General features: G+C 41.8%; 1 long non-coding RNA gene across 4 annotated transcripts; it reads right to left on the reverse strand.

The window, feature by feature from the left end:
- Positions 1-26,099: 26,099 nt before the first annotated feature.
- LOC144376353 (uncharacterized) lies at positions 26,100-60,176 on the reverse strand. Of its 4 annotated transcripts, XR_013436746.1 has the most exons (5): positions 57,639-60,176; positions 56,769-56,839; positions 51,137-51,626; positions 49,996-50,095; positions 26,100-26,534 (listed from the first exon to the last, which is right to left on the reverse strand). It is a non-coding gene; the product is annotated as an uncharacterized LOC144376353 (long non-coding RNA). The 4 variants fall into 4 exon arrangements; XR_013436741.1 differs by lacking the exons at positions 56,769-56,839; positions 57,639-60,176 and having other exon boundaries at positions 51,137-55,372; XR_013436745.1 differs by lacking the exons at positions 26,100-26,534; positions 56,769-56,839; positions 57,639-60,176 and adding an exon at positions 34,362-34,486 and having other exon boundaries at positions 51,137-55,372.
- Positions 60,177-60,948: the final 772 nt, after the last annotated feature.

Below are 60,948 nucleotides of genomic sequence, written 5' to 3' on the forward strand. Positions count from 1 at the left end.
AGAAACCATTCATTCCTGGAATATAGCCATTGCATATTATCTTTTTAAATACATTGATGATTTCATTTTTACCGAAATTTTGTTTAGAATTCTATCACCTATGTTAGTAAGAATGGTCTGTGATTTCCCTTTCTTGAAATGTCATGCTCAGGTGTTCACCTAGTGAAAGGAAGGCAAGTTTTAAATGGCAAGTGGGAATTACTCATTATTTTTCTTCAGTTTCTTGGAAAAGTCTGCATAAGATTTGTAATTTTTTCCATAAATATTAGGAAGAATTCACAAGCTAAGTCACTTAAGCCTGAAATTTTTCATAGGAATGTTCTATATTAGAAATGTAAATTACTTAAGAGTTTTGGAGGTTCTACTTATCTTTCTCTTAAGTTGAGGAAGTTGAGCTTTTCAAGGATTTGCTTATTTCCTAAATCGTCAAATTTATTGGCATAAAGATGTGTACCTTAAACCAGATCTGTTAGTACTCAACTATCGCTACAAATGGACTAAGCACTGAAATTAAAGAGGAAGATTTTTTTGGTACTTATTTTATAAAACCCAACCAAATGCTATTTTACAAAAAGAAAATCCTTTTACATTTAAGGACACAGAATGATGGACAGCAAAGCAATGAGAAAAGATGCACCGTGCAAACAAAATCGGTTTTGTCTATATTCATTTCCAACAAATGATTTTAGTTAAGAAGTATTACTATATGTAAATCTCTGAAAAGATAAATAATATTAACTCTCAAACTAGAATAATGCAATTAAAAAAGGAAATCTTATTATGGTAAAAAAAAAGTAAATTTAACAAATATTTATCAATTCTAAATTGTAGGATATCAATACTAGCCTCCAAGGATGTAAAGCAAAAGCTGGAGATTCAGAACGAGAAATAGAAAAATGAATGATCATAACTGAAGACTTTATTAGCACTTCTCAGAACCTAATAGAAAAGCAGGAAAAAAAATCATTCAGGAAATAGAAGCTTAAGCAGTAAGATTAGACAACTTACCCTAATTGAACTCTGCATCAAACAACTTCAGAACATATTTTATCTAATACAGTTGTAACTTTTACCAAATACCATGTATCAGTCTATAAAAGAAAGAGACATCATTAAAGAGCCTATAGGCATCAAAAGAAAATCAGAGTCTATTTTAAACAAATTTATGCTAAGAAATTTAATAATTTAGAAGACTGATTTTTTATTAAAGAGAGAGAGAAGAGAGAATTTTTTTTAATATTTATTTTTCAGTTTTCGGTGGACACAAAATCTTTATTTTATTTTTATGTGGTGCTGAGGATCAAACCCAGCGCCTGGCGCATGCCAGGCGAGTGCATTACCGCTTGAGCCACATCACCAGCCCCAGAAGACTGAATTTTTAATTTTTGTGGTGCTGGGGATCAAACCCAGAGCCTTGAACTTGCTAAGCAAATGCTCTTCCACTGGGCTACACCACCAGCCCCTAGAAGACTGACATTCAGATATGGAGTGACATGATCTGATTGTCATTTTGGAATAAATACTGCAGCTTGAAGAATAGATCAGAGGCAGGCAAGACCAATCAATGAGTGTGTTTGGAGCCCATTATAATAATTTAGGCAAAGATAATGAGGAAGCAGTGATAGAGGGAATAAAGAAGGGATCAAATGAAAGAGTAAGAAAGAAAGTGAAGCTGAGGCTCAATGATTAAATGATATTGATTCAAAAATATCATTTGAGTACCTATTATATTCCAGGCACTGGCTACGATGGTCAGCAAGACAAATATTGTCTTGCTTTAGTGATCGTGTTTACCTGTAATTGATGTCAGAACCAGGAAGTGGTATTTAAGGGGCTTAACTCTATAGTTCCAGGCCTGGGTGCTTTTTACCTGATTCTGTAGCTTTGACCTCCCCTCTGTTATATGATTTGCTTTAATCGTTACATCTCATACCAGCATAAATATCCTCATATTTTTTTTTCTGAGACGTTGTTTTTCCAGGCAGATCTTATTGACTTAAAAGTTTTTATAAGATTAAGCTCTACCCTCATAAATTTCCTTGGTTTGGCTCAAAGTTATATACACTAGAAGATGGCTATTCCAAAAATCAATATGGTTTCCTTTTCAAACGGAGCTGGGCTCTTTGTCATAGTGACATTTGCAATTTGTTAGGTGTTTACAGCTTCCTCAAGCCACTTGAGTCACCTCTGATCAAAAAAAAAAAAAAAAAAATGTGGGAAGCCTGGCACTCTGAACTCATCTTGTTTGCTTTTACTTCCTCCTCTAAACAATGGAATGTTGGAGCTGGAATATTTTAGAGAGGAAGAAATCAAGATTCAGAGAAGAGAGTAGATTGCAAAGTCATCCAGCTCCTTTTGTACAGTCCTAGGACTGGAGACCAGGACTTTCCAGTGTTCTTACCTCTGACACCAGCACATCCATATCATAGAATTGACTCCCAGGGATCTCATTCTCCACTGCTTTCTATTTTGGAAAAATACAATTTCAGTTTTTGCTTCAAGAGACCATTTCTGCTTCAAATCGTCCTCTCTGTTCACATCCTGTGTTGTCTCTTCACCACCTGTCTCTGGCTGAAGGGAACCAAAATCTGAGCTACATAAAGTAGAAGAAGCAGGTCCTTTGGGCGTGATTTCAAGGACCAGGGAAGGGCCTTTTTCTTTACATCTATTTTTAGAAGCCAAAATCACGTAAGACAATTGTTTTCATTCTACAAGGAGAGCTAGGGTCCACTGTGTAAATGCCCAGGAAGGGAAACGTGATGGCTTTGTTTGAGTAGCAAATGATTGACCTTGAAGCTCTTCCTGGGAGCTCTTGTGAGAGTGCAAAGAGAATACAGTACACAAGGACACTTGGAGCTTTAGGAGGAACTGGAGAAGTCCATTGAACTAAAAGAAAGGAAAAGGGGGGTGTGTGTGTGGCAGGGAGGGGGGATTGTGAGGTGGAAGCAGGAGCTTTCAAAGATAAATTTTGTCTATAACATCAACTGTGCATCACAACTTGGCCCTTCCTTGACCCTGTCTGCTAGTCGGAGGTGCCCACATCCTAATCCCAGACCTGCATATACTGCAACGCTTCCATTCTGGGTTTCAGTAACAATGAATGCCGGGAAAGGAAAGTCTTCAAGCCAGTGGGTACCTGACCAGCTGTACACCAGAGAGGAATCCTGGCTAATGGCAACTGAGCCTTGTGGTTGGTTCTATATCATAGAGGTTTTCATGAAAATTCTCTGTGTGAGGATTTTAAGGAACTGAAACTACTTTTCATGGTACTTTGAGTGTGGGTACCCATCATTATATATTTGTCGAAAAACCACAGACTGCACAACACCAAGGGTGAACCTTAAAATTAACTGTGGACTGTGAATGATGATGTGTGCCACTGTAAGTTCCTCAAAGGGAGCCAATGCACCACTGGAGTGGGGCATGTGGATGAGAGGGAGGCTGTGCGTGTGGGGAGCAGGGGATATAGGAAGTCTCTGTACCTGACATTCAATTTTCCTAAGAACCTAACAGCTTCTCTTAAAAAGTCTATTTTAAAAAAATCAAATTCTGTGTGTATGGCACCTGGGAGACAGTCTGGTTCCCACAAGAACTTGAAACAGAGGACCCCCTGGGAACTGGAAACCTGGGCTCTGATCTGGGCTCTGAGGCTGACTGTGGGCCTTGACCTTTTTTCCTCATCTGCAGATGGGGAGGTTGACTTGCAGATCCACAGCTGAGGTTGACAGCTTAGTTCAAATCTAAGATTTTATGATATCCAAGGAACATGCTTTTTCAAGTTCATCTTCTTGAGAGAAACACTAACCTCAGAACAAGCTGGGCACATAGGAAGGGCCCTGTCTTCTCCACTGAGGCTCCCAGGGTTCCCCCCAGTTTCTTTGGCTGGGTCCAGAGGTATGGCCATTTTCCAGCTAAGATTTGTCCAGATCAGAGGAGGCCTCCTTGTTCAGGCCTCACTCAAAGTTGGCAATGGGCTGACCACTGGGCAGTAGAATCCCTCCTATGCCTCCCACAATCCAGCCTCTCACCCAGAAGAGCCACTTTCCTCCTGGGAGGAGTGTGGGCCATCACCTCTGCCTGGGAACCTGGGCAGGGCCTGGGGCGTTGATACTCAGGCCCAAAGTTCATTTCACCTCAGGCCCATTTTTTGTCCCTCCCGGTTTCCCTCCTTCCCAGGCCCATCCAGGATGCCAGTTCCACTCAGCCTGAGTTTGAAGAAGTGTTTGCTTTTTTTTTTTTTTTTTGGTGGTGGGGGTACTGGGGTTTGAACTCAGGAGCACTCAACCACTGAGCCACATCCCCAGCCCTATTTTATATTTTATTTAGAGACAGGGTCTCACTGAGTTGCTTAGCACCTCACCATTGCTGAGGCTGGCTTTGAACTTGCAATCCTCCTACCTCAGCCTCCAGAGCTGCTGGGATTACAGGCATGCACCACCAAGCCAGGCTTTGTTTTGTTTTGCAGCTCCTGGCAGACAATGATTCCACCCCAAGCAGAGCATTATTTTAACCTTGGTCTGGGGTTCCCAGAGTCTAGCTTTCTCCCTGGTGACTCACACTTACACCCCCTCCATTGGTCAGACTCCAAGGCCTGAGCTTCCTCAAGAGAATGGCAGGCCCCAGCCTGGGGGGTCTGCTGGGTGAGACTTCAAGACCTCATCTGTCAAGCTCCCTTTGAATTCAGATCATTGTTTGCTTGGTCTTCAGTACCAGGCCTGCTTGGTAGAGAAAAGAAGTAAAGAACTTTGGCAGCTTCTAAGCCTTTAATCAGCGAAAGTATAAGAGCTTGGTGCTGATAACACCAAGGTCGCGGGTTTGTTCCCCATACAGGCCACCAATTGCCACAGTCTGGCTGGACACAATTCAGGAGCCACTTGTCAAAAGAAACTAACTTTATTTTTAGAACTACAAACGCCAAACAAAACAGCTCCTCAGGAAAAAACCCTCAGAGCCCAACTGCCACCACTGGCTTCCCACAAGACTCTCACCCACACCAGCCTCTCCACCTCCCACAATCCTCCTGCTCTTGAGGCCGATTGGCTGGGTTGCGTGGGCGGAGCCAAAGAGCAGCTCCGCAGAGGAGCCAATCAGCTAGATGTTGCTGGAGCCACTGTGAGCCAATCATCAGCCGGCAGCTGGAAGTTTGCTGGCAGCTGGAAGTTTGCTGGGGCCCCTTTGGCTGCGGCTCTCAACATCATAGAATCAAGCAAGTTTTCGAGGTTTCCCCGCATGCTTATCTAGCAAACCACCACACTTCAGCCCCTCCATTCTGGATGGCAGTAGACTTAGATACAGATTGTTCAAGAAGCTGCTTGCTGCCTTGCTGCAGGGGACTTCTATTTAGTGCCTCTTGTCATTGGAGGAGTAAGTCACTTCCCCTGATCCTTTCCATTACACCCACCACTCACATCTTCGTTTTCCTTCTCAGTGTCTCCACACCATTGTCCCCTTTGCCGAGTTTAGTGATATTTGCGCCCCCCCCCCTTTTTGCTCTGCAGAAACACTTACATTACGGGCTGTCCCTGAGAGAATGAAATGAGCGATACAGATTCAAGGAGTTTAATCAGACCAGAGTATTACGAGAAGGACCTCCGCCCCATGCTTCTCCTCCTGGCAATGGCCTTGGCAGGTTGGACACTAGACAAGCCTTTGGGTCTCCTGAAGAAAGGCTTCCCAGGTTCCTTACTCTCCCTTTGGGGAGAGTTTCCTGCAGAAGCCAGAGTCCAGGCTGAGGACAGGCTGCACGTTTTCCACCATCTTTGCAGGGGGGTCTGCAGGTTGGTAGACGGATGTTGAAAAGGATCTATGACATGGAAAATTGCAGTTGTCCATCCAAATTAGGGGAGTGGGTTGCTGTGTACATGAAAATGAGAAGAGCAATTCAACCGTAAGGAGAAACTTGCCTCCAGGTGACTGCTAGGCCTCATCCTCTCTTTCACGCCTGGTCTGTGCTGGGCAGCAGCTGGTGCCTGGACCCTGTGGAGAATGGCAGGACCTTGGTGCAGCCCCAAGACACCAGGTGAATCAGTGCAGAGGCAGCCAGGCCTCCTGCTTGGGCACTCTCTTCTCTGGTCTATTCAGTGTCATGGGAAAGATAAGGCCTGTCGCAGCAAGTCCAGGAGATGAAAGCTCACTCCAAAAGGAGCCCATTAGCTAGAGATAAGTCAGGAGTGTGTGTGTGTGTGTGTGTGTGTGTGTGTGTGTGTGTGTGTGTTGAAGGATTATGGAAAATAACATCCCCCAAGACAACCTCTGGGGAAACAGGGCAGTGTGGCCTGGGAGAGACGGAGGGAAGAAGCAAACATTCATCCCTTCCTAGTGACATTGGGCCCTAAGTGGGGAGGCAGCTGGGCCCTGGACTTTCACCCTTTCCCATTGTTGGTGAGTGAGTCAGGAAGGAGAGAGTGAACAGTGAAGCTCTGGGTAACAATGATCCTAGAGGGAGAAAATAAGCAATGGGAGCCGAACTCTGAACTTCCATCTCTCCCAGTAACAATGAGTTTCGAATCTTTACAACTCTGCCCACACGGACATGTTTTGCCCGAGCCTCTGATGACTAACCACTCATAATGTAACCTATAAAACACAGAGCTCTTCTGTAACGGGAGGTCATTTTCCACCCCCAAAATGAGCCCCTCCGATGCCTGACTGATTGACTCTGCTGCTGAATAAAGAAAAGCTTGCTGATCCTTTGAGGTCTGCTTCTGTTTTTGATTATTTGTGCTTACAGAGGTGTGTGTTTATTGTGTTTGTGTACCTGTGGGAGGATGTTTTAATACTGGTGACTTATTTTAAGGCAGTGCAATGTATTAAAAGATTCTCTTTGCTTGTTCTTTTCACATTGATGGACCCACAGATGCTCACTCTCATACACATTCCTGTAAAGAAAACGACTTCTTTTTGCTGTGTGTCAAACAAATAGAACTTTCCAGTGTCTCTAATTCAATACCTTATTTCCCTTATGATCCAGGCTCAGACACACCCTCTGGTGCATCAGAGGATACAGTGGAGCTGGCAACATCTTCCTCCCTTCTACCTTGTTTCCCTCAATGGCTCTCCAAGGAGCTGTGAAGGAGGGGAGGATGATTCAGCATGTGAGCTGAGAGCTAAATGAGAGTTCATCCTGGAGTCAGGAGTTTTGCCTGAGCAATCTAGGCCCCTGATGGCTGGGGGAGGGTGCCTGGGTGGGGGGGACACCTATGCCTGGCCGACTTCCCAGGAGAAAGTCCTGCAGGCAAGACAATATGGTGGCATCTTCAGAAATGGACTTCTGTTCACTGTTCTCCACTCTCAGCCTTGACATGATATTCTGAACCTCCTCTCCTCCCTGCCAGACTCTAGAAAAATGGCTTTTAGGAAATCAATCATTTCCAACCTAGTACAAGTTGAAACCAAAGTACCATCTCTCTCGGGGTCATTTGTACTAGAAGCCTTAGCCTTGGTTGCTAATTAAAGGTCATTTCACCTCACAAAGGAATAACATGCATTAGCCTACAGCTAGAGGGAAATTTCAGGGACAGGAATATCTTTTGGACTTTGGAACTTTAATTCCAAGGGCCATCCAGCTCTGGAGAGGAACAGGGGGCTGCTTCAAGATCTTCGGATTTATGTTGGAAAACTCTCTCCACTTCTCAGTACCTGAAAATTGACAACACCTGAAAATTTCACCATTTTTCTATGAAGGTGGAAGTATTTCTCTTCAAAGCCACTGTTTCTGGAATAGCTGACTGGGAGAGGGGCCATGCAGTGACTGGACAAAAGAGACAGACATATTCACTTTCACATCCTGGGCATCTCAGTCGTGGGAAACAGAACAAGTTAATTTTAACAAACAGAAGAGGAAAGAAGCATGATGTGGTGGGAAGAGGCTTGAGTTTGAAGTCAGCAGACTCAAACTCCTGACTCCAGGATGAGTCTATTGATGGCTAGATGGTGTGGAGGAAACAGCTTACCCTACACACTCTCACCTGTGAAAGTCAACACCTGTCAGGAGCCGCTCTGGACAATCTATGTTCACAACTTTAAGTCCTGAGTCAAGAGGTACTGAATTGGTATTGCACCCACTGCAATACAATTGGACCTTACCTTCGCCCAATAAGAAAGAGCACTTCCAGGAGTTGGTGTCACCTGATGGGGTTGAATTATACCCACTTGTTTGTTCTAACCCTAACCCTTTTTTGGACAGAATGTTCCATGGATTAGCTCTCCCCCCATTAATAACACCCGGGGTCGAGGCGTGTTTCTCCTCTTTCTTGCCTGCCTTGCCCCCCTTGTGGAAGCTGTGGCTGAGGAGTGGTCACTGAACCCAAAGTAAAAAGTATTCCTCTGTGTGTGATAATTTCATGTCAGCTCAAATTCACTTGGAGTGACCCTGATTGATTTAGTCGCGTGAAGCCGCAAATACCCATAGTTGAGTCCAAAGAGAGAGAGTTCATGTGAAAGAACTTTTAAAATGGTAATCCCTGTGCAAATATAAGTTATGATACTGTTTCCAGTTGTTAGATATCACTATTGCTCATGGGGTCCCTCTGAAGCACTGGGCCTGCAATTCAGGTACCTGCCACTAGAGGGACAGGGTACTCTAGAGGCTACAAAAAAACAAGTATTTACATTTTGGGGCCCTTCTAGCTGATGTCTAACAGTTGACTAGGGGTTTCCATGCATACTGAGACCCCAGGTTTGGCTAACAGCCTCTTAGCTACCAACTTTCAGGTGCTCCACATCAGACACCTGAAATTATTTGTTCATTTTGATTTTTGTTGTTTTTTGTTTTTTAAAGAGTCCCTAACAGTGGTCAAGGAGCCCAGGAATAAATGTTTTTAATAAATTAAGTCATGATTCCTGATGTCACTTGGATAAATTGAGTTTCCTCGTGTTTTGAAAATCAATCCAGTGGTACCATCCTGTTGTCTTAACAAAACCAAACTTTCCCACCTATGTGTGCTTGTGATATGGTAGGCTGTCTAAGCTTTTTGTGAATCATCCAAAATAGCTCCATCTGTTGTGATTAGTCCCCACACACAGCACCACAGGTCACTGTGTTCTCTATCTCCTTGGCAACGTTTGTGTCTTGTTGTAAAAGAGAAAAGTTGTTATTGCAACACAGGCAAAAAGCTCTCAAACCCATCCCTCCTGCGGTTTGCTTTAACAGCATCAAACGAAGGGCAATTTCCAAGCCAGTGAATTGGGTGCAAGATTCAGACAACCTTGAGAGTTTCAGAAACCCTGGAGTCACGACATTAGATCCCGACTCAAGAGAGCCAGGCAGGAGGCCGTCCAGCTTCCCCTCTCTCTGGCTTTGACATGAGCTACAGATGCTAAGAAAATCCAGTCATTTTACTTTGCTCTTCATTTTGCTTCTTTGCTTCATCTCTACATTCCACTGTCTCCACAGAGTGGGGGCTGGGGTGCCATTTCTCCCAGAGGACCACTCCCGCCCACTGTGGTTTGAAAGTGTGTGCCAAAGTTCACGTGTTGGAGACTTAAGCCCCAATGCAACAGTGTTGGGGAGTCCAGCCTAGGCTAGACTCCTGTTAAAAAGGCAACTAGATGTTTGATCTTCTGAAAGATGGCCTGTTGGTCAGGAACTAAGTGGAAAGCTGGAGTCTGGGGGGGTGAGCTGAGTGCTCTGTCCTTTAGAAGGCTCTGTCTGTGGTCCTGGATGTCTTCCAGGTCTGAGAGCAGAGGTGGAGGCCCTTTTGCTGAGAAGACAACTGGGTAGTAATTTGCCTCCTACTCCTTTCAGGATAGAGAAGGCCCCCAACCTGGGAGCACTTGGCCTCAGGCTGGATGTTGCCATTTTATGAACGACCAAAGTCCCTCTCTACAGCTTTTAAGGAGGCTTCCTTGAAAAAATCAGATCTAGGGTGGATCCGAGACCCTGGGGATAAAGGAAGCCAAATTATTTCTTTTAGAGCAGCCACAAAATAAAGCCAAGCCACTCTAGGATCTGTCTTTCTGCACAGGTTATCAGTCCCAGCAACAGACGTTGAGAAAAAGGAACCAAGGCTCCATCATCTTTTTGTAGCTTTAATAAAGTGCAGGAAACTCGATGCTTAAAAGAATAACACCCAGAACTGGAGGAAAAGAGAAGCCAGAAGCAGAGGCTGAAGTGCAGGAGCTCTGGGGGCAGGAGGGGCCAAAACCTGCAGAAATCACCCATTTATTTACTTACTAATTAATTTGTGTATTGTTCTAAATTGTTTGATTCACTTATTCACTCAAGTATTTATTGAGCACCTACTGCGTTCCAGACATGGTGAGCATGAACATTGCCTTAGCAGATCTCCCAGCCTAGTGGCACAAACCAAGATTAATCACCAAATCCAACAAATAACTTCGTGATCATACACTGTGGTAAGCCCAATGCAGGAAATGCAGAGATCCACAAAAGGGCTCTGTGTGTGGGAGTCAGTGCGCACGGACCAGGAGAGATCAGTTGTCACGTTTCCAGGGTAGTTGTAAGTTGGTGGTTAAATGAAGTCCCTATTAAAATTAATTAAATTTATTAAATAGGTCATATTAAAAACAAAATAGTAAATATTTAAACTTATCACTTCCTAATTATTTTACAGTTTATGCTATCTCTTGTATTTGTTGGGAAGAAATACTATGGAATAATGTGTTGCTGGGTGTCTCTCCCCTACTCTTTTGGACGTGATGTGGGTGGGTTGAAATTGGGTATTGTGAGCATATTTATACCACAGATATTAGCAAATGCTACAGATTAGTTATTCTTGGATTGTTAAAATTTTCCAGCACACCAGTCACTGCAGGAGGCCAATTAGCAATGTAACCCAGAAAGGGGAGACGTGCAGAGATGAGCAAGGAAAGTGTACCAGATGCCACCAGTTGTCTCTTCCTACCTATTTGTAGCTTGCCCTGCAGAGTGGGCTACTCTTTTGGGTTTTCCCTTCTTTCTTTGTTTTGTTTTTGTATTGGCAATTGGCTCAGCTATTAAACCGCATGTCCCAGGCTTGAGATTGGAGCCACATGACCCGACTCTGGTGAATGACATGAAGTGAAGACTTATAGACACTGAACCCAAGGCCAAGAGGAACTCAAATATCCCTATTTGCTGATGACAGGACCCAAAAAAATCCACCAGAAAACTTCTAGAACTCATAAATGAATTCAGAAAAGTAGCAGGATATAAAATTAACACCATCAATCAATTGTGTTCCTAGACACCAAAGATGAATCAGCTGAAAGAAAAATTAGTAAAACTACCCCCTTCACAATAGCTGCCCTCCCCCCCGCAAAAAAAAAAAAATACTCGGGAATCAATCTAACAAAAAGAGGTGAAAGACCTCTACAATGAAAACTATAGGACACTAAAGAAAGAAATTGAAGAAGACCTTAGAAGATGGAAAGATCTCCCATGTTCCTGGATAGGCAGAATCAACATTGTCAATATTGGCCATACTTCCAAAAATGCTATACAGATTTAATGCAATTTATATTAAAATTTAAATGAAATTCTCCATAGAAATAGAAAAAGCACTAATGAAATTCATTTGGAAAAATAAGAGGCCCATAATAGCCAAAGCAATCCTTAGCAAGAAGAGTGAAGAAGGAGGCCTCACAATACCAGGTCTCAAATTATGCTACAGAGTTGTAGTAATGAAAAACAGCATGGTATTGGCACCAAAACAGACATGAAAACCAATGGAACCGAATCGAAAACACACATAAAAAACCCATATAAATACAGTTATCCCCTACTAGACAAAGGTGCCATAAACATGCATTGGAGAAAAGATAGCCTCTTAACAAATGATTCTGGGAAAACTGGAAATCTACCTGTAGAAAGTTGAAATTTAACCCCTATCTTTTACCCTGCAAAAAACCTCAACTCAATGTGAATCAAGGACCTAAGCACTAGACCAGAGACCCTGCACACACTAGAAGAAAAAGTACTCCCAACTTTCCATCATGTTGGCTTAGGAACCAACTTCCTCTACAAAACTTCTGAAGCACAAGAGGTAAAATAAAAAATCAATGCATGGGATGGCATCAAACTAAAAGTTTCTTCACAGCAAAGGAAACAATAAAAAATGTAAAAAGAGAGACTATAGAGTATGAGAAAATCTTTACCATTGACATCTCAGATAGAGCATTAATCTCCAGGATATATTAAAAAAAACTCAAAAAACTTAACACCAAAACCCCAAGTAGTTCAATCAATAAATGAACAAAGGAACTGAACAGGCACTTCACAGAAGAAGAAATATGAAGGTTGACAAATAAATGAACAAATGTTCAATATCTCTAGCCATTAGAGAAATGCAAATCAAAGCTACTCTAAGATTTCACCTCACTCCAGTCAGAATGACGAGGATATAGGGGGAAAGGCACACTCATACATTACTAGTGGGACCACAAATTGGTGAAACCACTATGGAAATTAGTATAGAGATTCCTCAGAAAACTTGGAATGGGACTACCATTTGACCCAGCTATCTCACTCCTTGGTATATACCCAAGGACTTAAAATCAGCATACTACAGTGATGCAGCCATGTTTATAGCAGTTCAACTCACAATAGCTAAGCCATGGAACCAACCTAGATGTCCTTCAACAGATGAAAGAAATACCAGAAAATGTGGTATATATACACAATGGAAAATTACTCAGCCATAAAAAAGAATGACTTTATGACTTTTGCCAGTAAATAAATGAATCTGGAGACTATCATGCTAAATAAGTAAGTGAAGTAAGACAATCCCAGAAAACTAAAGGCTGGATCTTCTCTCTGATATGTGTATGCTAACACACAAGAAGCAGGGAAGAATAGAAGTTTAGTGGCCTAGACAAAGGGGAATGAAGGGAAGGGAAGGGATAAGGGAATAGGAAAGACAGCAGAATGAACTGGGCATAGCTTTTCTGTGTTCATGTATGAATACACCACCAGAGTAACACACACATCATGTACAACACACAGAAGTGGGAAGTCATAGTCCATGTATGTATGACATGACCAAATACACTCTACTGTCATATATATATATAAAGAACAAATATAATTTTTTTAAAAGAAAGAAAATCTACTGGGAGAGGTTTTGATGTGGGCACTCGATCTTCCTCTTCATTTCTTCCTTCTTCTTCCTCCTACCTGGAAGGATGGCTGGAGGGGGAAGAGCCATCTTGTCGCCATGAAGGGGGACCAATTAGAATGTAGCTTGCTAAGAACCGCTAGGCAGAAATGCAGGGAGCTAGGATGTGGTCCATTATGAAGCTGGCAGACCCCTGGACTGCCCACTTCTGGACTTCTTATGTGAAAAACAAATTCCCTTGGTTAAACTTCCCAGTTGGGTCTCTTTACAGGCAGCCAAATGCAGTCTAGTAGTAGGACAGAAGACTCAGGAGGCAGGAGGTGACCCTCAGCTAAATGCCAAGTTAGCAGGTTCACTGTGTTGCATAGTCTCAGGTTGCACCCCCCTGAGTTCTTGGCCTCTCTCTGCTACACTGCCAGGGATTTGCCAGGTGAGAGGGAAGACCACGATGAGGTTGCTGAGAGGCAGCAGCAGTTTTGTGTCCCTCGTGGTATCATCCCGTGAATCACTTAGCAGCCAAGGTGGTGGGCTCCAATGCAGCCTCCTGGCAGACAGATTCATTTGGAAAATTCATTTGGAAAAATAAGAGCCCCAAAAAAGAAGCAGGAAACCTGGTGCAGTAAGCCACCCCTACCCCTGTTCACAAACAGCTTTCACATCTTATTTCCAAATACTCAGCTGCTTTTCCATGGAAGGGGTCTTTCGAATTCAAGGAAAAATCTTCATATTAAAAAAAAATATATATATATATATATATATCAACTGGTTGCTAGGGGTTTGTGTATCCGGCTGACCCCGCTTTCCTGTAAGAGAGAGTCATCTCTATAGAAACTGCCACGTCACCGGGGTTATAGAGCAGCAGCTGAGCCTCAGGCTGCCTCTTCCAGAGCAGATTCACTGTCCCCCACTAAAGTGCGTGTCCAGGAACCTGGGAGGGAGAGGACCTGGGGGCCAACAGTGGCTTTAGATCTCTCCCCCACAGGTCTCCTTTCCTCTTCTACCCACCCCTCCCACCTCTCTTTCTCTCTTCCTCTCTCCTTCTCTTCCCTCTGCCCTGTAAACAGAAAGAGGAAGCAATTCCAGACACACAGAGCATTTTCCTCTGGGCTGTATTCCCACTTTCCTTCTCACCCTTGGAAAGATTAGATGGCTCCTACATCCCACACACCTGTGCGCACGTGCACACCCTGTTCTGCGAAGTCATTGGCAGCTTCCAAGGGGCTCATTTGATGGACCACTCAGGAGTTCTCCATCATTTGTGAAGACTCCACAGCTAACTCAGACCACCCTCCCCAAAAGCCGCTGAATCACCTCAAGTGGAGGCACACCAAGGGAATTGGGATATGGGCTATGCTTTTCCAGCTCATATTGCCTTATAAATGGGCACTCATAGTTTATCGTCCAAATCCAGCATTCATAAGAAGAGCTCTTAGTAACTGCACTGGGACAATTCTCAGGCATCAGGATTGTCTGGGTCACCAGGATGTTTGACTGCTCTGCCTATAACTTATAACATGTTTTTGTTGTTGTTGTTGTTGTTTTTTTTTTTTTTTTACAAACAGTGCATTCTGTTCTTCACTGTGAGCCCCACTGCCCCTGGAATTGGGGAAAGGGGAAGTTTTAACATAATGCGTGGACTCTGAAGAAAGGAATTAACGTTGTTGAAGGGCTTGTAGATTTTTAAGAAAACCCCTGTGCATGACATCTCAGGCCCATGGATCTGAAGGATAAATACCCTCTGCCAACACGGCTTGTTAAACCCTGTAAGCCATTGTTTTAGTCAGCTTTTCCGCTGCTGTGACTAAAAGATCTGACCAGAACAACTGTAGAAGAGGAAAGGTTCATTAGAGGGCTCACAGTTTGAGAAGTCTTAGTCCATAGAAGGCCAGCTCCATTCCTTGGGGCTCAAGGTGAGGCTGAACATCATAGCAGAGGGAAGCAGTTCACATTATGATCAGCAAGTGGGGGGGAGGGGGAGAGACAGAGAGAAAGAGAGAGAGAGAGAGAGAGAGAGAGAGAGAGAGAGAGAGAGAGAGAGAGAGAGAGAGAGAGACTATCCAGTTACAAAACATAATCCCATAGCCATTCCCCCAATGAATCACTTCCTCCAGCCACATCCCCCTGCATCCAGTTCCCACCTAGTTAATCCCATCAGAACTTAATCCACTCATAAGGTTAAGGCTATAACCCAATCATTTCTCCTCTAGACCTTGCATTGTCTCACAAGTGAACTTTTGGTGAACACCACATCTAAACCATCACAGCCATCTTCTCACTCGTGTTATAAAACTAAGTCATTCCTCTTATCTATCCATTCTATCCATCCCTTTCTCTCCTCTATCTGCATATATATATATATAATTTATCTATCGATCGATTTACCTATCTACCTACATCACATTGTATTTATTCATTTATCCACTGACAAACACCTAAGCTGATTCCAGAGTTTGACAACCTGTGTTTTGTCTCCTTGAAAATCCAGTGCTGGCTTGAGAAGAACAAGCCCAGGGACTCTTAATCACCTGCATGAGGAAGTCCTCAGCCAGGCTGCTGACGGAAGGAGCTGGTTTCTACCTAACATGATACAAAACCCCATAAGGCAAGTCCCCCTCGCTGCTTTCTTTTTTTAGGAGTTCCAGCCTCTTCATCCTTGTTAATTTTTCCAGGCAAACTTTAGCATCAGATAATCCCTTTACATTTTCTTTTCTTAAAATATCATTTCAAAGTATCAACACGAAGGTTAACTTAGCGAGAAATGAGATCATTATGTTGTCACGTCTTCCTGTCTCTTACACAGGGGATTGTTTCACCTTTCCACTTGTTTAAATCTTCTTTTGTATTTTTAGGGGATTTTGTTTAAGCCTGAGGTGATCGAGAGAGTCCCTGTGCTTGTCCTCATCAAGCCAGCACTGGATTTTCAATGAGACAAAAGTCTGATTGTCAAAAATTTGTCACGCAAATTCTTGAACCACAGCTCCGGACAATCTTCTTGAGGATCTTGGGAGCTGGTTGTATCAGAGTTCCAGAAAAAGAGGCCAAGGGCTCAAAAAATAAGCTTATCCGAGTGAGTTGCCCCTCGTAGTTTTCAGGTGGTTCAAATTCTGAATCTGGAAAGCTCATATTTTCCATAAATTGCAGTATTAATCATCATGGGTAGAAGAGTCTTCTATGTGTTGCGTGAGGATTCAAGCCAAGGGTGTGGACGTGGAAAGAGATGAGGATGGAGCGGAGATAAGGATAGAGATCCAGCTCCTCTGCTCTCTTATTCTATGCACTTGAAAAACTAGACTTCGCATCTCTGTTTGTCCCCGTCTGTCTGCAAGGTGGATCCATAAGATTTTCTACCAAAATTATTAGGATCAAATAGATTCACATATCTATGTGGATATCTATAAGTTGTTAAATGATAAAAAGGGAGATGCTATTATAATTTCTTCTAATAGGAAATTATATTTTAAGTTATAAAAATCTGACCTGCAGCTTTTGAAATCTAATATGTCCTCAGGTTTGGGATTCTTACAGATGGCAAGAATTCATGCTTATATTTTCTACTTGCTTTAAGAGAAAAAAGCAGTCGTGGTGTAATATCTTTAGGGAAATGCTGACAGAAGATGAATACCAGGGAAGCAGGGTTATTCGTTTGGTTTGGCACATTCTAAGAAACTCAGATCTCACAGCAATGTATATGTGGAATGCTTTTTCACTTGAATGAAATTCACTAGCAGAAAAAAAAAAAGCCCATACTCTTCCAAAAATGACATCTCCTCACTTCCGCCATCTTCCTCCTCTTTGCCAGAACTGCAGGAGGTAGAATGGCTCAATAAATGAGCTCTAATATTTGGCAATCTGCACTCTGCAAATTATTGGGTGCGTGAGGCTCATTCCATACTCTTCTGGTGGGAAAAATACATGTTTGTCCTAGGAAGGACACATCCAAATAATCCAAAATAAGTACAACCCTGTATGAAACATATGAAGATTGAAACACCAAAAAATACTGGCAGCCGTACCTGGTGGTCAAGCTCCACTATGGGTTGATTCTATTGCATGTCCTGGAAGTTCAAGGAAGAGGAAATGGGCTCTTTTCACAGATGGGCCTCAAATGTGCCATCTCCTGCTACAGGCGAAGAGGTGTTCTCTTCTCTTCTATGGCCTCTCTTGACTCACCTGATGGTTTTCAGGACTCTTGATGCCCTATTTGGAAAAGACTCTTAATGCAATTCCTTATCACTCTTTTTCTTTTATTATTATTATTATTATTATTATTAATTAGTGTTGTCGTTCATTGATGCATACATAGCAGTGGGCCTCATTGTCCATGTTTGTACATGCACATGCGCAGTTTGGTTGATTTCATCCTTCAATACCCCCTTCCCTGCCCTCCCCCTTCCCCAGTGCCCCTCTTCTTCTCTGCTGGTCTTTTTTCTATTTTCATGAGATTCCCTCCATTTTTTTTCCCTCCCCCTGATTTCTCTCTAGCTTCCACACATGAGAGGAAACCTACAACCCTTGCCTTTCTAAGCCTTCTTTGGCACATCTCCTGCCCAGTCTCTTTTCTCAAAAATATAGAATTATACTTTATATTCTCTTAGAAAAGAATAACGTCCACAACTCTTAGGTTTTTTTTTTTGCAACTTCTAACATCATCATGCAGCAAAACTCATAAAAATGTTCACATTCTTTGACTTTTTAACCCTGATGCTAAGAAATGATACCGGCTGCCACATCAATGATCATAGCGGCACAATTCACAATAGCTAGACTGTGGAACCAACCTAGATGTCCTTCAATAGATGAATGAATAAAAAAAAATGTGGCATCTATACACAATGGAGTACTACGCAGCAATAAAAAATGACAAAATCAGAATTTGCAGGGAAATGGATGGCAATAGAGCAGATTATGCTAAGCAAAGCTAGCCAATCCTTAAAAAACAAATGCCAAATGTCTTCTTTGATATAAAGAGAGCAACTAAGAACAGAATAGGGAGGAAGAGCATGAGGAAAAGATTAACATTAAACAAAGACGAGTTGGGGGAGAGAAAGGGAGAGAGAAGGGAAAGCATATGGAAATGGTAGGAGACCCTCGATGTTACACAAAATTACATAGAAGAGGATGTGAGGGGGGGAACAAGGGAGAGAATTGAACAACAGCAGATGAGGTAGAGAGGGATGATGGGTGGGGAGGGGAGGGGGGATAGTAAGGGATAGGAAAGGTAGCAGAATACAACAGTCACTAATATGCCATTATGTAAAAATGTGAGTATGTAACAGATGTGATTCTGCAATTTGTATTTGGGGTAAAAATGGGAGTTCATAACCCAATTGAGTCAAATGTATGAAAGATGATATATCATGAGCTCTGTAATGTTTTGAACAATCAATAAAAAATAAAAAAATAAAAAAAGAAATGATACCAGAATAACAACTCAAAAGAAGAAGAGAATAAAGAAGAAAACTTACATGTAAAAAAGATACCTATAGGAATATATTGGAGGATGTCATGATGGGGTCAAATAAACTAATGCTGAATTTTAAAAGAGAAAAATGGAGACTTTGCAGAAATCTTTCAGTTAGAAATTTCCTTTCTTATTTTGCAGCACTGGGGCTCAAACCTAGGGCCTTGAACATGCTAGCCAAGTGCACTACTACTCAGCTATATCCTAAGCCCTAGAAATAATTTTTAATTGTTTATGATCCATGAAAAATAAAGAATGCGAAATATTATACATATTTACTTAAACTACATGACAATTTTTTTTCCTAAAAAGAAATGTTCAGAACAGAGGAGAAAGGGCACAATTCTTATGGGGCTACCGTATTAATACATTTGAAAAAGGAAATGCTGTTTGGTGACTCCCGCTGAACAACTCACACGTGCTTCCTGCCTTTGTGGTCAATTCCAAAAAAATACTGCAAGAAAAGTGGAGACTTCTGTATCAAATCACATTTAAGAATTTTTTGCTAAAGACTGATCTGACAACTTTCCAATTGCCATTTCAACCATCCCATCTGCCCCTAGAGCAGGATTGTCCTGTGGCTTCCTATCATCATCCCCCAGGTGGTAAAGAAGGGCCTTTAATTGTATTATAAAGTGGCACTTTGATTCTCCTAGAGAGCAGGAGCCTTCCTCTGGATTCAGAGTGGGGTAAAGGTGTAGCATAACCTCATTGTGTACTTAAAATTTGTTTTACTAAAATATTATTTTATGGAAATGTTAATACTGTTCCCATTTTTTATAAATGTAGGACTCGAACCATCCCAGAAATCAAAAGCAGAGACAGACGGTACCAGTGTGCTGGGGCTCCAGCATAGCTTTTTGAGCCACAAACCCAAAATTTTAAAATACAAGTAAACAATTTTTAATTGGAATAAAACCTATTTAATAATAAAATAGGACCAAAGCATTAAAATATTCTAGGAAAGTCAGGGATGAATACATTTATTCAAATTTGTGCTCTCAAATCATATTTTTCCCCCCTAACTACTTTGTAAATTCACATTGGGAAAAGGGTGTAGTGTTTACAGTGTATTAGGTATTTGTCTAAAAGCTATGTGAATGAATTCATTTAATTATCTAAGTAACCTTAAGATGTAGGTAGAATCATTATCCCCATGTTGCAGAAGTATAAATTAAGGCCTAGAGAGGTCACCTGACTAGTAATTGCTAAATCAGGAGTCAAACCCGGGCCGTCTAGCCCTTGAGTGTACACTCTAGCCACTGCACAGAGAAATTGGCCATGTCAAATCAGTGTTCTTAGTTTTGACCTCACAGTGCCCTGGCTCAGGTCTCCAGAAAAAGATTCCAGGAAGGGAGGGTGGCACTGCTGGGCAGGAAATACGCAGGGTGAGGAGCCAGAGAACCACGGCTCCTGTGGACACGACACGTAAGCCTATTGAGATCTCAGTTTCCTTTTTCTTAAGGAAAATGCCTGCCCAGCTGGGCTCACAGATTTGTGAAAACCAACTCCATGAAAGTGTTTACTAGACTGTAAACTCTGCATACACCAAGTATTATTTTTTTTCCCAAAGTTAAAATTTCCAAATACTTGAATTTCAATGAAAGTGTTGCTGAGCTTTAGAATCACACACTTTGCCTCCTTCTCCAAAGTGTTTAAAGCTTTTTCTTGATGATTCAATTTCAAGTTTAGATAAAGAATTATTTTCCCTACACTAAAGACCCCAATTCTTCTGAGATTTGTTTTTCTCATTCATCCTTGTGAACGTGGGAGGAGAAACCCAGGAGGGCAGAGTGTGTGTGTGTGGGGGGGTGTCACATTTTTTTTTCTCCTTGCTGTCTTCCCTTGTCAATCTTCCTACTGTAAAACACTGTCTCTAATCTACTGTGGATGGGGACGTAAGGAGAGCAAGTGTGTCTGATTCATGCCAAAAATAAGAGAGTAAGAGGTTTCCAGGCCAGGGCAACTGTGGAGTAGCATCATTACACTGGAAAGCCCAGTCATCCCCGGGCCTGGGCAGGACTGTCACACACACATCTGACATCTTCACTCCGGAGAAGAGCAGTAGCCAGGAAGTGGTATTTGAGGTTTAATTTCACATCGTTATTAGTGATTGGTTTCCCTCACAGGATATGAAGGGCAGCATACGTGGAGGTGCCCCCTAGTCCTGTGAGATTAACAGTGTACCTGTGAGGCAATGCCAAAGTGAGGACCCTGGAGTCATCTTCTAACTACTGTCCTCCGTGGTGGTGAGGCCCTTCTTAGGTCTTGATACTCCTTACACTGACTCTCTGACTCATCCAAGACTCTTGGACACATAGACACTGTTTTAGTATCCAAAGGATCCTATGAAAACGTAACTTTAGCTTCCTTGGATGAACTGGAAGTCGCCGTCATTCTCAGGCTATGGTGGCATATTCCATACAACAGGGTGCCTGCTGGAGTTGAACTAAATGTTGCTTTTTACTCCTCTGTGAGAAGAAATGTGCCAGAGAACCTGCTTTGCAGCTCACAAGTCGTCAGAGGTTACGGGCATGATGGTGCCCACTTGTAATCTCAGAGACTCGGGAGGGTGAGGCAGGAGGATCACAAGTTGAAGGCCAGCCTCAGAAACTTAATGAGACCCTGGCTCAAAATTTAAAAATAAACAACAAATAATTAATTAAAAATAGGAAGAAGGGAGAAGAGGAAGAAAATCTGTCATCCCCGAAATAGGTGCAGGGCAAGCGACCCTGCGGAAGTTATCATTTTTTTTTTCTGATTAAATGTTATGCGTGTCATTGTTTAAATTTACTTACGTGACCCTTCTGAGGCTCTTGCTGGTGAACTGCACTACGTCGATGTAAGGGATTTCAGGTAATGAAGTGAGCTACATGCCTGGTCTAAATCTATACTAAGTACACAGGTTTTTGTAAGATTATTTTAAAAGCCTTATATTCAACTTCTATTAGTCTGTTGCTGTGGCAAAATAACTGAAGTTTGATGATGTATAAGAAGAGGTTTATTTGGCTTGTGGTTTTAAAAACTCTTAAAGTCCACTATTGGGTGGTCCATCCGATCAGCCTCTGGTGAAGGCCTCTGGCTACCTTACCAAATGGTAGATGGTGTCATTTTGGAACACATGGGAAAGGCAGATATCAATGGCAAGACAGAAGCTAGAGAGACCCAGGGGAGGTACCAGTTTCTCTCATGACAACCTGCTCTTGAGGGAGCTGACTGGGATCCTGCAAGAACTACATCAATCCCTTCCAGTGGCGGTGCACCCAAGATCTAATTAATTTCTTTCTTTTAGAGGGGATTACCAGGAATTGATTTCAGGGGCACTTGACCACTGAGCCACATCCCCAGCCCTATTTTGTATTTATTTTATTTAGAGAAGGGATCTCACTGAATTGCTTAGCACCTTGTTTTTCTGAGGCTGGCTTTGAACTTGCGATCCTCCTGCCTCAGCCTCCCGAGCTGCTGGGATTATAGGCATGCGTCACTGCAAGGACCTCTAATTAATTTCTACTAGGTACAGCCTCTTAAAGGTTCCACCAACTCTCAGAATCACCATGCTGAGGACCATCCTTCCAGCACATGAACCTTCGGGGGGGGGCACACTGAAACCATGTTACACTTTGGGAATTCTAAGACAATTTTGGATACCCCTCCCTCCTTGAGCACTGTCTCCTCCTTTCCTCAGGAGCTAGTCCAGCAGCCCTGTATTTCCTCTGTGACCTCCACCCACCAGCCCTTAGGCCACAGTTGATGGGATCACCCTCCATCCCCTAGAGGACCCTTTACCTGAGTATCAGGAGGCATGACACTATTGAACTTAAGACTTGAAACAATCTAAATGTTTGTCACCAGAAGGGTAGCAAACTGCAGTGAATTTATTTGAACAGCAGAATATTTTTTAGTAGTGAAGGTGAGTGAGCTAAATCTACATAGTTATATTTCAAAAAAACTGAAGCAAAATAGCAAGTTGTAGGTTTTTTTATAAAGCAAGTTATAGTATATAAATAACCATTTATTTGAAACTTCAAAGTATGCAAGCAACATCGTGTTTCTTTTTTTTTTTACAATTCTTTTTTAAAATTTTGTTCTAATTGGTTATACATGACAGCAGAATGCTCTTTGATTCATTGTACACAAATGGAGCGCAATTTTTCACTTCTTTGTACAAAAGACATCATATTTCTTATATACACATATTTGTAGTAAAAGGTAAAGAAATGCACAGAACACTATACACAATTAGAATACTGGTTGGCAAGAAAGGAGAGAAATTATACAAACAATGCTTTTTTCTTAAATGGGATATGTACATATGAATGCTTAACTTACTATTTCCAAATTTTTATAAGCAAAGATATTTCATAAGTATATAATTAAATCAAGAGATGAAAAAATACATTGAAACCTTGACAGCAGCCAATTCTGAAGGATAAGATTGTAAGAAAGATTCCTCTACTTTTCTTTAAAAACTTCCCCTAATTTTTTAATCATTTATTTTATGACAGAAAATGATCATTGATATGTAAGCATGTCTGAAAAATCCTTGACACAAATTTTTTTTTCCTATAAGGAGAAACTAAGATTAATTGTGTGTGTGTGTGTGGGTGTGTGTGTGCATGCACACACACACCCACACACACACAACTCTCTCTCTTTATATATATGTACACATACACACACAGACATATGGAATATTTAATATATAGATACTATGAAAATGTACACATATCTATAATATATATGGGGAGCTATGCTGACTACAATTCTTACAAAGATAGAAATGATTTACACGTGACTTAGTAGCAACTACAAATGGAGAAGGAAAGAATAGGAGCAAGAAAACAGTGAGTTCCTGAAAGATAATGACCATGTTTGGAATGGTGGGGGGATGGGGTGTTAGGAGGTAAAGTGAAGAGGAAAATAAGAAGAAGCTATAGAAAAATTATCATGGGAAGAAACTGAAGACCCCAACATAAAGTGTAAGCTGATACATGTGGTTGGCAAGCCCAGTGAGCCTGGATCTTTGGGGTGGGGCCTTGTGTTCTGCATATACGTGGAGAATACTGGCCATGAACCCCTGGATGATACCACTCTGCCAAGAGGAAACAGAAGCCTAGGTTTTCTGAGATGCTCCTCCTTGCCTCCGAGGACAAGGATAAAGTTGAGACAGGCTGATTTGTGTCTAAGTTCTGCAGGCTGCCCAGCCTGCCCAAGCCCTGGGGCATCTCACTGAGATCTGCTCCTCTGGAATCCTGTGGAGTAAATGTCTGTTTTACCCTGATCATGGTGAATAGCAACCCTTGACTTTTAATTAATGGAAGCGGATGCATTTCTTGAATACATACAGAAGTAAGAGATTGATTTATGTCTTTCGCACACAGCTTAACTTAATGGAGCTGACGAGAGTGGGGAGGGGGTCTGAGCAAGGCCCATCTGGCCAGCTTCTGTTTAGTACGGATCACTTCCCACTCATGACAAAGATGCTAATTGTGAGCACTACTTCCAAACACCATAGGATGTGGTGTAATTACACTGTTCATAAAAGAATTCCAAACAGGGATCTGTTTTGAATTTGATGGAACATAATGAGTAATCTCAGTGGCAGATGACAACATTCTTCTTTCAATTAATGGGAGACTTGCTCAAGTCATCCCAAAATCCATTAGGCACTGATTAGAGAGATTTATAACCTCTGCAAGGACCCCAAACAAACATTCTTCAACTAGAAAATGCAGCAAAACTATCTTCTCTGAGGACATCAATTTAAATGAAATGTGAGTAGGCAAAAGAATTTTCTAGAAGAATTTCCATCCACATCTGAGAGTCAAATTGCCCCAAAGCAAATATCATTAGACCATCTGATGGAGTGTTTGATTCATCTCTTCTCTCTTTCAGTCATTTGTTCATAAAAACCATTGAATAGATAAGTATGGAACATTATTAGGAGCAAGGTTTAGGGTTTGGCTGTGTTAAAATGCAATGATAAATCAAAAAAGGGAAGTTTCTCATAAGAGGACTTTGCATGTTAGAAAGAGAACAGACGTGGAGTTAAAAATCAGTAATTCAAGTTCAAGCAAGCTATGGACTTTGTGCAAATCGTTTAACTTCTCTATGCCACAGAGTTCTTAAAATAGGGATAAGTAATGCCTGCCCTTTCAAACCTCATGAGATTACTCTGAGTGAAATGATGCACACCAAATCTGACCATAAATGCATGAATGCAAGAGGCTATTGATATTAAGACACTTACTGTCCAGGAAGGGAGATTGAAAGCACACAGAAATGCCTATCATACAAGGCAAAAAAACCAATGCTGTTTTAATAAAGGTGCAAATTTGTTTATTTGGTTGAAATATCTACTGAGCCATAATAGGGTCCTGATGATGTGCTCAAATGAAGTGCAAAGGACTTCGGAAGAGGAAGAGTTATCTGCTTACTCTTTCAATGCTCCCCATTAAAATTATCCCCCAGATATTACAGTATCCCCACATTTATCAATGCAGCTCTCTTTTAAGTTTCAATATCATAAAAACCATTGTGTACAGTTTGATTTTGTTTCATTACAAGGACCTTCCATTACTTTGAAAATGATCTTCTCCCGCCTCTTGCTGCCCCTCCTCCCTCCCCTCTCGATGGAAGTTGAGAAAGTGAGAGAACAGTCTTTGGAGTCACACAAACCAGCCTCAACACTACCTTCCCCAATCTGGGTGATCCAGAAAACTTATCCGATGTCTCTGAGTCCAAGTGACCTCAGCACAGTGGAGGAAATTACACCAGCCTTATGATGTCCTTAGGGGATGAGAGAGCAGTTTGTGCGAAGCTTCTGGCATATTGAACAGTCTGCAGGTGGCAGCCGTTATTATTGTAACAAAGGCCATTTGAATCCATTTGCCTCGTTTCCTCCATTCATGTAATGACTTAGGTTTTGAAAAAGGATTTGTTTCCACTGAGTCTTTTTTTTTTTTCACTTATTGATCTGGGATAGAAAAATGAGCATGGTTAAAAAAATTTTTTTTTCAGTAGCCATCAAGCTAGTTATTCAAAAGATACAGACACCAGAAAACAGACTGTTGTCAGCAAAATGCTTACTGCTTGCTTCACGGGCCTTGGACTCTCAGAGCCAGAGTCCTCCTCTCTTTGGAATGTGCCTACCCTCCTTATCTTTGCTTTGGTTTTTGTCATGGTTTAGTTTTTTCATGGTGACCAAAGGCAGGGAGGTCACCCTCTGGGGTGGCCACTCCAGTTGCAATCATTCAAGTTTACAATTATGTCTTGTTTTTAAGCACATAATGGCATGGGAGAATGGCAAATCAAACAATTGTAAAAGAAGGCAAAATGTTTTGATTTGCCTAAGATCTCCCTGTTCCTGGAAGTTATCCTACTATCAGAAAGAGCTATTTGTAGTAGTTCATTAGATCAGACGAAGGGAAATAAAAAGAAAGGGCAAGCAGGATAGGAAAGACGGTAGAATGAAACACATTTCACTTTCCTATGCTCAGGTATGCATACATGGCTTGTGTGTTGAGATGGCAAAAGGTGCAACTCATGCAGTCAAGGGGGAGAAATAAAGAATGTCCTCGAGCTTCTGCCTTTGTCAATGCTTTATTCACTCAAATCACTCAATACAATTTCACTCTGTAGGTTCTTAATCAGGAAAATGACAATCCTTAATGCTAGGCACTGCAATAGACATGATCAATTCACAGCAAATAATTTTAGATGAATTAATTCACAGCAAACAATTCTAGATTAATTCTAAGCACTGCAAACACAATTAATCATGGCAGGCTCATGACAGACATTCCCTCTGCATGCTGAGCTCAAGTGTCAGATAAAAAAATCTCAAGCGTTAGGCTTTAAGTTCAGCAGATCCAGCAGATGCACATGTACACTCATTCAGACCGTGGTGATCAGGTCAGGAACCAAGGCAGGCTTCTCCTGGGGTGGAGCTGACTGCTCGCTGGTTGAGGAGGTGGTCATAGGGAGAAATTGAAGCTCTCACCAGGGTCAAAATGTGGCTGTGGAGTTGGAGAGCGGTGAGGAAGATACAGAGGATCAGGAAAACAGTGAGAAGTGTTGGGATGTCAGTCCAGGTCCTCATCAGACTCTCCAGCGTGAGGGCATCAGTGTGGGCTGGCTGAATGTCTGTTTATTTGCTCCCTCATTTATACTAAATTTGGGGCTTTTGACCACCCCTTTCAATCCCTTTCAGCTGCCACAGGGTGTCTTAGTGATGTCATTTACCCTGGGGTTAAAGCATCTGGTCTTGCCTTTCCCCCTTATTGGGTCGAGGACCACATGCCAGAGACTTCACTCTGAGTTTGTCAGGGTGGGGAGAAGTAACTTGTTTGTGCCTGAGGTCCATACTGGAGGGCTCCCTTAGGCGAGCCTGGTGAGACTGCCAGTTGCAAACTGCAGTTTGCCAACTGAGTTTTAAAATGGAGTTGCTGGGCTGGGGATGTGGCTCAGCAGTAGAGCTCTTGCCTAGCCCGTGTGAGACCTGGGTTTGATCCTCAGCACCGCATATAAATAAATAAAATAAAGATATTGTGTCCAACTATAACTAAAAAAATAAATAAATGTTTAAAAATAATAATAAATGAATAAAATGGAGTTGCTTAGGCTCAGGCCGAAGGCCATCCTTACACAGGGTAACTTCACATCATGTTAAACCACAAGAATGGGATCTTAATTAGAATAAATTATACTACATGCATGTATAATATGTCAAAATACACTTGTCATGTACAGCTAAAAAGAACAAATTTTAAAAATTAAGAAAAAAGAAGAAGTAGCTGTTTGTTTTTGCCTTATATGTTTTAAAAAATGCTTTCTAAGATAAACTAGAGTCTTGCTGAATCGAGGGTAAAGAGCAGAGAGCCTTCGATGGGAGGGCTGCAGGTGTGGACTGTGGGCAGGGCTAAGCCTAGCTCTATGGAGGGTTGCCCTGTGAAACTGATCCTTGAATATGACCTTTGAGTTCCCTCACAAAAGCACTCAGGGATGTGCTGAGGTTGTTACCAGCTGCTTGCACCTCCTGGGGCACAGGGCCAGAGCCTCAGAGCCATGGAGAGGAGCCAGGAGGGCAAACTACCCCTTCTACCTCAAATGGCAGAATAAAAGTCTTCAAGGTCTGGGCAGCATTATGGTACCTGGGTACTTTCATGGGGACTTGGAGACCAGAGAGTTTCACCCCTTGGGAGGGGAGAGTGTTTCGGATAATTGTCCTTTGAGCTTTTATGTCACTTACTTCCGGCAGAGAAGCTTGTATCTTGCCTGTGTGTGTTGGTGTCTTTCCATCTACCCCAGCTTCCTTTAGGGCAACCCAACGTGTGGAAGTGCATCTGTGTGGTGTGTTTCTGGAGTAGAAGGGCTAGGTCCCCAAGCTACAACTCTGTTCTTATAATTCAGCAGGGAGGAAGGGCAACCATAATGAAAACTCCTATTCAGTAACTTGGGGCTGGGAAAGAAATCCCTGAACATGACATAATGACCTCCGATGGAGAGAGTATGCCATTCCTGCTGGACAAGCAGACTAAGAAAAATGACAGGACTAACAATCGCAAAGCACATCTGTTTGTTCACTCACTTTCTAGGCAATGGGATGGATGCCTTGAACAACCAATCTGTCTGCCCAGTTTATTATCCTTGGGAGGAAAGGTCTGTACGGAGACTCAAACAAAAGCTTCTTAGTTTTGTCAGCACTCGTTGCCCAACGGTTTCCTAATTAGCTTATGATCAACTCACTCTATTGGTCAGACTTGGGCTTTGGGGCTTTAACTCCCATGAAATCTTAGCCGACTGCCAATTTCATTTTGAGAGAGTCCATCAACTAAAGAAGATGGAAGATCTACGTGTGTCTCATTACGTCTTGAATTCACCTTTGCCTGGTCACCTACTTCAATGACTCAGAAAATCTGTTACACGGAGTCTGTCCCTCTTCAGTGTTCTTTGGGAGCCTAGGTGAAAGTGGCTTGAAAATATATAAGATCACTGTGCTCCCACAAATCTGATAGCCCTGTTATAATTTTGAAATAATCAAACTCTCCATAATGAAGCACCTTATTCATAGGATGGCTACAAACAGAGAATTTGATTGATGTAGTCCAGTAAGGCACATGATTAATATCTTATTCTATACTTTGGAAATCTCATTTTATGAGCTTCATTTTTTCTCATATTTTCAGTTGAACACAAGACCACAAGAAATAACTAACGTCCTCCCATATCCTTAACTTGACCACCAAATCCCATAAAGCCTCATCCTCAAGGGACACATGCTCTGAATTCCAGCTGGCAAGAGCTGTGACGTGGCAAACAGCCTCAGTACTGAACGACATGGACTAATGGTAATCTTCTGCCTTGGTCCAATCTTGCTCATCTTGAAGATTGTCTTTTCTTGTTATTTAATTTCATACATTAATTCAAGAATAACAGGGCTTTGTGGGGGGTTTTTGGATTTGAATTTAGTCAATAGATTAATTGGGAGAAAATTATTTACATTACTAAGTCTATCTATGTATATCATATATCTCCCCATTTATTTAAAAATTAAAGACATAAACTTAAGTCACCTTTAATAATTAGACATCTTTGTTAAAGTCTTTTAATTGGGAGAGGGGAGGGGAGGGGAGGGGGGATAGTAGAGAATAGGATAGACAGCAGAATACATCAGTCACTAGAACGGCAATATGTAAATCAATGGAAGGGTAACTGATGTGATACAGCAATCTGTATACGGGGTAAAATTGGGAGTTCATAACCCACTTGAATCAAACTGTGAAATATGATATATTAAGAACTATGTAATGTTTTGAACGACCAACAATTTAAAAAAAAGAAAAAAAAGAAGTAACTGGAACAGCAATCATTCACTTATTCCTGCAATGTCCACCTTAAAAAAAAAAGTCTTTTAATTGTCTGATATTTTTCCATAAAGTTTTACATTTTTAATGCCTTGGTTTTTTTCTTTATTCATTTCACATAGTTGAAATCATGGGGTGCATATATAATTGTTATTCTACTTGTTATTCCAAATTCACACCTAGGTTGGCATCATCTTCTACAATATAGAAATGTTTCTATATGTAATAAAAAAATCACTCTAGGTCACACTTGAAGAATCTGGCACATGGGAGCTCTAACGACCAGGGTCATTCCTTTTAGGGCTTTTGTTCTTTGTTCTTTTGTTCCACTCAGTCAATCTCCTTCTCTTCCAAAATCTGTTCTCAAATAACACTTGTTTTCAGCCTTTCTCAAAATCTGCTTTGCCTCACAGTTCATTAGATTCTTTACTTAATTAATTCTGTGAACATTTATTATGCTTTTGCTCATTTACAGAATACTATTCTAGCATCTGAAACTCCCAACTACTAGACATTCCTAGTACCCTTTATGGTGGGATTTAATGGTACCTAGCGTGGGCACTTTCTCCCTCTGTTCCTACCACAAAGCAAATGTACACTAAAACTTGTCCTATTGTCTTGTTTAGAGGGAACAACAGGTTCTCTTGTGGGGGTCTGAGCTGACCCCGTGAACGCCTCCGCCAGACAGGGACAAGAGGAAAGACTGGATGAAGGATTTCACAAGGTTCCAGGTACACACACCAGCCACTGATTTTTATAGAAAAAGCACTGTGAGTGACTATTGTCACCCTTGAAGAGCAATACATTATTGAAGTAAGCCATGTCACATAGAATATCAGGCCAAGGACCCAGAGCAAGGGAACAGTGGCTGCGGGAGGCTGGAGATGCTAATGCTGTGTGCAATTAAGCTTGGCTAATTGGTCAGGGGCAGGAGGGAGAGTTAGGGAAGGTTTCCCATCCCATTCAGCAAGGCTGAGGCTGAGGCCAGCTCACCAGCCCAGTGTGGAAGCAAAGGCAGAGCAGCAGTCAGGGTCAGGCCTTGCACCAACTGGGTTCACTCCCTGCCATCCACATGTCAACCTTCATGGCCCAGGGTCCTCAGAACCCTCTTCCAAGCCTCAGTGCAGGGGCTCATGTTTTCCTTGATATTAACCTTCCTACAACATTCACCTTGACTCCTCCTCTAGCCTCCCTATAAATAATATGGTCTTGGGACTCATTTCTTATAGTCTCAGCTCTCCATTCCTAGGTTGCTTTTTGGATACCCCAATAAATTCTTCCTTGCTAGTGGATTACTACTCCGGCACCTCATTAATTTATCCATTCACCAAACAATTATTGATTAACAATTATTATATATGTAGCACAGTTCTAGGCTCTGGACGTACAGAGACAAAAGACTTCCTCTGCCTTCAAGGAGCTTATAGACCAGGGAGGAAGACAGAAGTTACCATCAATTCAATTCCATGTGTCAAACATTTTCCAAATGGCTACCATTCCTAGAGACTTTTAATAGGATGACTTAACCCAAATGATGACCTTCACTGGGATTTCAGGCAAGATGGAAACTATATGAAAAATGTACATAAAATGCATTGTAAGCTACCTGTATTTTCTGTCATTATGAGGTATACAAGTTGACCAAGTCAAAACCAAAGTCAAAGCTTCAATCTCTCACCTTTCTTAGGCAAAGGTAAAGACAGTAGAGAGAGCTAGGTTGTGGCTCAGTGGTAGAGCACTCGCCTAGCCCGTGTGAGGCACTGGGTTCAATACTTAGCACCGCATAAAAATAAATACATAAAATAAACATATTGTATCCATCTACAACTAAAAAAAAAGAAAAAGAAAAGAGACAGTAGAGAAATACAATTTAATCTGGGGCTCCAGGTAACCTTTCCCAATGAATAAATGAATGTTTTTCCCAAAGATTTCTGTGTTAGTCAGCTTTTTATTGCTGTGACCAAAATACCTGACACAAATAACTTATAGGAGGAAATATTTCTTTTAATTCAAGTTTCAGAGATTTCAATTCATGACTGGCTGCTCATTGCTTTGGGCCTGAGCATCATGGCAGAAGGACATAACAGTATAGCAGAGGAAAGTGACTCAGCTCCTTGCTACTGGGAAACAGAGAGGAAGGGAGGGAGAGAGAGAAAGAGGAAGGGTTCAGGGACAAGATATAATCCCCAAGGGCATGCTCCCAATACCTACTTCCTTCTACTAGCTCCCACAGCCTATAGTTACCAATAATGCCTTCAAATGGGGTCAGAGCCCTCATAGTCCAAACACTTCCCGATTGCCACACCTCTGAACATTGCTGCATTGATGACCCTGTCTTTAAGTACATGAACTTTGGGGAAATACTTCACAAAATCACAGAAGTCTACCCTTGGCTTCCAAAGTCTCATGTCCATCTCACATTGGGGGCCGAGCTTTCAACACCAGAGTATTTGAAGGATTACTATGTCCAAACCACAAAAAAATGCTAAGCTTTTCTGCATCTGTGAAAGCACAGGCTGGAGGTGACAGATGAGAGGAAGGACATGTCAAACAGCCAACAAGGAGTTAATTACTCCTGACTTTTTTTTTGTGTTCTATTTTCCTTGAAGAGAAGGAATGCTGCTCCTAACAGAGACTCACCTTCACCTAGTGGATGAGCAAGTATATGAGTAAGGAGGTTTTCCCCTATGCAGCAAGGCAATGTGTTCATGCTTTTTCCCAAAGAAGTCAAGGTCAGTGACCATCTTAGTGGACTCCAGAGACTGAAGAGAGATGTGATTTGGGCCAACTCTCATCCAATCAAGATTCGGAACCACCAGTTCAATTACTATCCTCTTCCACCCAGCAAGTGAACTTTAGAATCCTAGCAGAAAACAAGAATTTGATTTGACAAGTAGAAGAGCTTTCTCACAAGTTAATAGAACTTGGAATGATGGAGACACCTGAAAATAGCTTCACACTAAAGATTTTCTCCTTGATGGTTATTTGTGTTTCCTTGCATTTCTGAAAATGTCCAGAAATGGATCTGAAAGTCCTGTCCTTTTACCTCTCCATACAGCAATGGAAGATTTTTAGAGAGGATTTTTATATAACATTTTTCTGAGGATCACTGTGCTACTTTGGAAGAAGGTGCCAAACAGAATAAAGTAACCACAAAGGAAATGTTTGCGCGGGGTCAGGGGGCAGTGGGAGCAGGAGTCGACAGAAAGAAAGACTTCAAACTGCCACATAGGGAAGAGCTGACAAGGAAAGTGGGGGGAAATGGAGAAGTGGGTGGGAGATTTCAATTTCAGGGGAACTCTGATAGTCTCAGTCAGGGAAATGGGAGGCCCCAGAGCAAAGATTTCCCACGGGAGGACTCCCAATGGCGCAGGTATGGCCTTGGCATGAATGTTGTTAGATCCAAGCCTGAAACCTCCGGCTGCCCTAATCCACTCCCCTTGCAGCAGACTGTCTTGGAGAGAGATCTGGGTGGACCATCTCCATGGCTGCCACAGCATCTGGTGCTACCCAGATCCATTTCTCCACATGTGTTTGATAAACAGCTCCCGTCTAATTCCTATGGGCTTCTCTTTCTGGGAAGAAACTTAAGAGAGGTTAGTTGGGTGAACTTCAGTCTCTGCAGTCAGTCACTGTCTCCATCCTCCACTATCCATTTAATGTCCCCTCCCTCACAGGGTCACCTCAACAGGCCTTGATGGCTCACCCAGTGGCTTGACTCTAAGCCTTCTTTCCTATGGTTTGGCTCCAGTGCATCTGGGAATAGAACACTAAAAGGTGCTCAATTGGTTTCTCTGGGTTTACCCCCCCCCCAATTCCTGTTGCCACCCCATGAAAGCAGCTGCTCCTCCTGCTGACCAGGAACAACTATTCTTTTTTTTTTTAATTTTTTTTTTATTGGTTGTTCACAACATTACAAAGCTCTTGACATATCATATTTCATACATTAGATTGAAGTGGGTTATGAACTCCCAATTTTACCCCAAATGCAGATTGCAGAATCACATAGGTTACACATCCACAATTTTACATAATGCCCAATTAGTAATTATTGTATTCTGCTACCTTTCCTATCCCCTACTATCCCCCCTCCCCTCCCCTCCCATCTTCTCTCTCTACCCCACCTACTGTAATTCATTACTCTCCTTGTTTATTTTCCCATTCCCCTCACAACCTCTTATATGTAATTTTGTATAGCAATGAGGGTCTCCCTTCATTTCCATGCAATTTCCCTTTTCTCTCCCTTTCCCTCCCATCTCATGATGAACAACTATTCTTACCAAAATGGAAAACTCAAAACACCAATTTTCACCGGTCTTTAAATAACAAGAGTCTTTAAATAGCAAGAGTCCAAAGTACCCACGTGGCAATCATAACTTGTAGCTCAATAGGACACGTGATAAATCCCTGTCGAGAGTGTATCCTCTTTGCAGACTAGAAGCTCTAATCCTGCAAAGACCTGAATTGTGAGACTGTAAAACACAAAGTCCCTGAATGGGTCACTGGGAGCAATAGTAAGAGGGGCTATCTTTGCTTTTACCTTCTGGTTCCTGAAGAGTTCACATCTTTTCAGACTGTATTATGACAATGAGTGGGACACTTAACATAGCCCTGGGACAAAACTAAGTCTGTCCCATGTAAATGTAAATTATCTCTAATTGGAATAGAAAGAAGGCCAAATCACATACCATAAACCTAAGGCATTATTAAACACTATAGCAAGATACTAGGTCCAACTATGTTTGACACAGGATTGTAATCAGGGCTAGTGCTAAATCTAACTGTGGACGTATACAGCTATTCTCTATGAACTAGTCTGTGTCCTCAGGGTCAGACTATTGAATGAGATGAAGAAGTGATGAAAACCACCATCCTCTCATCCTTTAGATCTTTTATGATGGCACCAATTTCCACCATCAACACCTCCCCACCTTTCAACCCCTGAAAACAAACAACAACTTTGGATACCATGCTTTTTCATTTACTGTTTTGTCCAGAATGTCAGAGGCTTCTGCTTGGTCTTTCCCACTATTGCCAGCTTTTACCCACGGGTCAGTGGTCCAATGTGAAGGTTACTCCAAACACCATGTATGGGTCCCTGGGACCTGTGAACAGTAAGCCAGACTTGTAGTATTCTCATTCATTAGAGAACTATGGGGACATTGTTGGTCTCTAGGTGACAATACCAACTCAGACCCTCTGTCCAATGCTTCTGAAAATGCCTGGGGATTCTTCTTTCCCAGTATATAGTCACCCAAATAAACGGCCATCGGCCCATCTGAGGAAGAACGGAGAGGATGAGTTCAGTGCCCACTTGCCATGGTGAAGCAGGGACCTTCCTCCTAGGAACATCTCTTAGGTCAATGAGTTTCCGATCAGAAAACTGGCTCCGAGTTGCTAACGGAGCTAGTGATCATAACCTTTTATTGAGGCAACTTCCTCCAGGAGGAGAAGGACCTTCCTTATTCTTACCTTCTTGATTGCATTAAGCTTCCTGGCTTCTCATCTACTGAGCCATATTGCATTGACCATCTCCACAATATTCTGTGCTCAAGTGTCTTGGGTTGCCTTCTGATCCTGTCAATCGTATGGTAATTGCAGACCCCCTGTCTTCTAGTGATTAAATGTGGCCACCTGGCCTCTATGCCTTCAGAGCTCCCTTGTCCCCCATGATACCCACAGGCCCAACTTTCCCCTTTCACCGCTGAGCTTCACCAGCATATCCCTGATGGCCCTGGTCAGTGCTGTGTCTTCTGGGCTCTCCTAACCATACAATCCTCAGGTGGATTTTCTGCCCTCACAGAAACTGTTAATCACAACATTTTTTTTTTCTTCCTCAAGTCTCTTCGTTCCTTCCTCTGCCATCTGCCTGGGCAACTCAGGAAAGTCCATTTTTCTCAGTGTTAGCCATCACTTTCTTTAGACTTCTAAGAGCCACCTTAGTCGAGAATTTCACCCATACGCTGGAGTTCTTGCCTGGGTCTTAAGAAAGTGCACTAAGTCAATGAATTCTTCATTGTCGGTGTCAATGAAAGTTCACAACAACTTCTTACCTTCCCAGGTCTAATGACCCATCAGTCAAAGTCAGGTTTGGACCCAGCTATTCCAAAGGGATGCCAAGGAGCCTAGCAGCCCCACAAAAGGCCTACAGCCCCGAGAATGTCTCGAGTTGCCCAAGATGCTGCTTGGGCTTGAAGTTCTCTCTTAGCAAGGGACCTGCTCCTCCCGGTACCTTTTGAAGTGTGCTAAGTGTGCTTTCTAAAGCACATCCTTCATAGGTCAGCATAGAAACCAGCCTCAGCAGATCAAGACACAGGTGCTGAGGCATTCTCATAGCTGAATCCCCAAAAGCGTCTGCCCAAACCAAGCCAGACACCTGACCCCCATCAAGCCATGTAATCAAGTGAATCCTGCTTTACACAGAAAGGAAACATGGTCCAGAGGGTTTCTACCAGAACTTGTTTACAGTGCATTCGGTTAGCATTCCTGTGGGAAACCCCAAGTGCCAACACATCACTTCCCAAACAGGTGGGCCGGGCTGTCTCCACCTGCACCCAGGTAGCAAGATGGCCCCTGGAGACTGGGGAGGAGGTGGGACATCCTGAGCTGCTTTTCATGTCAGGGGAAACCTGTGATGACAGTGGTTCAATTTAGCATAGCAGAATTTTACTTGTACATCTGATGTATAATCTAGAATTAACCTCCACAAGGGCAGGAGTATTTTTGTCAGTTTGCACCAGCTCTAGGCCTAGCCTTTGGAAAATGCCCGATCAATATCAGGTACTCAGTATTTTCTCGTTTCTTTTCATTCTAAGAATTAATGATTTATAACCAGTGAAATGCACGAATTTCGGACAAATGTATATATTCATTTAATCCAAACCAGAATCAAGATCTACATTTCCATTACCCACAACTGTTCCTTAGAGTCCCTTTCCAGGTGATCCTTCACTGCTTTCTGGGGACAACTGCTGTTTGTTCTTTTATTAAACATAGATTAGTTTGAACTTAATATAAATAGAATGGTACAATATATATGCTTTTATACCTGACTTCTTTGTTTGGCTTCTCATTTTTGAGCTTCATTTCTATTGCAGGTTTCAATGATTCACTTCTTTGTATTGCTGAGTAGATTACATTTGTGAATGTGTCACAACTTGTCTGCTCTGTTGGTAGACAGTTGTTTCTACATTTTGTTGATCATGACTAAAGCAGCTATGAATGTTCTTGCACAAGTGCTTTTGCAGGCATATGTTTTCATTTCTCTGGGTAAATACTTAGCAATGGAATTACAGGGTTGTAGAATAGGTATATGTTTAATTTGATGAAATGAAGCCAAGCAATTTTTTTTTCAAGGGATTATACTAGCAATGTATATTCTCATGAATATTTGGTGGTGTTAATTTTATAATTTTAACTCTTCTTGTAGGTGTGAAATTGTAACATCCATAAAGAAAAGGGGGACGATAAAACACCATGTCCCTGAATCCTCCTTTCTGTTCTCTCAAACCCAACCAAGTGAGAGCAACCACAGGTGGAAAAGTCCAGGTACATATTATCTTGTTTTTTGAGTGGATACTGGGGATTGAACTCAGGGGCTCTTGTCGACTGAGCCACACCTCCAGACATATTTTGTATTTTATTTTGAGACAGGGTCTCACTGTGTTGCTTAGCACCTCACCTTTTTGCTGAGGCTGGCTTTGAACTCTTGATCCTCCTTCCTCGGTCTCTCAAACTGCTGAGATTACAGGCATGCACTACCATGCCCGGTGATACATTTTATCTTGAAGTACATCAGCTTTCTCTTACGCACACAGGAAACTAGGAGAGGTTAGCATTATCTATAGCAAGCTACTTTTCTTGCATGCATACCAGGAGAGATATTCCTTGGGTTTCTGGTTAGAGAAGCAAACTAAGCAAACTTATGCTGATGATGACACTGCTTCTGCAGCCTAACATATAAAACCCTTCTTTGAGTGGGGACAAACTGAGGACAAGGATACATGTCACTCTTCCAACCGGCCGCCACTGGACAAAATGCCATGAGGGAAAGGGCACGCTGCTTGGTGAAGCACTGTAGGGATGGAGGTGCCGTCTATCCAGCCCATCACCACTGATCTTTTCTTGGAGTAGTCACTGATCTCTTGTAAGCTTTTCCCAGTAAATTCTATGTCTCTCATGCTGTCTCAGGCACCTTCTTTGGCTTTCCCACAACCTACTCCACTGCCATGGCACAAGGGGGCTACAGACGTGACAGAGGTAGATTCTCTCTGTGGTTTTAACTGACATTTCTCTGATGACCAGTAATATTGAGCCTATTTTCATGTGCCTGCACATAATTTGCCTGTCTTTTTTTGTGAAGTGTCTATTCAACTCTCGTCAATGTTTGTATTGCCGTTGGTTTTTCTAATCATCAATACTAAGCAGTTATTTAAATATTCTGATTACAAATATTTTGTCAGAAAATAAATAAGTATACCTCAGACGGGGGAAAAGTCTAAGTAGAAGTTTTTGATGTTGTTGAAGTTCAGTTTATAAATTCCTTTCTTAATGGTTAGGACTTATTTTGTCCTGTCTATAAAAATCTTTGTCCCGAGTTCACAAAGATAGGCTCCTGCTTTTTTTTTCAAGAGACTTTATAAAGTTAGCTCTTAAATTTAGGACTATGATCTATCTCAAATCAATTCTTGGGCATAGTATGAGGTAGGAGTTGAGGTTCATTTTTGCTCTAGAGTTGTGTCAGCATCATTTATGAAAAAGTTTTTCCTTTTTCCATAAATTGCTATGCTATCTTTATAGAAAGCTCATACATATAGAGATCTATATCTAGACTCTAGGCTCCTCCATTGATCAGTCTACCCCATGTCAATATCGATTCTCTTACTTTCTCCAATGTTATTTTTTCCGAAATTGTTTTCACTATTCTAACCTTTGTACTTTGGGGTAGGTTACAATGTTGACAATTCCTACCAAAAAAAAAAAAAAAAATCAACTGGAATTTCTACCAAAGAATTACCTTGAATCTCTAGGTTATATTAGGGAGCGATGACATTACAAACATACTCTTTTCATCCATTAATATCATGCATTCTTCTTCATTTCAATGATTTTGTTTATTTGTTTATACCAGAGATTGAACCCAGGGGCATTTAACCACTGAGCCACATCCCAATCCCTTTTATATTTTTATTTATAGACTTGGTCTTGATAAGTTGCTTAAGGACTTGGTAAGTTGCTGAGGCTAGCTTTGAACTTGTGACCTTCCTGCCTCAGCCTGCCCCCCCCCCCAACAAACCAAGCCACTGGGATTGATAAGCATGTGCCAATGAGCCTGGTTAGAAGTCTTGAATTTCTTATAATAAATTTGTTCCTCAGTAGTTTATGCTTTATAACATGTTGTACCTGAAATTAAAATGTTTATATTTCATTTTCCATTTTTTTTCCTCTTATGCCAATATACAATTGGTTTTTATATACTGACTTTGTATCTTATGACATTGCTAAATTTTTGCATTAGTTTTAATAGTTTGGGGTAGTTTCCTTTGTAATCAGATTATCTATGCATACAACTACTTCATCTGTGAATAAAGACAATTTTACTTCTTCTTTACCCATCCTTCTACCTTCTCTTATTTCTTGTTTGTTTGGGATTCAACCCAGGGGCTTGCACATGCTAAGCAAACACTCTACCACTGAGCTGCATCCCCAGCACTTTTGATTTTTTTATTGTCAGACAGGGGTGATGCTAAAGTAGCCCAGGCTGACCTTGAATGTGTGATCCTCCTGCCCAATCCTCCCAAGTAGCTGGGTGACAGGTGTCAGATATTTCTTTATCTTTATTTCCTGGCAGGGATCCCCAGTACAAGGTGGAGTGTGAGTGGTTTCTTTGAACAGATGTCCTTACCTTGTTACTGGTCCTAGGGAGAAAGGCATTTGATGTTTTCTTTTCATCACATCATGTTACCTATTATTATTTTGTAGATAGCTTTTATCAGGTTGGGGAAGTTTCATTTTATGCCTACTTTGTTGAGAGTTTTTACTTTTATCATGAATGAATGCTGGATTTCGGTCTGCTTTTGTTCTTGTGACTTTGTTGAGCTAATCGTGATTTTTCTGCTAGACTGTTAATATGCTAACTTTTATTGATTTCCTAATATTAAACCAACTGGCTTTCTGCAACAATTTCTCACTTGGTCTTTAAGTATCATCCTTTTTATATATTGCTTGATCCATATTGCAATGTTGGTAAGAATTTTTGCACTTGGTCTGTAAATTTCTTCTTTAATATCCTTATCAGTTTTTGGTAATGCTGACCCTTCCAAAAGGGGAAGGTTTCTCCCTCCCATCTCCATTCTGACAGGTGACACATGTTGATATTATTTTTTGCTTAAATGTTGAATAGACCTCACCAATAAAACCATGCAGTCTGGAGATTTCTTTCTGTGAAGGTTATTATGAATTCAATTCCTTTAATAGGTATGCAGCTATTCATATTTTGTATTTCATCTTGTGTTAACTTTGATAAATTATATCTTTCAATATATTTTTCTATTTCACCTAAGTTACCAAATTTATTGGCACAAAAATTTTCTTATAATTTTTTATTATCTTTTAAATGTCTATAGGAACTGTAGTGATGCCTTCTCTCATTTCTAATTCTGTTGATTTGCTTTCTTTTTTTTTTTTTGATCCATCTTGCTCTGAGTTTACCTGTTTCAGTGAAGCAACTTTTGACTTTATTGATTTTGTCAATTATTTGTATGCTAATTGTTTCACCAATTTCCACTGTTTTCTTTATGTTTTTATAATTTCATTTCTTTGGTTTAATTTGCTCTTGTTTTTTTTTCTAGTTTTTAGGTGCAAATTCAGATCATTAACATTTTTTTTGGTTGTAGATTAACACAATTTTATTTATTTATTTTTATGTGGTACTGAGGATCAAACCCAGGGCCTCACACATGCTAGGCAAGTGCTCTACCACTGAGCTACAGCCCCAGCCCTAGATTATTGATTTTATGCTTATTTTTACTTTAAATATTTAATGCTACAAATTAATTTCTAAAGACTTCCAAAGCTGCATCCCACACATTTTGACATTGTGCTCTCATTTCCATTCAGTTCAAAATATTTACTAATTTCTTTTAAGATTTTTTTCTTTGACCCCCAGATTACTTAGACAATGCTTTGCTAAAGTACCAAATAATTGAAGATTTTTATTATTGATTACTAACTTAACTGTGTTATGGTAGGACAACATACATATAATCTCTTGAAATGTACTGTGACTTGTTTTATATTGCTCAACACATTGTTTCATGGATACTAGAAAAGAATGTGAACTCCATAATTGGTGGGTGAGTGTTTTATACATTATCTACTAGGTTAAGTTTGTTGACTGGGCTCTTCAAACCTTTTATACCAGAAGTCAGCAAACTTGTCCTGTAACAAACTAGAATGTAAACATTTCCAGCCTTGTGTGCCATGTACTCTATGACAGCTACTCAACCCTGCTTCTGAAGTGTAAAACCAGCCGTGAAAACAGACACGGAATGGCCAGCCTCAGTCAACAATCACTGGTTTTCAAACTATAGAGTTGCATTTTCAATCTACTTTTTCTTTCAATTACTAAAAGAGGGGTGTTAAAACCTTTTCCCATGATTGTAGATTTGTTTAGTTTTTAATTTGGTTATATTGATTTTGTAGTTTTGCTTTTGTCTTCTTAATAAATTGGCTACTTTTATCACTATGGAACGTCCCTCTTCATTCCTGTATTGTCTTTTAAATTGGAGTTCATTTTGCCTGTTATTATAAAGCCACATCAGCTTTCTTATAATTAGTGTTTGTATGGTATAATTTTTCTATTCTTTGTTTTCAAATTTTACATTTCAAGTATATCTTTCATTAACAATATATGAATAGATTCTACTTTTTATTCAGTCTGACAATCTCTGCCTTCTAATTGGCATAGTAAGTCTATTTACTTTCAATGGAGGCAGCTGGGTTTAATCCTGCCATCTTGATACTCCTATTTATTCTTTCTTAGTTCCTTTGTGTATTTTTTTCTCTTTATTTATCTTGGACTAATTGAGAATTTAAAAATATAATCTGTTTTATCTCACATATATGCTTTTCCACCACGTGTCCTTGTTTTATGTTGTTAGTGGTTGCTCTAGGAAAATAGTGGGCATCTTTGACCCTATATATCTTGAATTAAAATAATATCACTTCATATGTAATGAAAGACCTTATAATAGTGCTAGTTTGCAATCTCTGAAAAGTTGACACTCAAATGGGATTAGACATGCAGGTGATTATTGTGGGGTTATAATGCAGGTTTGACACCTATGAAGTGAAGGAAGGAAGAAAAGGTAGTATAGGTAGAACCTCAGAATACAATAGAATTTTAAGACAGTCTTGATTAAACTGGAGAGGAGTAACTGAGGTTACTTGTTGGGAGCTACCCTGGATGCAGACACCTTTAAGTCCTGATCCACAAGGGTTCTGAACAATTATTGCACCCTGCAATAATTTGGGCTTTACCTCTGCTCAGATAATGAGGCATGGCTTCAGGAGTAGGTGTCACCCAGTGAGGTTGAATTCCTTTGTAATCCTACCTGTTTGCCCTTTTGGGGATAGAATATTCCATGGAACAGCCCTGGGTTCGAGGCATGCTCTCTCTCTTTCTTGCCTGCCTTGCCTCCTTTGTGGGAGCTGGGTCAGACGAGCCATCACAGAACCCAAAGAAAAAGATATTTCTCTGTCTGTGTGACTATTTCATGACAACCCATTTTACCTGGAGTAACCCTGACTGGTTTAGACGTGTGTTGCGACATTTATGCACTGGAGTGCCTGGCATTGGGCTAAAATGGACTGTTGGTGCTATGCTCCACCATACTCTGTCATTGTCTGACAGCAGACAATAAGGCAGAGACTTAAAGTTGTCAATCAACTATGATTCCCACACTAAGCTATCTGGGAAGATCTGACCAGTGTGCCTTCATGGCCACCACAGTGTCTCATCGATATTCTATGTAGGTTCAGTGAGCAACTAGAGGACACTTTCTTTCAGAGAAAACTTAGAAATTAGAGATTAGTGAGATCATGATAGTCCCTATTATTGCAGTTGGTCAAGAACCTATAACTGATATGCACCCTCTCTCTTCTTCACTCCCCATTCTATTTTTCCTATTCTCAGATAACTTTTTTTGTAGGTATTGGTAGCTGGTGTGGCTAAAGCCTTCATCGTTGAAGAGTTTGAGACTTCTCAGGCCAGGTTCATTGCATATGTTCATTCACAGTAGAAATTAGACAAAAGAATACCAGGAAGTGCCCAAGTGGGTGAACACCTGCTGGTCAGAGTCATTACTCCTTCCTAAATGATGATTCTTCTTTTTTTCCTGCTAGATCTTAGATACCAGATTGCTTCTGGATCTTGTCCAATGTGTCCTGAAAACAGCCATAATTTGATCAAGAGGGTATTTACTCTATGCTCTGGCAACACAGCACCCACTTTAGAAACCCAAACCTCTGACCTTTTAGTGCTCAGAGCTGTAAGGATAAGAAGCACAGAGTTTGGGTCATTGGCTGTGATGGCAAATGGAGCCACTCCTACTCCCTCCCTATTGGGACCACAGCACCCTATACAGGTCTCTGTTTCGTGTATACATTGCAATCTAAGGAATGGTCTGTCTCCTTGAGGAGCCTTGCCTGTCAGTTGCCACTTCAGTTTTTCTTTCTTTCCTTTGTTCCGGGAGACCACTGACCATGGTGGGGTGCCATGTTGGTATCATTGGTGCATTCCATGGTCAAGAACCTATTCCCACATAACCTTTGCTGTGAAATGGGTCTTCTAGATAGCTGTGCTGTGTTGGGTTCTCATACTGTGTGTCAGGCATTCTGTAAACCTCCAAATTGTGGAGCTGACTGAAACTATACAGACAGGAGAGGCAAATCTATAATCAGAAAAAAAGCTCTGGCTCTTTCAAGATGGAAGGATCCTGAAGGGTTAAACCTGCCATGAAGTCATCTGTTGGTCTCCTCTAAGAATAGTACAATGTCAAAGGCTAAATATTGATGGCTGCTACCAGTTGGTACACTCAGAAGGAGTCATTAGATTGGCCTCTGCAAGTGGGAATCCATGCTGTGATTTCAGCTGTGCCGTCAGTCTTCCATTGCCGTGTCTAGGAGGCTGCTTGCCACTGTGTGGTGTAGCTGTATGGTGTAGTCCATGGCCAAGGGCCCATGCTCACAAATTTTTGGCTGTGAAATGGGTTCCCTGGACAGATGCTTCCATCTCTGCCACCATGGCAACTATGTTCATGCACTCGGTTCCAGTTTTGGGGTGGCAATGATAAAGGCTTGGATAATGTCAACTACCTGAGTCGTTTTGTTTGTTATTCAATGGTGAATGCTTTCTGGTGGGTGTTAAAACATGATACAAAAATCTTCACATGCTGTTCCCACTCCCACGTGTCAATTCACAAGCCTCTACCCACACAGTCTCTGATCTTCCGTTTGTTTTCCTTCCAGGACTCTGACCAATCAGCCAGGCTACTGGACATAGTCCATGAATATATACCTTCATTCTTACCTCAGGCTACTTCTTCCATTCAATGTAAATGAATGGAGGTGGGGGGTGGGCAGCCCTTGCAGCTCCACCTACTGGGAAAATTTTTTCTTTTTGCTGCCTGTCAAGGTCACCCTCAAATTGGACGTAACACAGCACTGTCTGTTTCTAGGTTGCTTCCTCATACCATGTCAACCCAGATATACAACAGTTCAGACTTTTTCCTCCTTTCTCAGCTGATTATGAGATCCTCCCTGTAGCTACAGGCTTGAGCTGAGAGATGAAGCCATCCTAAAGAGTGACGTGGAATTGTAGGCAACCTGTTCACACAAAGGCCCTTTGGCCCTATGTAGGCTTAAAGCCACAATATTTCCAGCTTACAATGGACCATGCCAGGTCTGTCCAACTTTATGCTTGACAGATCTGATAGGCTCAGATCATAATAGGGTCTCCAGCTGCTGAGTCATTGTGCCCCAAAACAAAACAAAACAACAAAAAAATCATTTCTCTCTCTATTAGGACCCAAGGTCATGCCATGACTTTACAAAAAGCATACAATTCTCTGAGTCCAATGGCATAATCTTGCTCCAGAACCTCAAGGCCTGTGCGGTAATTCTTCCATAGAGGACTGCTATATATTCCTCAGTGTATCTTTTCCCACTGCTGATACCTCCAACACCATGGGACCTGGTAGAGTGTGTGGGGAGCCATCTGTGAATTACTTGAGGGTCTTCACTCAGGACCGAGCCAGGGAGATTCAGGCTTGGTAATTCAAACTATTTTGTGGCTCCTCTCACTCAACCCATGGCTCAATGCACATGATCTTTATCCCTGCTCTACTAAGAAGATCACTCTCTGGAGTCGGGTGTAACCTGTTGGAAGCTGGACAGCCCACATCCTACCTTTTTTGGCAAAGAATATTCCATGGAAAACCTTTGATGTTCCCTATATAAATAAAACAAGCACAGACTCCATTGCTGTCTCTCTCTCTTTTTGGGGGGTGGGTGGAGTGTACTAGGCATTGAATTCAGGGGCACTCCACCACTGAGCCACATCCCCAGCCCTCTTTTGTATTTTACTTAGAGACAGGGTCTCACTGAGTTGCTTAGCACCTCCTTGTTGATGAGGCTGGCTTTGAACTTTCGATCCTCCTGCCTCAGCCCCCTGAGCCGCTGGGATTACAGGCCACTGCACCCAGCTCCATTGCTCTCTTTTTCAGGGTGGAAGCTTGATCCCTAAGATCAGCTAGTCAGACCCAAAATTAATTCTGTGTCCTGTGGTTTTTCTTCCCCATTTTCTCTTTCTTAGCTTTTCTTCCAAAGCCAACCCACTCCCCCAAGGACCTTCATTCCGTTGCCTGTGCAGGCCGCAGGTGAGAGTGTACAGCTTAGATGTAGGTGTTATCGGCTGAATGCTCTCCACCCTCCTTCCCAGGTTCACATGGGGGAAATCTTAACCTCCCTGGGATGAGGGGACAGGATCTTTAGGAGATAATTGTCATAAAACCTCTTAAATGAGATCAGGCCCTGTATAAGAGGAGGCACGAGGACTTCCTCTTCCTCTCTGCTCTCTGCCAAGTAAGGTTCTCATGAGAACCATGGCTACCTGCAAGCCAGGAAGCGGATTGATCTTGCTTGTGTAGAAGTGCTAGGCTGGTGCACTAAGTGAAATATAATAAAGACTGCCACCTTGGTGTCTTTTCTATCTTCAGTGGTGGCACTATGATCTGCCATCTCTGTGAATTGGGATGTACATTTTTAAATGTACTATTTTGGCTGAGGGAGGCTGTTTCAAAAATATTTCCTTGGCCATCCCCACTTATCTCATACACCAAGGACCAAATGTCAGGTATGTCGACAGCAACTGTACACACAAAGATGGTGGGAATGACCACTGAGTGGGTCAGTTGCCCCTCTGTAAGCAATATTTTAGTCAGGATTTCATTTATTACCTGGCCCCCACTGGCCCCAACTCCACCAGATAAGCTGTGATGAGATGATGTCTCTACCTATGAATAGCTACTCCAATCTGGTTTTCAACCTGATATTCCTCTTTCCCTAGTGTACCCATTCATGAGTAAATGGCTGAAGGTGCCTTTAGGCAAGGAGTAGAGAAATTGTTGCAGAGTATGCTTATAAGAGTCTCTTGTTCTTGGGACCTGGCTACCCCTCAAATCAATAGGTTTCAGATCAGAAAATTGGCTTACTTCTAATAACTGAGAAAGTGATCTTGACTTGTATTGGGCTAACAATACTCAACCTTCTGCTCGCTCCTCTAATCTTCCCTTCTTGCAGCTAATGTTAAGTAGCACCACACAGTGACTTGCCATCAGGAGCACTGCTTTCTATTTGCCATCTCCATAACTCCCTATAGGTCAAGACCTCTTGGCTGCCTTTCCAACCTTATGAGTCAATAACACTAATTGTGGCCCTTCGGCGGCTAAATACCACCACTGGCCTCTTTAATTTGGGTCCCATTAAGCTTGACAAATATTAAGGATGCCAATTCAGTGATTACCTCTCTTACCATCAGCCCAGGCCTACACAGGAGAGAGCCCTGAATGTCTTTGCAGTACAAGTGCCCTCTCAATAGTGTCTTGCACGTGGCTTTAGTAAATGATGTGCCCTCTCAGTTGACCCATGTAAACACTACATAATTACAGATAACGTAGAGATTGAACAAGTAAATGCAAGATGTTATAAATAATTTAAAACTGCTGGGCACAATGATAATACCTATAATCCCAGTGACTCGGAAGGCTGAAGGAAGGAAATTGCAAGTTCAAGGCCAGCTTCATTGTCTTAGTAAACTATGGCATAAGCCTCAAGAACCCACTGAAGTAGTGGGAGGAGTCACAACCTGAGTCTTTAGGACTCACAGATACTTTTTCGAATGTCCAATCTTTAAAACAAGGGAAGGGAAGCTGGGCATACACCTATAATCCCAGCTGCTCAGGAGGCTGAGGCAGGAGGATAATGAGTTCAAAGCTAGCCTCAGCAAAAAGTGAGGCACTAAGCAACTCAGCGAGACCCTGTCTCTAAATCAAATACAAAATAGGGCTGGAGATGTGGCTCAGTGGTGGAGTACCCCTGAGTTCAACCCCTGGTACAAAAAATAAATTAATTAATTAAAATGAAAAAAATAAATAAAAAGAGGGAAGGGAGCAGGCTGGAGACATAGCTCAGTGGTAAAGTGTCCCTGAGTTCAAGTGACAGTATAGATAGATAGATGATTGATAATTTAAAATGAATATGCTTGAAAACATAGCTGAAATAAAAAACAATAGAACAACAAAATTATAACAAAATGGACACAGTAGAATATGAAACCTGAAATTCCTCTAATTATAGAATACATATCACACTGAATTATGGGTAAAAATCTTCATACATTGAAAACCACAATCTCAAATCAAGTTTAAAGTGAGGTCTATAAAAATGCAAAGATGGTATGATTCTCGATGTATGGGCTCTTTCTGATCATTGTAAGAGGTGAGGGTAAAGAAAGAACCACTAAGAAGAAAAGGGTTCTGCTGTGGGACTTGAGGCTCCAGAGCAGGACCAGTGCTGGGAGGCCCAAGGCATAATCTGGTCTTGAACTTTCCATGTACTTACCCATAGACCATCCCCACAAAGTGCTTCTTGTTGGTGTTCTCATTCTTCTCTGACCCACACTTCCATTGGAACTTCTTATTGACCATGTCCATGCAGGTTGAAGAATAAGAATTTCCAGAAAAAGCTATGACATAAGCCTCAAGAACCCACTAGAGTAGTGGGAGGAGTCACAACCTGAGTCTTTAGGACTCACAGATACTTTTTTGAATGTCCAATCACTGTGAACTTGTATCTAAAGTATGGAGAAAAGTTCCAGTAACTTGTCCAGCAAAACTCCCTTAGTGGAGAGGCTGTTCCCTGGGATAGAATCACAGAAAAGCATGGGGAGAGCACGTGAATGTTATATCAGGAAAAGCATATCTCAGACTCCAGTTCAAGGAATGGCAATGAGTGCAGAAAGGATGGGTGTTTTCCTTCCACAGAACAGGGAGTTTGAGCTTGTCTGAGGCGGGCGGGGGTGGTGAGGAATCTATCACTGACAGCTCTACAGGGAAACTCTGCAGATTTACTGGCAAGAAGTGGTAGATTTGGTTTAAAGCTGGTGGGAAAACTGCTAGAAATTTAAGGGGGGAGATTTTTGAAAGCCAAAGAAGCATAAAAGGGCTGAAATAATGAATTCTCTACACATCCCCGTGTGGCTACTAATACAATAATGTTACATGTGTGCACAGGAGATATCAGAGAGCCTGGTGAAAAGGGAAAGACTGGGAGGCTTGCCAATTTTCTCTGGGGAGAAGGTGGAAGTCTTACTGGCTTTCTGTGTCTGAGCACTCTCTGCCCCAAATATTGGCTGACCACTAAACAATGCAGGCACAGGGAGAACCCTAGGGAATCAAGTTTGAAAAAAGAAAAATCTGAGTAGAGACATCAGCAATTTCATGTCATAGGGGAGAAAGATTTTGCAGTTTTTAGTCCAGACAAGTAAATTACCTATAAAATCAAAAAAAGCAATTACCAAAAATAAATAAATAAATAAATAAAACAAAAGTCCAGATTTGCTAATCGGTTATCTATAATATCCAGGCTTAAACCCAAAATTACTAGACCTGCAAATAAGCAGTAAAACAAATAAGTAGAAAGTATAACTCAGTGTGATATATATTTCTATGATCAGGAAAATATATCACCCATACTCAGGAAAAACTGAAGTTATAAAACATGATTCCAAGTATGTATAGACGGTGGATTGAGCAAAGACATTTTTAAAATGAGCAGTTTTAAAACACATATTCAAAGAATTGAAAGAATATTTATTTAAACAAGTAAAAGAAAATATACTAATAATGCATGACCAGACACAGATTTTAGTACAGAAATTGAAACTAAAAAGAATCAAATGGAAACTCTAAAGCTAAAAGATACACTAACCAGAATGAAAATTCAACTAAATGTCTTCAACAGCAGATTTGTAAAACCAAAGGGAAGAATCAGTGAACTTGAATATAGATCTAAACTAAAACAAAACAAAAAACCCAAAACAACAACAACAACAAAACACACACACACACAGAAAAGAAGATGGAAGAAAATCAGAGAATGAAAAATCTATGGTAAAATATAAAGCATTGCTGTGTACTTGGAGTTTCAGAAGGACAGAGAAAGAGTCAGAAAAAAAATATTATAAAAAATAATCACAAAACTTTCCCAACTTGGTGAAAACATTAACTTAATCCAGTAACAACTCTGATTCTCCTTTTGTTTTTCTGGAAATTGATTGTCTGGTTTTCTGTTAGTTTTTATGGGCAATTCAATTGTTTAAAATAAAGCTGCAGAATTTGCCTTCACATGATGTGAAATTGCTGTCTCTGCTTACATTTATTTTTCTTTAAACTGGCTCCTGGGGGTTCTCCCTAAGATCCCTAGATGCTCAACATATCCCTGTTGTATAAACACAGAGAAAACCACACCTAGATCCATCATCATACCCATACCCTAAAGCCAAAGATAATGAGAACATCCTGAAGCAGCAAGAGAATAACAACAATCACATAGACCATAACCATGATACAACAAAGAGCTGAATTCTCATAAAAAACAGAGGTCAAAATACATTGGATAAATATTTTCAAAGTATAAAAAATCCTGTAAGCCAAGAATTTTAAAGCCAACAAAAGTATTCTTCAAAACGATAGCAAAATAAACATATTTCAAGATAAACAAGGCATGAAGAAGATTGTGCTGGTAGACTTGTGCTACAAGAAATGTCCACAAGCTGAAAGGATAACACACATGTGACAATAGCACCATGGGAAAGCAGTGAACTGGAGCTATTCTGGGGCAAATTACTTCATTCAAAGTAATTCAGTATTTAAAGTAGGCTTGATAATATGAGGATGCAATATTTTAATCTCTAGAGTAACCACCAAAAAATAATTCAAGGAAGTATAACTAAAAATCAGTAGAAGAGTTAAAATGGCATGATAAAAATACTTACCTAGTACAAAGTCAGAAGTAAAGCAGTTGGGGCTGGGTATGCAGCTCAGTGGTAGAGCACTTGCCGGACATGTGTGAGGCCCTAGATTCAATCTCCAGCACTGCAAAAACAAAACAAAGAACAAACAAGCAAGCAAGCAAATAAACACCCTAGTAAAGCAGATACAGAAGAACAAACATCTCTCCACAAAGGAGAGATGAGACAAATAGAAAATTGTAAAAAAGGCACATATAAAGTCAAACATATCAACTATTATACTAACTGTGAATGCACTGAGTACTCCAATAAAAAGACACAGATTGACAGATTGGATTTTTTAAAAAGAGATCCAACTATAATTATCCACAAATTTTCAGGTGACAGAAGTATTCTGAAACTTGATTGTGGTGATGGTTGCATAAGGTGTACATTTTTTTTTCCCAAAAGTCATCAAACATGCACTGAAAAGGAATGAATGTTAGTATATACAAACTATACTCCAATAAAACTATAAAAATAAATCTTTTTTAAAAAAGAGGACATACTTCAACTTATTCTTTTTTTTAGAGTACAAATATATTATTTATTTTTTTACATGTTAAGTGTACACAATTTTTATTTGTCAGTTTTGTTTTTATTTTTACTTTTTTATATACTTCAACTTATTCTATATACATAATTTCAAATAGGAGGAAATGCTATGAAGAAAATTAAACAAGAAGCCCATAGAGACTCTCTGGGTGTGCTGCTTTGGAAAGAATGGTCAGGGAAGGCCTCTCTGAGCAGTTGTCTCGTTCAGTTTGATATCTGTGGCCAGACTGCTTTCCAAAAGAGCTGTAACAATTCACATTTCCACCAGTTTTGAATGAGAGTACCATTTACCCCCAAATTCCTGCCAGCAAGTCTGTATCTCTATTGTTTTGTTGGTCTGGTGAAAAGCTTATTTTCTCAGCATGTTTAATTAATCTTGCTGTTTGCAGGTGTCCTAGGTAGGAATTATTCAGGGGCTGCCTGGCCAGCTGGGGGATACACATTCCATGCTTAGAGGGAGTCTTTGGGGTGTCTATTTTTCAACGTGCCTCTCAGCACCAGTCCATTGGTGCTCTGGGTCCATGTACCCTTCCTCTTTGCCTCTGTCCATTGGTGCTCTGGGTCCATGTACCTTTCCTCTGTGTCCTCTGCTCTGGGGCCATGTACCCTTCCTCTTTGCCTTCAGCAGACCTCTGAGCTGGGCAGTGGGTGCTCTAAGGAGCTTCTGAGCCAGAGGGAGGCAGGCAGCTGAGTCCTTCTCCACAATGCTGAGGCAGATTCACTCTGTCTTCCCAAAGAAAGAAAAAGTGTTTAAGAGGCTGGGAGACACACTGGCTTAATTTAGAAAGCATCTTTATAGAGACGAGTAATTAAGCTTTGAAATGTTGCTTCCCTGGTATAATATCTTCCCATCAGGAAGATATCATCCTACATTCTCTTGGGATTTGGAGCTAATGAAAATCAACAACAATATTTTGGGAGAAGGGCGGATGAGGATGAGTGATGAAGGAAGAGGGGATGTGAACCAGGAAGCAGAAGGATGTGGATCATTTTAACCTGCACAAAGGAGGGCTCTGGTTACATTTCCTTCCTGCTTCTTGTGCTGCAGAAAGCAAGGAGTCCTGCAGCAAGAGAACCAAAATGTTAGAAGCAATGAAAAATTGGTTCTGAACAATCAAATAATTGGTTATTCACCATCATCTTCTACCACACTGTTACTTCCCCTTGAGGGTCCCGAGTGCTACAGTGAAATAACCAGTCAATCTTTCTATTGCTTAGATGCCTCCATACTGGCTGGAATTATTGAAATCAAACCTTCTCCACTAACATTATCTTTGCATCGGTCACCTGGTGGACGTTCAGAACCAGTGCTGAGTCCTGTGGTCAGTCTGTAGTGCTCTCAGCTTGTTTTAAAGACAAGCACGTTTTCATCCCGACTGCATCTTGTGATAATGAAGTCTTTGGAAGATTAGCAAAGCATTTCAGGCATTTAAACTTGCCTGTGCTCTGTGAGGCAAGGTGTGGGACAGGGACTCCAGCTGCTAAAAGGGAACGTGCCATGATTATATTCATTCAATAGACTTTATTTTTCACACTAAGCCGCCCCTGGTGATAAGCTAACCACTTAAGAAGGCGTTTTTCCCTCTGCCGTTCCCACTGTGTTTCTTAGGCCTTTGTACCTATGTCTGCACAGTGTCCTCGTAGGAAGCATGCCTCTCTGTCTATTCAAGCCGTCATCCATTAGCAGACTGTATATTTTTCATCTGACATTTATAGAATCTCTTCCACGCGTCAGGCACTTTAAGCTTTTAGGTTACAAGATATAATATAAATAGTCCTTGCCATGGCGAATCTGAGAGCTCACTGGAGAAGAATGAAAGACACACACACACATGCATGCCCTTGCAAAAAGAATATGAGCTTTCGCATCAGATGATGAGTTCACATCCCATCTCTAGCATTTCCTACCTGTTCAGCCTCAAGTAAGTCACTAAATCTTTCTAAGCTTCAAAATCTCATCAATAAAATGGAAATTCATTTATCTTGCAAATATGTATCGAGAGCCCAGGGGCTATGGGCTAGGGATGTAGCTCTGGACCACACAGACAAAAATTCCTCTCAAATGCTGCTAGGGCTTAGCTACTAACAGATTAAAAATTAAACAACAGATACATATATATATATGTCAAGTAGAGATAAGTGCTATGGATAAAAATCAAGCAGGGCGAGAGGAGTGGATGGAGGAAGATGTTGGTTTTGATGGGTCAGGAATACCTCTTCAAAGTCGGGGACTACCTCTCTGAAGAGGTAGCACCGGACAGCGATCCCAGGCAATCGACAGAGGATTTCCATGATGATCTGGGAGAAGAACATTCCAAGTAGAGAAAAGCCAAGCCCTAAGCAATCCTGGCCTGGGAAACCAATAGCAATGAAGCCAGGGAAACCCGATAGCTGTGAACAGAGAGAGAAGGAGGAGGCCACATCACATCAGATCGTGCTATTAAAAGTGTTATATGGGATCAGCAACAGCCAATTTCCTTAGGATTGGGTAAAAATAAGATCACACATGCTGCTGGTGTGGCACCCCATAAGCACTCGGTGTGCCTGGGCTCCAAGCCCTGGGAGGCAAGGGCGATGATGGGGCTTTCAGAGAAGCCCAGCAGAGGAACCTGGGGAAAGGCATGGAAATCAAACAGCCTGTGTCCTCAAGTGGTTTACAGTTTAGCAGGGGAAATAGGATGAGAACTCAAATGCAGTCCCGTGACAGATGAACTAAGTCCTGGGTTAGGGAAAGCTCAGTCTTCTGCATTTCAGAAAAATGCACTGAGATCCTCCCCCGCCCCCCTGAAATATAACAGAATCCACAAGAGCAGGGGTGGCCCTTTCTACTTCAGGGTAAGGTTCCTGAGGCCTAGCACAGTGCCACCCTTATTAATAGGCACTTGATAGATCCTGGCTGAACAGACAGATGAGAATAAGCCCGAGTGTGGAAAACATTTTCAGCTGGTTTGTACTGACATTATTAGTTTCTTAAATGTTCAGATATGAATAAAAGGTTTTTTTTTTTTTTTTACATGTTCATGGAGCTGATTTGATCAATGTTTGCCTTAGCCACAAGGAGTCTTAGAGCTGTTGACAAAGAATCAATTTAATGCAGTAGAGAAGCTAGGAGAAAATCTCCACTGGCCTCTGAAGGAGGATGCAGAATGCAGCTCAAATTATACCCCATGGTCCCCAGGGGTGCTGTTCCCATTGGGTTTGCCTCATTTGGAGCCAAGATTCATTGAACAAAAGAAGAGCCGAGGTCCTCAGAGGTCATTCTGATTGACTTTCACAAGCAGTATGCTCACATTATAAGACTAAGCAATAGGGGGAAAGAGAGTAAACAATGTGGAGGAAAAAAAAAAATACTTGTTCTGTGTAATTTCCCAGCCCATCCCAGTTAAACACCATTATTCTTAGTCCAGAGGCAGAGTTGGGGTTTAGTCTAGGTTAGGCTACAGAGTACATGCTGTCACCAAATCACCCAGTGAAGACAGTATGCAATTTGTCTTTCTGTTGGTCGGAAGCCCCATGGGGGCTTCTGTGTATCCAGCCATGCGGGTCAGAGTGAGAGGCTTATGGTAGAAAAGTTCTTCTTAAGCGAGAGGAGAAATCTGAATGGTAGTGCAGGAGGCGACTCACCCAGCAAAGTCGGCATCAAACCATGTTGCTAGGCAACAAGGAAATAGGATACAGTGGGATCCTGGGACTTAGATCCAGGTGAGGGAAGAGAAAGGCAAGAGAGAAAACAGTATGAATGATTGGAGGGAGATGTCAAGATTGTAGGCTCATTTTTATTAGCAATGCCAGAGAGAGGGAGGGAAAGAAAGAGAGAGAGGAAGGAAGGAAGGAAGGAATAAAGAGAAAGAAAGGAAGGAATAAAGAAAGAAAAATAAAGAAAGAAAGGGTAAGAATTTGGGAAAAGATGAGAAACTTAAACCACAGAAGTGAATGGAAGGTAAAACGAAGCTAGTGGAGGTGCCCCTCGTTAGTTCAACATATCAAGTGCTCTCCGTCTTTCTAGACCACTACCTAGTTGTCCTGATAACATGCCGTGGGAGGAAGGCTGGTTTGTATTGGCAGACATGAGTTTGGAGACATACCAATCTCTTGGATTGGTGTTCAGGAAGAAAAGACATTGTTCTAACCAACCAAGAAACTTCACTTTAGAGCCAAACACAGCCAGAGCCTGAACTCTTTCCCACAATCCTCCCAAACTCTTCTACTCTGTGAATGGCTGCTTCTGCTTCCAGAAATCCTACTGGCTAAATGTGCATATGCTTTAGTATATACCCTCTACCCTCTTTCAAAAATAAAAAAAGCTCTAAGGATGTTTTCACAAGGATTGGCTAGCCATTCACACACTAGCACAAATGAGTTTGTTCGATTTTCTAACACCCAGCTGAGATCACTTTTCTCTAAGAGAAAGGGAGTTTAATTAAGGACAGAAGTGAGTAGATGACTCTATATTTCTTTATATTATTTCTTTATGTATTCCATTCTACTTTAGACTTCTGCTACTTCTGTAAAGGATCTCAGACAGCTAATATGTGTGCAGGGGATTGGAAACATTGGATTGAAAAGATCCATGAGAACATAGAAATTTAATTGTTTCCTGCTAAACCTGAAAAATCTTCACATTGGATCAAAATACAGTAATATTACATCAACTTTGAAGAATCAGAATGGCTTCCAGACCTATCAGTTTGATTCTGATCTGATAGTAGAAGATAAACATCAAGTAGCCCTAATCCAAAAATCCAAAATCTGAAACTTTTAAAATGTTGACATGATGCAACAAGTGGAAAATTTCACACCATTAAGCTTTGTCCTAGGCACAAAATCATTCAAAATATTGTATAAAATTACATTCAGGTTATGTGTATAAGGTTTATATGAAATATAAGTTAATTTTGTGGTTGGACTAGGTTTCATTCCCAAGATATCTCATTACAGGTATGCAAATATTCCAAAATATGAAAAAAATCCAAAATCCAAAAACATTTCTAGTCCAAGCATTTCCAACAAGCAATACTCCACCGATATCACTACAGTAGAACCAGAATGCATATGGCAAAGGGCCAGAAAGCCCAAGAAAGGGAGAGTGAAGAAATAAATCCTGAGCTTTTCTTAAGCACAGTGTGGTCCAAGGAGAGGTCTAAAATTGTTCTGACTGGTGGCAATTGATGCCCTAATCTAATCGAAGCCCACCACACAGTTTTCTGATGCTCTCCAGCTTCCCTTGCAATTTGCTCCCAGAGAGGAAATGCACTGGTAGCAACATGCTTATCTAGGGGGCTTGATGGATGGCAATGTTGACGAGTCACTGCTGTTCTAGTTACTATATCAAGCTGGTGTGAGTTTACTTATCATAGGTCAGATCATGAACTCCAGTCATTTGTAGCTCTAGTGCCACAAGAGACTGCATGCACAAGACCTGTTTACTATTAACTGTGGCCCAGGACTAGAAATGTATTAACAAAGAGTGCATGTCACTGGGGTTGGGGGAGGGGATTCTTCTCTTCCTCAGCACTGTTCTCCTGTCTTCCCCTCCCACCCAACCACCCACAATCCCCTCTTTCACACCTACATATATTCTGTCCCTAGATCCCTCCTTGGTATTACAATTCAGCTTTATTATGGATTACATGGCTTGTGGGGGATATCCTGAGGCCCTCCCTGCACCATTGTTGCTATGAAAAAAAAATTGTTAATTCTAATGGCTGATTCTCAAGTGAATGTTGGAGCATGACCCAGTTACACTGGGGACAGTTTGTTCCTGTAAATTGGTCTCTCTAGCCAGCGTCTGGGAGCTGGCTGGGAAATGCACTTAGTAAATCACTCCCGGTGGTTTGAGGAAGGACAGTGAAGGTTCTAGAAGAGATGAGTCAGGCTAGGAGGTGGGCAGTGTGGCGGGGAAAAGAACAAAGAGCCGAGCAATATTCTGAACACAAAATTTGTTCCCAGACAGAAATAACTGTCTGGCCAGGCCTAGCTGAATACTGTCTGAAATGATGAAGCAAATATTAGCAGAGAACTCTTAAAGGCCTTCCTTGGCAAAGATAACAGTCTGCTTGGTGATAAGCGGATGGATTTATAAATAACCCTTTCTGCCTGGCCATCTTGATAAAGCCTTATTCTTCCCTCCAGAACTGGCAAATTGGAAGTTGAAGTTTCACATCTCAACCAGAACCCTGTATGGGATTCAGAGACCCACCTACCTGGACTGGCCAAACAGCCCGAGACGAACTCGTTGACTGTCATACTGACTCTAAAAAGTCCCAAGGACAGTCTGAAAAAGTGAAAGGACAATGATCAGCTTTCTTTCCAGCCCCTAAGTAGAAATGGTGGACTGGGGTATAAAGAACTCAGTGCCCAGAGGGCTATCTGGGTGTTAGTCATCTTTTCATGGTGGTGACCAAAATAACTCCACAATAACTTTAAGAAGGAAAGGTTTATCCTGGCTCGTGGTTTTGGAGATTTCAGGCTGTGGTCAGCTGGCTCCATTGCTTTGGGCATGGGGTGAGGCAGGATATCATGGCAGAAGGACAGAGCCGAGGGAAATATCTCAGCTCATGGCAGCCAGGAAGCAGAGAGAGAGAGAGGAAGGATCCTATGACAAGATAGAGTCCCCAGGACCTGCGTCCCTGACCTGCTTCCTCCAATCATGCCCCACCTGCCTACAGTTTCCACCACCTCCAAGCAATCCATTTAAACTATTAATCCATCAAATGGATTAATCCACTGATGAGGTCAGGGCCCTCATGATCCAATCACTGTCCCAAAGCCCCACTTCTGCACTTGGCTGTGTTGGGGACCCAGTCTTCAAACACGGGCCCCTGGAGAATAGTCCAGATCCAAACCATAACAGCCTCTGACCTCGCTGGTGTGTGTGAGCTTGGCAGGTGTCAGGGGGGGTCTGGATGAACCAGAAACTATCAAGAGACTGTCAGACAGTGTTGCTGCCGCCATCCTTCTATCCTGAAATTAAGCACGCAGCTTCTTTCTAAGGAGATCATGGCAGAGTGCCGGGACCGTGCGTACTGAGAGCTTCATTCATTCATTCTTTCAACCAACATTTCTTCACTCACCTCTATGCTCGAGGCTGCAACTCTACTGGTCTAGGAGCGGTCACAGGAGGTGTGCAGTTACGATCTTTTAGGAAAAGGGAATGTGCCTGAGGACCTTTGAAAGCACAGAGGATGGCCATCGAAAGGGAATGGATACAGAGACAGCCCCAGCCAGGAGGAGCCCCCCTGGTCAGCCATTTGCAGAGTAGAGGAGCGCTACACTTCCAAAAAGGGATGAGGCAAAAATCTGTCTCTGCCTCTGTCTGAGGCAAAAAAACACACTCTACACTGAACAAAAACAGGCCACTCCAAATAAATAGACACACACGATGCCCATCTTGAGGTCTGCTCCCTGTGGGAAAAGAGGAGAACAATGTTAAGGGCTGTCACGAGGGCAGGCCAGATGATGGCCCAGAGTGACAGGGCCAGAGCTTTCACATGGAGGACAAGGATCAGCCTGACCGGGGCAGCATGCCTTGCTATTCTGACAGTGCCTGTCAATGCTGATTTACTCAGTGTCCCCACCTCGGAGATAGCTGCTGCCATTTCCCAAATAAACTGACAAGTAAGAGAAGCTGGCAGGGCAGTCTCCGTTTCAGCTTGGGGCTGAAGCAAGCTCCAGATCAGGGATCAGAGCCCTGGTGCTCCATGGACTCTGGAGTCCTCGTCTGTGAAGTAGGGAGAGTCGTAGAATTGCTTCGGAGTATGGATTAGGTAAAGAATTCATGGTACCAAGCTTACACATCGCGACTGGTCAGCATACGTCTGCCATTATCATTGCTGACAATAGTGGGGACCTACTGCTATTTGGTGTCTGGGGAGAGGACACAGCCCTGGGTGGGTGTCAATAGGATGCAAAGACAGTTTTTAGATGAGGTGGAAACAAACCTAAGAAGGGACTGTGCCTCTGTGGCTCCTCATCTGCCCAAGCACTTCCTCCTGGGGCCTCGATAACTAAGCCAGGAATGGTCATCCTTTAGCCTGGGTCCTGCTGACCTTTTCCCCAGGCCTCCCCTCCCAGATGCCCCTCCTACCCTTCACACAAGCTGCTGTAGAGTGGAACTAAGGGAAGGGAGGAGGGAACTGAAAGTGGACATAAGGGACATGAGGTCTCTGCCGGAGTAAAAAGAGTACTTTTGAGTAGGAGGGGAAAGAAAATGGTGGGTATCTGGCCAGAGAATTCCAGTATATAGCAACACCATCAAGGAGAGGGGGCAGATCACACACAGACTTCCTGAGGTCTCTGAGGGGAGGGGAAACTGAGGCTTAGGAACGACTAGACCTTCGGTGGAGTTGAGGGGTTGCCAGTGTGTTGGCCGACAGCAGCTGAGGACCTGGGTCCTGGCAAGGCTTCATCCAGTGTTCCCGAAAAGAGCAAGAGCAGACAGCCAGGAATTGTCCAGAATGTAGAATTAGGGTTGGTCAGAAATCCTGTGGAAAGAACTGCAGAGGATCTGGACGGTGTTCAGAGATGTGGGCCAAAAATGAGGAGAGGACAGGGAGAATGGGAGTCAGGTGGCCCTCGGGGACCTCCCTGTAGGGAGCAGGGGTGCCAAGGACAAGGGCAGGGGGAGCATATCTACTGGAATTCAGAGGAAGAATAAAAATAATCCACACTCATTCGTTTGGAGATGCTCTTCTGAGTTAATTCATTTGAATAAGAATGTCTCTGAGAGACTGGAAATCAATGCCAAACGAAGTGCTATGGTCTGAATGTTTGTGTCTCTCTAAAATCAAAATGTTTTCATCTTGATCACCAAGTTGATGGTATTAGGAGGTGAGATTTCATTTTCAGGATTAGACCCCAGAGAGCTACCTCCCCTCTTTCACCCTGCACAGACATAGCAAGAAAGTGCCATCTATGAATTGAAAGCAGACTCTGGCTTTGCTGGCCCCTTGATCTTGGACTTCCCAAACTTCAAAACTGTGAAAAATAAATTGTTGTTATTTATAAGCTAACTATTTTATAGTATTTTGGTATGGCTTGTCGTATTAATGCAACTTGATACCATGGGAACATCGGTTTGAATAAAGACACAAGTATTAGAGTAGAGACCTAAGAACTGGCTTAGACAGGGAGTCTCAGGCCATCGTCACATCAAACATCTTCTGGGCTCCAGGCTTTTTGGAGAAGGGGCCCACATCATTCCAGACCAATACTGAGATCTGCCCCAGCAGAGCCACTATCCGGTGCTGCTTGCCTGTTCAAACCCCCTAATAGGAAGGAAGATGACTTTTGGATTCACAGGGAGAATTAGCAATCAGAACATTTTGCCTCTCCTTGTGTATCTTCTTAAAATCTGAAGACCTCATCAGGATCACAGTAGCTGGCCAAAACATCAGGTAGAAGCCAGATCTCCAGAGATGATGGTAAGATTACAAAAAGAAAATAAAGAAGTGCTATAGACGGTCCCTGAGGGAGGTTTTTGATCATGTCCCCCAAATTCCTGCTTTCTTCCTAATCAAGAGACTACCAATGAAGCCAAGTTAGAAATAGAGACTCTTAGAGCAGAAATTTGTTTATAGGGTTAGGGTTGTAGAAAAACCTGTATAATTGCTCTACTCCCACCCCCCCAACGCCCACCCCTAACACCAATTTTGAGCTATTTCTTACAACCAGAGCCCTAGAGTCTTGGAAATATTTTAATATAGAAAATGGTAGATGTACTGGATTCTGAATTCTTCTAGAACCTATCCCAGAACCTGACCTTAGTTGGGACCCACAGTCTTTCATCTTCATCTTGGGGGAGCTATGTAGAGTTAGGATGGGCCTCAGACAGTGAGTCTGGGATGCTCAAGAGACACCTGCTACGATGAATTTGGCATAGGACTTTCTTCTGATTCTCTGCTAATAGGTAAAGATGAGGGGGAAGAAACATCCCAGATTAGTCAGTAAGCTCTCATCAAAATTCTCTTCACACTTGTTTGTAAATATTCCTCCTCTTCTCGTATTTATGCAACTTGATACCATGGGAACATCTTGATCGCCTTCCCATTCACATGCATCTGGTCCAGGAGATGTGTAGGCACGATACAATGGTTGCTTAACTTTAATGAACATGATCCAGGATGTGGGCATATTTGGACCATGTGCAACTTCGAGGAACCAGTAGAGGAAGCCATAAGGTGCACCTGGAAGGGAAGACCTTGCAAATATTCCTTTTACCATTTACATCAAAATTTTCAGAAATTGCAGAGTTGATTGTACATTCAAAACTAACCTAGTGTTTGGAAACATCCCTTCCCTCTCACACTCCATAAAGTAGAAGATATATTGTGCAACACAAAAAAAGGTATTTCTAAATGCAGAATCTTTAGGATAGGAAATTCA

This window comes from Ictidomys tridecemlineatus, chromosome 1, assembly GCF_052094955.1.
Source record: "Ictidomys tridecemlineatus isolate mIctTri1 chromosome 1, mIctTri1.hap1, whole genome shotgun sequence".
Classification (NCBI taxonomy): domain Eukaryota; kingdom Metazoa; phylum Chordata; class Mammalia; order Rodentia; family Sciuridae; genus Ictidomys; species Ictidomys tridecemlineatus.